Source organism: Salvelinus sp. IW2-2015, linkage group LG11 (genome assembly GCF_002910315.2).
Source record: "Salvelinus sp. IW2-2015 linkage group LG11, ASM291031v2, whole genome shotgun sequence".
Classification (NCBI taxonomy): domain Eukaryota; kingdom Metazoa; phylum Chordata; class Actinopteri; order Salmoniformes; family Salmonidae; genus Salvelinus; species Salvelinus sp. IW2-2015.
The window spans coordinates 20668609-20740697 of record NC_036851.1 but is presented as its reverse complement, the minus strand read 5'-3'; the positions used below and the strand labels follow the sequence as shown (position 1 = coordinate 20740697).

At 42.4% G+C, this 72089-nt stretch overlaps 1 protein-coding gene, 1 non-coding gene and 1 pseudogene across 3 annotated transcripts; 1 reads left to right on the top strand and 2 right to left on the bottom strand.

Annotated features, from left to right (window-relative positions):
- Positions 1-10374, bottom strand: part of LOC111969955 (coiled-coil domain-containing protein 3-like) — a 42020-nt pseudogene extending 31646 nt beyond the window's left edge.
- A 22094-nt stretch (positions 10375-32468) lies between these two features.
- LOC111969954 (protein FAM107B) lies at positions 32469-56736 on the bottom strand. 2 transcript variants are annotated; one of them, XM_023996357.2, is made up of 4 exons: positions 56520-56736; positions 40350-40578; positions 33332-33494; positions 32469-33221 (listed from the first exon to the last, which is right to left on the bottom strand). In XM_023996357.2, exons 1-4 carry the CDS (start codon positions 56599-56601, stop codon positions 33114-33116), a joined length of 582 nt encoding a protein of 193 aa, XP_023852125.1. In that variant the 5' UTR covers positions 56602-56736; the 3' UTR covers positions 32469-33113. The 2 variants fall into 2 exon arrangements, with proteins under 2 accessions (XP_023852125.1, XP_023852126.1); XM_023996358.2 differs by having other exon boundaries at positions 32469-33218.
- A 13415-nt stretch (positions 56737-70151) lies between these two features.
- LOC111970790 (U7 small nuclear RNA) lies at positions 70152-70206 on the top strand. Its single transcript, XR_002878157.1, has one exon. It is a non-coding gene; the product is annotated as a U7 small nuclear RNA (small nuclear RNA).
- Positions 70207-72089: the final 1883 nt, after the last annotated feature.

The following is a 72089-nucleotide window of genomic DNA, read 5'->3' as shown; positions in this document are numbered from 1 at the left end:
GCACTCTTCCGTGTTCTGCAGAATAAAGTGATGGGTATGGGATTCTGGGGATGGGGCTCAATAGACAGTTCCTACCTGGACTGCATGTCATTGGTCCAGATTCCGAAGCTGTGACTAGCGAACTTGCAACATTGTATCAACTAACCTGTACCAGGCCTTAATTTTCCTATGCCAGTGAGCTCAGGACAGACACAACTTTTTTTTGCACAAGGGAAGTGTTCAGGCAGTTTATTATGTTTCAAAAGGATATATGGAATCATCAAAGCATGACATTTTGCTCTTTCACACCGAGGCCTGGTGGTTATCAAGGGGGAGAGTGTTGAAAAGATTTTTCAAATGCTGTGAGGAACTGTCACGGCCGTCAAAGGAAGTGGACCAAAGTGCAGCGTGGTAAACGTTATCCTTTATTTTGGAATGACACCAACAAAACAATAAACAAAATAAACAACCATGAAGCTTACGAGGGCATAGTGCCACAAACACAAGTCAACTACCCACTTCGAAAGGAGGGAAAAAGGGCTACCTAAGTATGGTTCCCAATCAGAGACAACGATAGACAGCTGTCCCTGATTGAGAACCATACCCGGCCAAAACATAGAAACACAAAATCATAGAAAACAAAACATAGAATGCCCACCCCAAACCACACCCTGACCAAACCAAATAGAGACATAAAAAGGCTCTCTAAGGTCAGGGTGTGACATGAACTATTAGCCTATCATTTGCAATGGATGTTAAAAAAAGCTGACTTGGTTGACTTACTGTGTGAGGTGAGGTGAAGCTCAGCTTATTATTAGTGGTAGTCAGAAGTATCCTACTTTATGCGTGCTCAGGCGCGCGCACTCCGTCAACATTAGCAGGACAGAGAAATAAACCAGAGACATGTTCACTGCTCACATGGATCGTTCCAAACAAAAGACAAGGAAAACATTTACAAAACTTGTAAATGGTATGAAACAAAAACCCAAACTTACTTCTCACAAGTGTAGCAGGTTAATGTGAATTCTTTTCCACTCTGAAAATGAATTTATGCATTTTCATAAATGAATGTAACCAAATGACAGGGATTAACGGTAAATTTACCACCGGTTACATATGTAATGGGGAATTTATTAAAATTATCAATCAAAGGGCAAACAATTCACACAATGAAACAACCCACTGGGCACACACTGGTTGAATGAACGTTGAGCCAACGTGGAATATATGGTGAACGTCTGTACCCAGAGGGAATTAAATGCGCAAGAACTGGATGGAGTGCTGAGTGCATTCTGGAGAGAGATTTCACAATATACTCATGACATTATCTTCACACATATTTTAAATGCTTTTCCCTGACAGTTGCAACTCAATAATCAGCTAGGGTTATTGCCATGCGTGCTGCCCAAATTGCTGGCTTCCAAACAAAGCATAGGCCTACGTTCTTGTGATTTGAAACAAACCACAGCAATTTTTTTTAAGAAGCTGATGATCCTCTGCAGCTAAGTCATGCTCTCTGGTGAACTATTTTGAAATTATTGTATTTATTTCTGTAAAGAGAGGAGTAATTATATAATTTTGGCAAATGTATTTCAATTGACTTTAAAATGTGCTGGCTATGGTACAGTAGTTGAAATTCAGAGCTTGAATAGCAAGAAGGATTAGTCTTAGGTCTTTGTCAGGTATCAGGACTATAAAGCAAATGCAACAGCCTGTTTAACAAACGATAACTTGCACATGGATGTTATTCATAAAAGTGCATTGCAGGCTACTAGGCTACTATTTTACTTTGCTGGGTTAGGGGGAGGGCGGCATATCAGCCAGGACCGGGCCTGTTACCAAGTCGTACTTACGTAAGTGAACTGAACACAATGGAGATATTATAGCACTGTGACAAAAGCCCTGCAGTAGACAAGATCAAGTGTTTATTGCTCTCAGACAATGCTTTCACCTATTCTATCTTCTCAGATCAGTTATTCTAGTAATTAGAAAATAGAGAAGGAAACTTCTTCCAGTTTATAGTAGCCCTCCCTAGCGGCAGGCAGCTGAGTGTCTTGAGGCTTAAAGCTAGTCAGAGTACCACCACTGCATTGAAATTTATTGACCTACAGTAACTTGTGAAGACCCCCTTGTGAGTTCAGAAAGAATGGCTGTCATGACCCCTTCACTTAATCTGGTTAGATGAAAGCAAGAGATGAACTATTAAGTCCTAACCATGATATTAACTGTAAAGCCTTAACACACACATTCTACTCCAAGAATAATAATCTGTTTCTTCACTTTGTTAAACAGCAGACCAGCAACAATGTTATGGGAGTGAGACTGCTACATTTGGCACAGACAGGCAGACCAATCAACCAGTCTACAGTTTGGGTCCAGTGGGAGATTCCTTATTGCATTTCTTCCTATGCTAAACTATCCTTTAGTCCTGTCCTGGGCACTCATAGTCGCGATTGATTAGGAGAGGCTGTTTCAGACTGTGTCATTTGGTGGGCTTTAACAGGAAATGGGAGCTCACTGGAGACTCTGATGGAAACTTTTCAGCACTGGCTTGCTGATTCAAAGCCTGAGAGAACCATGTTTGCAGAATGACGAGAACAATGCTTACTTGAACTGAAGACTCCTCTGTTAAATGTTTAAGACGGAGGTCTGAGATTAGCTGAGAAGCTGCAGAGCAGCACTAGAGGCTCAGGCATACACATCCCCCTCCATCCCAGCATCCTAATGAAGGAAGGTACAGATGAAGGATTTTATTTGAGCCCGTTTGCTACAGCAGGGAAATTATCCTGAAGCAACAGGAAATGTGAATTATTATGTATAATGGATTTTTGTTGATACATTTTTCATTAGGGCAAATAAAGTCTGACCTTTTAAAGTGGAATTTACAAACTTTAGAAGCCTTTTTAAACCTTGAATACACTACAAGTTTGCATTTCCTGCCGTGCAGGAAAATTCTCAGAAACAAAAGAGTGATCAAATTATGGTCCTACATATGTAGTTCAGAGATGCATCAGAGGATGTATACAGTATTCTTATATTGGCTTTTTAAGGAACTTTTAGTGACAGTTTAACGCAGCACACTAAATGTCAATGTCTCGGGCTGTTTTATTCTAGTTTTCATTGCACCCTAAATCCGTGGGCCCATATGTCTGTGTCTTACTGTAACCCTTATTAGGTTGTTTCCTCCCATAGTAGCTGGCTGATTGCAGGGTTAATCCCTATGGCTTGTAGTTGAGGACACTTTCAGATCAGCAAAACCCCCAATAATGCCTTTAGGATTTCCCAATAATGGAGAAGGGCTACATCATGACACCATCAACCTGTCCTCTCAAACGGAACACACCATTTTCTGTGTGTGTTTAAAACGTGCGTGCATGTAGTCTGTGTTAATGTCTGTATGTTCATGTGGGAGTGTGTGCGTGTGTTTGAGGATATGGATTGGCAGCAGGGGGCCTATGAACCTGGGGTCTTCAAAAAACGATTGAAAATGCAGCTGGCCATCCAACTCATCTACACACACACACTCTTTCCCTCTGACTAGCTGGCCATCCAACTCATCTACACACACACACTCTTTCCCTCTGACTATCTAAACACACGGTCACTATTGTACTTGGCGGTGAACCTCCATGCGGGATAGCTGAAATGCCTTTGAAAGACTCTTTGAATGACTGTGCACTTATCTGTTCTAGGTGCTGAGAATGAAAGAAACACAGGACATGAGACATGTTAAACCTGTCTGCACAAGTTCATCTCTCAGAACAGAAGGCTTGGTGTCATTCATCAGGGTTGTTCTGTGTTTGGGATACAAAGGACTTCCCAGACAGCCTGTGGTTGGTGTGGAGATAACACCATCAGCCTAAACTCCTAGCTTTGAGGGTCTCCCCTAAGCGGTTGGGAATTGTCGGCCTCTAATTACACAAGCTGGAAAGCCATGGCCACTTTTTTCTATGACTGCTGTGTTGTTCTAACACCAAGGGAGATGCAGTGCCTTCAGAAAGTATTCAGACCCCTTGACTTATTCCACATTTTGTTGTTTTACAGCCTGAATTCAAAATGGATTAAAAAAAAAATTCTCACCCATCTACACACAATACAACATAATGACAAATTGAAAACATGTTTTTATAATTTTTTTCACATTTATAAAAAATTAAATACAGAAATAAATAATTTACGTAAGTATTCATACTCCTGAGTCAATACGTGTTACATTCACCTTTGGCAGCGATTACAGCTGTGAGTCTTTCTGGGTAAGTCTCCAAGAGGTTTTCACATCTGGATTGTACAATATTTGCACATTATTCTTTAAAAAATGCGTCAAGCTCTGTCAAGTTGGTTATTGATCATTGCTAGACAGACATTTTCAAGTCTTGCCATGGATTTTCGAAACGATTTAAGTCAAAACTGTAACTAGGCCACTCAGTAACATTCAATGTCGTCTTGGTAAGCAACTCCAGTGTATATTTGGACTTGTGTTCTAGGTTATTGTCCTACTGAAAGGTGAATTTGTCTCCCATCGTCTGTTGGAAAGCAGACTGAACCAGGTTTTCAACTAGGATTTTGCCTGTGCTTAGCTCTATTCCGTTGCTTTTTATCCTAAAAAAACTCCCTAGTCCGATGACAAGCATACGCATAACAAAAATCAAATCAAATAAAAGGTTATTTGTCACATGCGCCGAATACAACTAGTGTAGACCTTACCTTGAAATGCTTGCTTATGAGCCCATCTCAACATTGCAGAGTTTAAAAATAGTAACACACAAGAAATAAAATATATAAAATATACAAGAATGGAGCTATATTCAGGGAGTACCAGAACCAGATCAATGTGCAGAGGTACGAGGTATTTGAGGTAGATATGTACATGAAGGCAGGGTAAAGTAACTAGGCATCAGGATAGATAATAATAATAAGAGTAAAATAAAGTCAGAGTAGCAGCAGCAAATGATGATTGTAAAAGTGTGTGTGTGTGCTGTGTATGTTTGTGTTGTGTCAGTATGCGTGTGTGTGTTTGTGTGTGTGTGTGCGTGCATACGTAATATATGTAAATGTGTGTGGGTTTTGTCTGGGAGTGGCAATGTAGTGTGTGTGAGTGAGCGTGTATATGGTTTGTATATGTAGTCTAGTGAGTGTGTGTAGGGTCAGTGCAAGATAGAGTCAGTGTAGATAGTCGGGTACTATTAATTGGCTATTTAGTCTTATGGCATGGGGGTAGAAGCTGTCTCGGAGCCTGTTGGTCTGAGAACCAATGCTCCGTCACTGTTTGCGGGATGGTAGCAGAGTGAACAGTCTATAGCTTGGGTGACTGGAGTCTTTGGCAATTTTTCGGGCCTTCCTTTGATACCGCCTGATAAAGAGGACCTGGAGGGCAGGGAGCTCGGCCCCAGTCATGTACTGATCTGTCCGCACCATCCTCTGTAGAGCTTTGCGATGGCCCATGCCAAACCCTCTTCAAGACTGTGCGGGTGTATGTTAACCATGTTAATTAAGTCCTTAGTGATGTGGATGCCAAGGAACTTGAAGCTCTCGACCCGCTCCACAACAGCTCTCTCAATGTGAATGGGGGCGTGCTCTCCCCTCTTTCTCCTATAGTCCACAATCAGCTCATTGAGGGAGAGGTTGTTGTCCTTGTGTCACACTGCTAAGTCTCGTACCTCCTCCCTGTAAGCTGACTCATCGCCYTTGGTGATCAGGTCTACCATCGTAGTGTCGTCAGCAAACTTGATGATGGTGTTTGAGTCGTGCGTGGCCACGCAGTCGTGGGTGAACAGGGAGTACAGGAGAAGACTAAGCACACCCCTGAGGGGCCTCTGTGTTGAGGGTCATTATGGTGGAGATGTTGTTGCCTACCCTTACCACCTAAAGGCGGCCCATCAGGAAGTCCAGGATACAGTTGCAGAGGAATTGGTTTAGTCCCAGGGTCCTTAGCTTGGTGATGAGTTTGGAGGGGACTATGGTGTTGAAGGCTGAGCTGTAGTCTATGAACAGCATTCTCACCTAGTTATTTCCCCTGTTATCCAGGTGGGAGAGGGCAGTGTGAAGTGCAATTGAGATTGTCAACATTGGATTATTTGTGGCGGTATGCGAATGGGAGTGGGTCTAGGGTGTCTGGGATAATGGTATTGATGTGTGTCGTGAGCAGCCTTTCAAAGCTGCTACACGGCGGTAGTCATTTAGGCAGGTTACCTTGGAGCTCTTAGGAACAGGGACAATGGTGGTCAGCTTGGAACATGTTGGGATTAGAGACTGGGACAAGGAGAGATTGAAAATGTTTGTGAAGACACTTGCCAGTTTGTCTGGGTATGCTTTGAGAATGCGCCCTGGTTTTCCGTCTGGCCTGACGGCCTAGTAAGTGTTAACCTGTTAAAACATTTTGCTCACATCAGCCATGGAGAGTGAGATCTGAAAAAACAGGGGCTTTCATGTTATATTCCTTGGAGCGAGCATAAAAAGGCATTTAGCTCATTTGGGAGTTCTGCATGGCTAGGTTTCCCTTTGTAATCCATTATCGTCTGCAAGCCCTGACACATATGACAAGCGTTGGAGCTGGTGTAACAGGATTCCACCTTCATCCTATATTGTCCATTTGTATGTTTGATGTCTTGTCGGAAGCTTTCTTGTATGAMTCCATGTCCGTGTCCCGTTCCRTGTAAGCGGTAGCTCTAGCTTTTAGCCCAGCGCGGATATTGCCTGTAATCCATGGTTTTTGGTTTGGAAACGTTTTTATAGTCACTGTAGGGACGAAATCGTCTATACATTTATTGATGAAACCCGTGACTGTTGTGGTAAACGCGTCAATGATATCTGATGAATCCTGAAACATATCCCGGTCTGTACTAGCAAAACGGTCTTGTCGCCTCGCGTCTGCTTCATCTGTATTGAGCGCATCACTGATACTTACTGCTTGAGTTTTGTTTGTAAACAGGCAGCAGGAGAATGGAGTCCGGGTCAGATTTGCCAAAGGGAGGACAAGGGAGGGCCTTGTATGCATTTCTGTGGGTAGAATAAAAGTGGTCTAGACATTTAGTGCCCCTAGTGGAGCAGGAGACTTGTAGGTAGAAGTGACGAAGGACAGTTTTAAGTCTCCCCGCATTAAAGTCTCCTCCCACCAGAAACGCTGCCTCTGGGCAAGCGGTTTCTTGTTTGTTTATGGCCTCAWACAGTTCGTTGACTGCCAGAGTGGTGTTGACTTGTGGAGTTACGTAGACAGCCATGATAATTTCAAATGAGAACTCTCTTGATAGATTAAAGGGTCAGCAGATTACCACGAGGTTGTGAGGGTTGACGCTGGTAGAGATGAGAAGCAGGTACAGGGAGTGAACATTTAATTATCAACGGACATGGAACGGAACAGGACAGCGTCTGGACAAGAACACATAACGACATTAATGCGACACAGGGAACAAACGGGGGAGGAGACAGTTATAGACGGGGCAATTAACAAAGGGAAGGAGTCCAGGTGAGTCCAATGAGCACTGCTGTGCGTAATGATGGTGACAGATGTGCGAAATGAAGGACAGCCTAGCCCCTCCAGCGCCGGAGAGGGAGAGCGGGAGCAGGCATGACAGAGGTATTCTATATCAGGTGGGAAAAAGCTTGAGATTTCCTTCACACTTGAAGCAGAACACCAGTTGTTATTTATGAAAAAACACACTCCACTCCACCTCCTTTCGACTTTCCTGAAGCAGCCATATGATCCAGCCGCTGCATGGAGACTCTAACAAGTACTACGTGTGTAGCGTCAACATCCAGACACGTTTCAGTAAGAGATATAATATTTCTGCTTTTCAAGTCTCTCTGATAGGATGCCTGTATCTTTGTAGTGACTGGGTGTATTGATACAACATCCAAAGTGTAATTAATAACTTCACCATGCTCAATGATACAGTGCCCGCCCTAATTATTGGGACAGTGACATAAAAAATGTACTCCACATGTGTAATTTTGGAGTCACTTTTATCACAAATAATAATAGAATATGTTTCTAAACACTTCTACATCAATATGGATGCTACCATGATTGTGGACAGTCCTGAATGAATCGTGACTAATGATGAGTGAGAAAGTTACAGACGCAAAAAAATATCATACCCCCAAGATATGCTAACCTCTCACCATTACAATAACAGGAGAGGTAAGAATTTTTGAGGGGGCATGATTTCTGCATCTGTAACTTTATAACTCATCACTTTTCACGATTCATTCAGGACTATCCGTAATCATCGTAGCATCCACATTAACGTAGAAATAATCTGTAACACAACCAAAACAAACAGCAAATGCATCCAACAAGTTTATAGAGTCACAAACTTGATGTAATCATTGTGTGCTAGGAATGTGGGATCAAATACTAAACTTTTGACTACTTTAATATACATAAGTGAATATACATAAGCTGACAGTCTGCACTTTAACCTCATAGTCACTGTATAATTTAAAATCTGAAGTGCTGGAGTACAGAGCCGAAAGAAGATGAAGTGCTTCACTGTCCCAATAATTATGGAGGGCATATTCAATGTCTGCTTTAAAACATTTTTTTTGTACCAATCTACCAATAAGTGCACTTATTTGTAAGGCATTGGAAAACCTCCTTGGTCTTAGTGGTTGAATCTGTGTTTGAAATCTACTGCTCGACTGAGGGACCTTAAAGATAATTGTATGTGTGGGGTACAGAGATGCTGTAATCAATTCAAAAATCATGTTAAACACTATCATTGCACACAGAGTGATACTATGCAACTTATTAAGCAATTATTTACTCCTGAAATGATTTAGGCTTGCCATAACAAAGGGGGTGGCGGGTGGGCCGTTTTCTCCCAAATTTCGTGTTATCCAATTTGTAATTGCAGTCTTGTCCCATACGGACTCGGGAGAGGCGAACTAACTGTCTCAAAACATTTAAGCTTTTAATTTTCTATTAATTTCACTTTAACATTATGAGGTATCGTGTGTAGGCCAGTGACACATAAATCTAAATTTAATCCATTATAAATTCAGGTTGTAACAACAAAATGTGGAGAAAGTCAAGGGGTGGGAATACTTTCTSAAGGCACTGTATCAAACTCAATTATCTCATAGTCCTGCACATTGATTGATTCGGTACTGGTACCCCGTGTACATGGCCAAGTTATTGTTACTCATTGTGTATTTATTCCTTTTGTTATAATTTTCTCTAGATTTTTCTCTTTGCATTGTTGGGAAGGGCCTGTAAGTAAGCATTTCACTGCTGTTTATAAACGATCTAACAAATAKAATGTGATTTGTAACTTTACAGGGGTTACTTCTAAACGACCTGAATCTGATCATCTTTTCAATCAGTTGATATTTATCTCACATGCGAAACGGTTTGTGGAATCTAGCTACACAATATGACACACTATAATATTGCGCGCACACACACACCCACGGTTTGGTTTATTCTTCCTGCTGTGTTTGCTTGCCACTTGGGTCTTTCAAAGTCAAAACATATCCCAAGACAATCCTAAGGACAGACCCAGCACTTTCAACTCTATTCCACCTAGTGTCTTATCATCAGACAAAAGTTTCTCATTAAACTGTAAAAAGGTTAACACCGCTGGAAATGTAAGGGTTATATTATATCTAGACACAAACAATCAYTCACTATATGTCTATATTCTGGTGTATTATACTTGTGTCATTTCAGTATTTAAACTTGCTTGAAAGTGATAAACGCTCCTCCATCAACACCAGGACTTCACGGTCTCTTACCTCAGAAAGAAATAGTAAGAGCTATTCTCCACGACACTGTAGGAGTAACAGGGGAAGTAGCCCAGCCCGGTGACATTGAACCGGGAGCCGGTGGGGACCTCCAGCATGCTGCCCCACGCCTGGTCGCATTGCAGCTCGATCTCTGCGGAGAAGAAGAGGTCCGTGTCATACTGCCAAGGCAGGTAGTTATACACACTGTACGAGTCCTTGTGCAGCGCAAGCACCTTGGCGAACACGATGATCTCCGCGAGCTCCGCACGGCACGCCTCAGTCTGGGGTCTCCAGTCGTGGGCCAACTGACATCCCCAAACCCCGCTCAGACAGGTCGCCAGAATCAACGCAAAAATAGCACCCATGTCTGGCAACTGCGGGTTTCGATTGCAGCCACTATGAAACGCAAATTCGGGGCAGTGAAGGGTGTGCGGGCTGGTGAGAGTTACAGGACCAGGACCACTGACTTCTCATCAAATTGTCAGGCACGACTGTATTCCATGGGCTTGTCAGCGCATGCAGCACCAATATGTGACAGGTATCATTCAAGTAGGCTATGCTCTCTTTATAAATAACAGCAGGAAAGTGACATAAAGTAAGTTGTTGCATTCAAATACAATAGCAGTTACTTATGCTAAACCCTCTTCCCTCATCCCCTCCTGCACGCTAGGCTACACTGTGAGTGCTGATCTAAAATTATGCGCAGCTTCCCTGGATCCTGTGAGTAGAGGCGCTCTGTGCGCTTGACATCTGACACGCACTAAAGTAGGCTATTCTGACTAGTCAAGAGAACACCTTGTCTATTACCTAACACTTTATAATACATAACCTCTCTCAATTATACATGCATGGGGTAATCCGTGCTTCTACAGCTGCATTGCTTGCTGTTTGGGTTTCTGTATCGGCCCTTTTTGACATCTACTGATACATGTAGATGTTCCAAGATGGCTTAGCAGTTCAGACGTCATTTTTGTCCTCGTACTGTCTTGTCCTGTATATATATATATTTACACCTTCTTTGCATATCTTTTATATATTTTATTATCCAAGAACTCAACTACAAAAGCTTTCCTGCAAAAGCTTTCCTGCAACCCGCCTCACCAATTACAAAAAAAAAAGTATTATTTACCTCAAATCTGAAAATCCACAGTGAAGTAGTGGTTGATTAATTCGTTTTACTTGAGACAGGAGAAACAGAGGAGACATAGGACGAGGTGGATAATTTAATAATAAGGCAGGTTTATTCAAGTGTAAAAATATTATGCAAAGCGTGCAGCACGGCTCTTTCTATCTGATCCGTATGGGGTCGTCAGAAAAAGGGACTAGTTCCAACACTAGTACAGTAATATATAGACAACAAGCAAAGTAGGTAGATCTGCGAGTCTGGCCTTCCGATTGGTCGAACTGGGTCTTGGGTAGTCCTGATCAGGCCTGGTGTCCACGTTCCATTGGTTCCTGAGGTAGTTCTTTGTCTTGAGCTCCATCCCTGAGTTGTGTGTGTCTGTGTGATTGTCATGGGGAGGGGAGTTGTGGGTGTCGTGCATGTGTCCAATGAGTCCAGCATATGTCCAATATAAAAGGAGTGTGTATATTGTGTCAACCATAGCTAATGTTGAGAAGTTGTTAAAACAAGTCACCAATATCTAATACAATTCCTTACACTAGCCAGGGGCTAATCAGAAGCTAGCCAGAAAGCTAACCAGAAGCTAGCCGAAAGCTAATCTGAAGCTGCCCAGAAGTTAGCCGGTTTGCTGGCTAGCGTTGTGTTCAGCTCCACGTTTTGTGGTCATCAGCTATTCCTTTAGCTCGATAATCTACGGCACTTTTGTGCAACGCGACTCGGCCGGAGCATACCGGGCCTTTTTTTTCTTCAGTTTCCGGATTTCAGCCGCAGGCTCTGGACATTTGCACCTTGATTTCGCAGCTAGCTAGCTGCAAACCGTGTGACTATTGGCTTACGTCGATCCCGGAGCAAACTTAAATTATTCCGGAGCTAGCCAGCTGAGGAGTTCATCAGCCATTCCTGGGCTACAGTCACCTATCCGGACCGTTTTTTTTTTTGCTGCAGTACAGGAGCCCACCGGGCCTTCACGACTGACTGCCGACGTTATCTGCCCGAGGGAGTTAAACTGGCACCTCCGTCGCGACGTTACTGAACGCTCATCTGGGGCCCGCTAATCGTTAGCTGTCTTATCCGCTGCTATCTGATAAGTATATCGGCCAATTTTTTTTTTGGGTCACTATATCTATTTTGCCAATTGGATTGATCCCCTCCCACACGGAACCCCACTAATCTACCGACGGAAACGCACGAGGTGTCTAAAAATACATTACATTTACATTTAAGTCATTTAGCAGACGCTCTTATCCAGAGCGACTTACACATTGGAAAGTTCATACATATTCATCCTGGTCCCCCCGTGGGGGAATTGAACCACAAACCTGGCGTTGCAAGCGCCATGCTCTACCAACTGAGCCACACGGGACCGTGCCACACGGGACCTCCATCCTATGCTATCTTGCTACCGATACCCATCTACCCGGCCACTGTCTGGATCGCCGTGACCCAACCAACCTCTACTCACTGGACCCTTATTGATCACTCGATTAAGCATGCCTCTCCTTAATGTAAATATGCCTTGTCCATTGCTGTTCTGGTTAGTGTTTTTTGGCTTATTCACTGTAGAGCCTCTAGCCCTGCTCACTATCCCATATCCAACTTTCAGTTCCACCCCACATATGCGATGACATCACCTGGTTTCATGATGTTTCTAGAGACAATATCTCTCTCATCTCACTCAATACCTAGGTTTACCTCCATTGTATTCACATCCTACCATCCTTTGTCTGTACTTATTCCTTGAAGCTATTTTATCGCCCCCAGAAACATCTTTTACTCTCTGTTCTAGATGTTCTAGACGACCAATTCTCATAGCTTTTAGCCGTACCCTTATCCTACTCTCCTCTGTTCCTCTGGTGATGTAGAGGTGAATCCAGGCTCTGCAGTACCTAGCTCCACTCCTATCCCCAGGCGCTCTCTTTGATGACTTCTGTAACCGAAATAGCCTTGGTTTCATGCATGTTAACATTAGAAGCCTCCTCCCTAAGTTTGTTTGTGTTCACTGCTTTAGTACACTCTGCCAACCCGGATGTTTTAGCCGTGTCTGAATCCTGGCTTAGGAAGACCACCAAAAATTCTGACATTTTCATCCCAACTACAAGATTTTCAGACAAGATAGAAGGCCAAAGGGGGCGGTGTTGCAATCTACTGCAAAGATTGCCTGCAGAGTTCTGTTTTACTATCCAGGTCTGTTCCCAAACAATTTGAACTTCTACTTTTAAAAATCACCTCTCTAAAAACAAGTCTCTCACCGTTGCCGCCTGCTATAGACCACCCTCTGCCCCAGCTGTGCTCTGGACACCATATGTGACTGATTGCCCCCCATCTATCTTCAGAGCTCGTGCTGCTAGGCGACCTAAATTGGAACATGCTTAACACCCAGCCATCCTACAATCTAAGCTTGATGCCCTCAATCTCACACAAATGATCAATGACATACCAGGTACCACCCAATTCCGTAAACACGGGTACCCTCATAGATATCATCCTAACCAACTTGCCCTCCAAATACACCTCTGCTGTTCAACCAAGATCTCAGCGATCACTGCCTCATTGCCTGCATCCGTAATGGGTCAGCGGTCAACGACCTCCACTCATCACTGTCAAACGCTCCCTGAAACACTTCAGCGAGCAGGCCTTTCTAATCGACCTGGCCGAGGTATCCTGGAGGATATTGATCTCATCCCGTCAGTAGAGGATGCCTGGATATTTTTTTTAAATGCCTTCCTCACCATCTTGAATAAGCATGCCCCATTCAAGAAATTTAGAACCAGGAACAGATATAGCCTTGGTTCTCTCCTGACCTGACTGCCCTTAACCAACAGAAAAACATCCTATGGCGTTCTGCATTGCATCGAACAGCCCCCGTGATATGCAACTTTTCAGGGAAGCTAGAAACCAATATACACAGGCAGTTAGAAAAGCCAAGGCTAGCTTTTTCAAGCAGAAAAAGCTTCCTGCAACACAATCATCAAAGTTCTGGGACACTGTAAAGTCCATGGAGAATAAGAACACCTCCTCCCAGCTTCCAACTGCACTGAAGATAGGAAACACTGTCACCACTGACAAATCCACTATAATTGAGAATTTCAATAAGCATTTTTCTAAAGCTGGCCATGCTTTCCACCTGGCTACCCCTACCCCGGTCAACATGCACTCTCCTCTGCTACTCGCCCAAGCCTTCCCCATTTCTCTTCTCCCAAATACAGTCAGCTGATGTTCTGAAAGAGCTGCAAAATCTGGACCCTTAAAAATCAGCCGGGCTAGATAATCTGGACCTTTTCTTTCTAAAACTATGCTTGAAATTGTTGCCACCCCTATTACTAGCCTTTTCAACCTCTCTTTCGTGTCGTCTGAGATTCCAAAGATTGGAAAGCACTGTGGTTATCCCCCTCTTCAAAGGGGGGGACACTCTTGACCCTAACAGCTACAGACTATTATCCTTCACCTGCCTTTCTAAGGTCTTCGAAAGCCAAGTCAACAAACAGATTACCGACCATTTCGAATCCCACCATACTTTCTCGCTATGCAATCTGGTTTCAGAGCTGGTCATGGGTGCACCTCAGCCACGCTCAAGGTCATAAACGATATCTTAACCGCCATCGATAGGAAACAATACTGTGCAGACGTATTCATTGACCTGGCCAAGGCTTTTGACTCTGTCACTCACCACATCCTCATCGGCAGACTCGACAGCCTTGGTTTCTCTAATGATTGCCTCGCCTGGTTCACCAACTACTTCTCTGATCGAGTTCAGTGTGTCAAATCGGAGGGTCTGTTGTCCGGCCTCTGGCAGTCTCTATGGGGGTGCCACAGGGTTCAATTCTTGGACCGACTCTCTTCTCTGTATACATCAATGATGTCGCTCTTGCTGCTGGTGATTCTCTGATCCATCTCTACGCAGAAGAACTATTCTGTATACTTCTGGCCCTTCTTTTGACACTGTGTTAACAACCCTCCAGGCGAGCTTCAATGCTATACAACTCTCCTTCCGTGGCCTCCATTTGCTCTTAAATACAAGTAAAACTAAATGCATGCTCTTCAACCGATCACTGCCTGCACCTGCCCGCCTGTCCAACATCACTACTCTGGACGGCTCTGACTTAGAATATGTGGACAACTACAAATACCTAGGTGTCTGGTTAGACTGTAAACTCTCCTTCCAGACTCACATCAAACATCTCCAATCCAAAGTTAAATCTAGAATTGGCTTCCTATTCCGCAACAAAGCATCCTTCACTCATGCTGCCAACCATACCCTTGTAAAACTGACCATCCTACAATCCTCGACTTCGGTGATGTCATTTACAAAATAGCCTCCAAAACCCTACTCATAAATTGGATGCAGTCTATCACAGTGCCATCCGTTTTGTCACCAAAGCCCCATATACTACCATCACTGCGACCTGTACGCTCTCGTTGGCTGGCCCTCGCTTCATACTCGTCGCCAAACCCACTGGCTCCAGGTCATCTACAAAACCCTGCAAGGTAAAGTCCCCCTTATCTCAGCTCGCTGGTCACCATAGCAGCACCTACCTGTAGCACGCGCTCAGCAGATATATCTCTCTGGTCACCCGCAAAACCAATTCTTCCTTTGGCCGCCTCTCCTTCAGTTCTCTGCTGCCAATGACTGGAACGAACTACAAAAATCTCTGAAACTGGAACCACTTATCTCCCTCACTAGCTTTAAGCACCAGCTGTCAGAGCAGCTCATAGATTACTGCACCTGTAATAGCCCATCTATAATTTAGCCCAAACAACTACCTCTTTACTACTGTATTTATTTATTTATTTAGCTCTTTTGCACCCCATTATTTCTATCTCTACTATCTCTACTCTACTTTTTATTTTTTTATTTTTTTATCTTGCTATATTGTATTTACTTTCGCCACCATGGCCTTTTATATTTTTATTATTATAATATATTTTGTTTGCTCACTCCCTTTATCTCACCTCACTTGCTCATATTGTATATAGACTTATTTTTCACTGTATTATTGACTGTATGTTTGTTTTACTCCATGTGTAACTATGTGTTGTTGTATTTGTCGAACTGCTTTGCTTTATCTTGGCCAGGTCGCAATTGTAAATGAGAACGTGTTCTCAATTTGCCTACCTGGTTAAATAAAGGTGAAATAAAAAATAAATAAAATGTGATTGATTGATCGGGGTTATCAACAGTGCCATTGCTTAAAATTGAGAGCCTATCGAATGTTTTTATTTTATAATCCTCCAAAATTGCAGACCATGGTCTACTTCCATACATTTCCAACATCACATAATATTGGGTTTATTTCTATACTTCTGTATTTCTTCGATCACAATTAGCCTTGTAAAATGTACAAAAATAAATACGTTTTCAGCCCCTCACAACAGCAACCTTATCACAGACACAAACTATGTCTTATGGGGTCATGACTTCTGAGATATGATGAACGGGCCCGCCCACTCCACGTGTGATAACAAGTTGGGGTTGCAGTCACAAATTAGGCTACACCTAAGAGCAAATTAGACCACCAGATAACTTTCTAATCAGTCTGGTATCTGAAAAATATATGAGTTGCTGCTAAGCGTCAGAGGTCAAGAATACTGTACATTTCCCAAATGTCTCAGGCTCAAAAGCCCCAGGCAGAACATCATGTCTGTGTCCCTGCATTGCACCTCTGTCATGGGAATGTCCTTCCCAGCAAGAAAGGGCGGGCGCGCATTAGCAGAAACTATAGTTAAAAAATAGGCCTATAAATATAAAATAACTAGAGATCTCACACCAGTGACCTCGGTAAATGTTTTCCTGCCTATTAAGATTTAAATAACTTGAACATATTTTGTTGGTAATATWTTTCCCAATATTTTTTTTCTTCACATTTTTTAAAAATCTTCCCACTTACTCACTGGGGACTGCCCATGTACCCCCAGGGGTACACCTACCCCGGTTGGGAAACACTGGGCTAGCCTATATGTTGGGTTTAGGCTGACCCATGTCTGGCTGATGTGGGATTGATATGGGCTTGTTGTGTTGGGCTTGTTGTGGGCTAGGCTGTGTCGGGCTGGTGTGGGCTTAGTGTGGGATACCCGTGCCCACCGAATAACAACATAGGGGTCATGTTTACTGGGTAATCTCGTTCCTGGATGAGGTTACTAAAGAGAAGATAACTGGGGGCTTTTCTGCTGGGTCAATGGTTGATCTTCTGCTTGCGCCGAGTGCACGTGATCCTTTGCTCTGTGTGCTAGAGTGCCTGCTGCTGTTATCCTCGCAGAAACTATGATTGATAAGACAGCAGTTGATTCACTGAAGACGGTACCATTATCAAATAACATAGTGTGCTGTACGATCGAGGACATGGGCGTTGATATTGTTTATCAAGTGCTGAATTTTTGAAAATTCCGGTCCATCTTCTCTGCAGTTGGACAAATCGACTGATGTTATTGGGGAAGGCAATTTGATTGCGTTTGTGCCATACAGAAACATTTAGGAAATTAATGAGCACATTCTGTTCTGCAAGAAGCAAATGGGGAGAACTACGGGTGAGGATGTGTTTCACGTTATTGACACCTTTTTCTCACAGCACAATCTGGATTGGGAAATCCTGTGTTCATGTGTGCACGGTTCGTGCTGCATCAATGCCTGGGACTCGCAGTGGCGGATTTAGGCATAGGCGACATGGGCATGGGTACCTTGCATTGGCGACATGGGGCGCCCGCACAATAAATAAATAAATAAATAATAATAATWTTCCGAATGGTGACATTTGCGCGATCGGTTTTCTATCGCTCATTTACACGCCACGTCAATGATATTATGTCACCGTGTGGGACTGTGGGTCAATTAACCTTGTCTGAGTGGGCGCCCTGATTCTAGTTTGTGAGCTAGGCAGGCTACTGTCTGGGAAGGTCTCCCACTCAGAAGTACTAGATGGAGAGGGGGCGGGGTAGGTTGACCTCAGGACTCCCCACTGGAAGCCCGAGGTAGGGGGAGCAAGGAATCTATCAAATACCGCACTTCTAACTTTGTACAGTACTAATGCAATTAGTCATGCAATTAGTTGTGCAATTTAGTTTGTGTGTTTCTTGTTTGAAATGCAATAGTGTAATAATCAGGTTATCTTCTTTATTCTTATCTTCTTTATAAGTGTGTTATCCTATTTGTGTATTTGTGTGATTTAGGATTTGTGCAATTTAGTTTTATTTGTGTGTTTTTTGTTAGCAATAGTGTAATAATTTGATTCTCTTTTTTATTTGTAGTTATATACTACAATTTGTTTCTATTTGTCTCTGTTACTTCTTTTTGATATTTATGAGTCTTATTTTTGTACTTTTAGATTTATATAGTTTTAAATGTTATGGTTATGTATTTGTTGTTCCAAATGTCTGAATAAAAATGACAGTTAGTGCAGAATGGTTCTTTTTGTTGTTGTTGGGGGGGCTGAAGGGGGGATTCGCCCAGGGAGCCATACAAGCTAGCACCGCCACTGCGCTGGAAGAGTGAAATGATTAATTGCCCACATAAAGAAGATAAATCCCACTGTATCATTCACAGAGAGGCATTGGCTAGCAAGAGAATGTCCTGAGTTACATTATGTTTTGAATGACACAGTGAAAGTGTTTAACCTCATTTTTGTCAAATTTACACGTGATCTATGAATCACGCCGGTCGCACACACATGAGGGGGAACTTCAGGTAGGTCAAAGTGCTTTAGGAGTACAGTACCCAAATAAGGTTGGGAACCACTTGGCTAGCCCACACCTGCCCAACACGGGCTAGCCTACACCAGCCCTACACAGGCTAGTCCACATCAGTCCAACACAGGCTAGCCTACACCAAGCCCAACACGGGCGAGCTCACATCAAGTCCACACCAGCCCAACAATAGCTAGCCCACACCAGCCCAACACGGGCAAGCCCACGCCAAGCCCACACCAACCCAACACAGACCAGCCCACACCGAGCCCAGCACGGGCTAGCCCGCACCAGTCCAACACAGGCTAGCCTACACCAGCCCAACACAGGCTATAGCCCACACCATATCATGCCAAGCTAGAGGCGGGGGCTCATACATACTGAGATTGTCGTTCCAGTTGAAATGTTATGTTGTGTGATGCAGAAGTTTAAAAAAAGTATTGTACACTGCCAAAAAGACTCTAATAAGTGCATATGACATATGAGAAACATAACAGTTTCTCTTGTAAAAATATATGTATGATAGTATCAGCTTGGTTGGCATTCTGCTACAATGTAACATATTCCCTAATGACCTTTTAGGCTTGAAAATGATGCAATTTATGCATATAATTCAATTGTAATAATTCAATTATAAATAAACTAATTTCTATTAAAAAGCAGTGTTGCGGCGTCACTACAGCCTGGGGTTTGATCCTTGGCTGTGTCATTACCGGCCGTGACTGGGAGTCCCATAGGGCGGCGCACAATTGGTCCAGCATCGTCTGGGTTAGGGAAGGGTTTGGCCGGGGGGCTTTACTTGGCTCATCGCGCTTTAGCGATTCCTTGTGGTGGACCTGACTTTGGTCATCAGTTGAACATTGTTTCCTCCGACACATTAGTGTGGCTGGCTTCCGGGTTAAGCGAGTGGGTGTTAAGAAGCGCGGTTTGGCGGGTCATGTTTTTGAGGACACATGACTCGACCTTCGCCTCTCCTGAGCCTGTTGTGGAGTTGCAGCGATGAGACAAGATTGTAATCATGAAATTGGGGGGAAAAAGGAGTGTAAAACGTACAAATAAGACATAAACAAAATAGAAAAGGAGCATTGGCCCAATGTGGGCGGCCTACAGTACATACAGGAGGGACATTATTTTCTGTATTTGGCCCACATCGTACCAATGTGGGCATGTTTGCTGGGAAAAGATGGTCTTATTTAGGTAAAGTGAGGGCCGCTCTCACCAGAGATGGGCTGCTCACACAGAGAAAATGTGGAGCCGATAAGCAAAGGCTCATTATCCTTATGTGGGCAGCCTACATGGGGCCAATGTGGGCAGGTTTGCCTGGTTCTTTAGTAATCTCTCATGGGCAGACTACGTAAACATAAATGGTACCGTAGATTTGCCTTTATACTATGATCACCGATAGCTAATGAGCAGCAATAGTTCCTGGGCATAGGTTTTTCCATCACTGGTTATTCGAATTTCGGAAGGGAAAGGGACATTTGGCCCATAGACTTGCCTGTAACTTGCAAAGAGAGAGGGTGGAGCTCCTCGTTCCGGTCCTTGTTCTAGCATCTCTTCATGGGCATGTTCCTCTGCACCCCAGGAATTGCTGACGCATACCAGATCTTACAACGCCTGGATAGGTATTTTACATATCAGCTAACCACATCATACTAGTCCAGCGTTGGACTAGTAATCGAAAGGTCGGAAGATCAAATCCCTGAGCTGACAAGGCAAAAATCTGTCATTCTGCCCCTGAACAAGGCAGTTAACCCACTGTTCCTAGACTGTCATTGAAAATAAGAATTTGTTCATAACTGACCTGCCTAGTTAAATAAATGTAAAGAAAAAATCTGGTTGATAATGTGGCACGCAAACATTGGTTGATGCATGCAATGTCTGATATGCGACCCATATCATCTCTTAACACGTATGGACCCAGCACTTAATTGAGCAGCTGACCAATGATGCAATACTCTGGTAAACCAATAGTTCTGGTTTATCCAAGATGATCTTTTTAGCGGTGAGGGATGCAACCCAGGCCAGCCATGCTAAAAAAATAGTAGGCGAGAAGGGATTAAGAGATCTCGCTCCCTCGCTCTCTCAGTTGTTCACATAAACAAAACAAGATTAACAACTCATGCTAGCCAGAGCGAGATTAACTGAAATCAAAATAACAAAAACATTAGATAAACCATCTAAAACTGTTTCAGCTAGTTGGCCATCAAAAATGGATAAACAAACTGGTCTCAGAGCATTTCGTATTATTCTATAAGTAAATCCAAAGCACTCCATTTGGTATGATATGTTACATTTGGTTACATAAAACAGATGGCTACTTAAGGCAAAAATGAAAGGAGAYTGGGCGCATAATGTGAATGTCTAGTAACCCAAAGGTTACGAGTTCGAATCTAATCACGGACAACTTTAGCATTTAGCTACTTTGCAACTTCTTAGCATGTTAGCTAACCCATACCCACAGCAGCATGCTGTGGGTATGTTATTCAACGGGAAGACTAGTCAGGATCGAGGGAAAGATGAAGGGAGCTAAGTACAGAGAGATCCTTCATGAAAACTTGCTCCAGAGAGCTCAGAACCTCAGACTGGGGCGAAGGTTCACCTTCCAACAGGACAACGGCTCTAAGCAAACAGCCAAGACAACGCAGGAGTGGCTTCGGGACAAGTCTCTGAATGTCCTTGAGTGACCCAGCCAGAGCCTGGATTTGAACTCGCTCGAACATCTCTGGAGAGACCTGAAAATAGCCGTGCAGCAACGCTCCCCATCCAACCTGACAGAGCTTGAGAGGATCTGCATAGGAGAATGGGAGAAACTCCCCAAATACAGGTGTGCCAAGCTTGTAACGTCATACCCAACTAGACCTGAGGCTGTAATCGCTGCCAAAGGTGCTTCAACAAAGTACTGAGTAAAGTGTATGAGTACTTACAGTACGTATATGTGATATTTCCGTTTAAAAATGTTCATAAATTTGCTAAAATTTCTACAAATCTGTTTTTGCTTTATCATTATGAAGTATCATATGTAGATTGAACATTTAATCAATTTGAGAAGAAGGCTGTAGCAGAACAAAATGTGGAACAAAAATAAATGGGTCTGATTACTTTCCGAATGCACTGAATTATACTAAATGGAGTGTCCCCGATAAACGTCCAGAATAATATAAAATGCTCTGAGACAAGGTTGCAACAAACGATGGGGAATAATGGCCTGCCTGCTCGTCCTTCTGCAGCTTGCCTGCCAATGCATGTTTTTCCCAACCCACGTTTAAACATCTTAATGGGAGCTTGCCCGCCCTCCCATTTGATAGATGCCAAATACATTTGATTGACAACCAAGGGTGCGTTCATAAATTGACTCCAGTGTGTCACAGGGCGCTCTGGGTCGTTAATAAATTCAGACCTTTGTCAGATAGTCTGTTTGTAATTTCAGAGCGCACACTACACTATTGACACGGAACGTGCTGGTTGAGGAGTAGGGTTGATCCGAGCGTCTTTCACAAAGGTAGTCAAGCACCCAAGCTAACTGGCTAAAGTTGTCTCGCTTGCTAACTACTTCTAGACACAAATGAGAGAACACCTCAAATCAAATCAAATCTTATTGGTCACATACACATGGTTAGCAAATGTTTTTGTGAGTGTAGTGAAATGCTTGTGCTTCTCGTTCCGACAGTGCAGCAATATCTAACAAGTAATATCTAACAATTCCACAACAAATACCTAATACACACAAATCTAAGTAAAGGAATGGAATAAGAATATATAAATATAAATATATAGATGAGCAATGTCAGAGCGGCATATGCTAAGATGCAAAAGATAGTATAGAATACAGTATATACATATGAGATGAGTAATGCAAGATATGTAAACATTATTAAAGTGGCATTATTAAAGTGACTAGTGTTCCATTTATTAAAGTGGCCAATGATTTCAAGTCTGTACGTAGGCAGCAGCCTCTCTGTGCTAGTGATGGCTATTTAACAGTCTGATGGCCTTGGGATAGAATCTGTTTTTCAGTCTCTCGGTCCCAGCTTTGATGCACCTGTACTGACCGCGCCTTCTGAATGGCAGCAGGGTGAACAGGCAGTGGCTCGGGTGGTTGTTGTCCTTGATGATCTTTTTGGCCTTCCTGTGACATTGGGTGCTGTAGGTGTCCTGGAGGGCAGGTAGATTGCCCCCTGTGATGTGTTGTGCAGACCCCACAACCCTCTGGAGAGCCCTGCGCTTGTGGGTGGTGCAGTTGCCATACCAGGCGGTGATACAGCCCGACAGGATGCTCTCTGACCATTTTACTCACCCTAGCAGAGCTGGTTAGGCTGTTTACTTGTTATCTAGAGCGTAATTATACAACGGGTGGGTCTAATTCTGAATGCTGATTGATTAAAAGTGTATTCCAGCCAGTGTCTATTCCACAAGTTACCACCGGCTAAATCTATGACGTTAAAATGCCTATTTACCCTGTTCCATTTGACTGCGCAATCCACTGTCTCATCATCCCAGGCAGGGAAGTTAGAAACTTGATCTCCACTATAAAAAGCATCTAGACATTATCTCACATTTCTTTAAGACTAACATTTAGTTTTCAACAGCAGATATTTATATAAACCTTGCTGTCTGTCTCCGACATTTGCAGCATTGTGTCAATATTCAAATTCGATCTCCAACTGTCCCATAGTAATGAACGTGTAGGGGTCGGGAGTCGTGACGAGAGAGAGGCAGGCAGCTTTTCTCAGCCAGTCAAAATCATGAATCAGCTGGCATATATATATATTTTAAATTGTATATAAGGCTGCTGCCCTTTATACAGTACCAGTCAAAAGTTTGGACATACCTACTCATTCAAGGGATTTTCTTTATTTTTAATATTTTCTACATTGTAAAATAATAGTGAAGACATCAAAACTATGAAATAACACCTATGGATTCATGTAGTAACCAGAAAAGTGTTAAACAAATAAAAATCTATTTTATATTTGAGATTCTTCAAAGAATCCACCCGTTGATTAAGGCAGCCCCCCGCACCTCTCTAATTCAGAGGGGTTTGGTTAAATGCGGAAGACACATTTCAGTTGAATACATTCAGTTGGACAACTGACTAGGTAACCCCTTTGCCCTTTCCCTTTGCCTTGATGACAGCTTTGCACACTCTTGGTATTCTCTCAACCAGATTCATGATGTAGTCTCCCAGAGGAAGGCCCTAAAAATTGTCAAAGACTCCAGCCACCCAAGTCATAGACTGTTCTCTCTGCTACCGCATGGCAAGTGGTACCAGAGCGCAAAGTCTGGGACCAAAAGGCTCCTTATCAGCTTCTACCCCCAAGGCATAAGAGAGCTGAACAGTTAATAAAATGGCTACAAGGACTATTTACATTGACCCCCTTATTTTATTATTTATTGTTATTTTTTGCACTGACTCTCTTGCACAGGCTTGATGTACACTCACTGGACTCTGACCACTCACTCACACATATTACACTGGCACTGCCGTTGATCACTGCCTTTCAAAGTGTGTTGCATTATGGGTAAAAGTATTGTCTGACTTTCGACTATATGTCYACTGCATGAACTTTACAAAAATCATGCTGTTTTTGATGAAATCACCTTAAAGCTTTAGTTGCTTTTCACCACCTGCACCATGCAGCCATCACCTGAATTGTGGGAGGCATTGTTAGTCAACCAATCATTAGGGTGTTTTTGTTTGACCCACCCGAACTTGGCCAAAGACGTGACTGAAACATGAACCAACTTTGCTGCGATTCTAAAGCTACAAATGAAAGAGACATTTGAGAGAGATCTAACCAATTAATTGTTCACACGTTATGTTTTCAGTTTGTGAGTATGTGATATGCGAGTATAGAAACGTTTATTTAGACATATATAAAGAAAAACTTATATAAACAATAGCAGCTATGTTGATCACAGATGCAACACCCCCGACTTCACTCACTGACTTTCGTCTACAGTCGGCTTTGTTAGGCTTACCGCTCGAACACACCCACAGTTAGGGCTACGGCTAGATTCAATCAGATCCGCTTTAGCCAACATCCGAATAGCAGTTGTTTTGGTGGTGTCTGAGGTAGAACTGCATTAGAGCTGTCAAATCCACAAGTGGCTCCCGGCATTACACCTAAAGCAGACATTGCCATTTGCTGCACGGAGTTACATTAACAGAAATCCCATGCAGCCTTGTTCACAAGTTTGAACACTGGAATGAGAGATGTAATGTACACCTCGATTAAGATGATAGAAATCCTCATTATTTAGTTTGAATGATTTTTACATTTGAGCATAAATATTTCTATATAGCCTACACATTATCGTTCTGAACTACTAACGCGAGTGGAGCTTCGTGACAATAATCACAAGAGCAGCTGCTCACCGATTTCTCACCTCCAATGCAGTTCCACCACCAACACCGCTTGATCTGATTGAATCTAGGCCCTAGACTTTTGCTCAGCAGTCTAACACAAAGTCGGTCCCGCCTTCCAAAGTGTGTTGCATTGGGGGAAAAAATTGTCCATCTTGTGTCTACATGACAACTACATGAACTTTACAAAAACCAAGTGATCAAAGGTCATGAAGTTTTGACTGCAGTTGACTGCAAGTTTCTGCTGTTGCTCTTCATTATCTTCCTCCTCAGCCAGCGCCTGCATTGTGGAAGGCTCTATATAGGGTGTTTTTGTTTGACCCACGCGAGCTTGACCAAGACTTGACTGAAACGGGAACCAGCTTTGCCGCGATTCATGTGTAGACTTCAATCTACAAATGAATGTGATGTGTGAAGCTCGCTCACRAATTGAATTCATAGTACAATGTACACACATATATTAAGAGTTTGTGAGTGTGTAATATGGGAGTTTCAACATTAAAACGAAAACACTTTTATAAACAACGGCAAACTGCCATGTTGCATTTTTCCTGTTGCAGATGCACCTCCCCCGACATTACTCTTCGACTCTCGTCTGCAGTCGGTTGCTTCAGCCTTACCACTTAAACGAGCCCAATGTTTGTGGTGCATAGGAGACCTTGGTTTGAACCCAGTCAGTCACATTGATCCATTGGTTTTTCTGGAGCCATAACAAAATAAAGTTTACTTTTGCTTTGTGACATTGAGCATGAAAAGATCCTGCAGGACAATAAGATTACTTAGAAAACAAATGTACAACATCCTTTTATGTGCTACGGTCCATATTACTATCTAGCTCATGGGATTTTAATTTTAATTTTATTTAACCTTTATTTAACTAGGCAAGTCAGTTAAGAACAAATTCTTATTTACAAAGATTAATACCCTACTCACTAAAGCAGAGGGCTAACAATAGCTCCAGCAGTTTACATTCTAGAAAATCAAAGTATGTTTTGTCTGTCCTGTTGGTTTTTCTGGTGTTCCTTTTTTCTCAGACCTCCATTCTTACAACCCCTCTCCCATTCCTTTCCCAAGCCCAGCTCTCGACTTGATCAATTTTCCGACTCGCTGGAGCGTTTCTTCTCCCACGGTATAGCTGACAGACCTCCATACTTCCCTGCCTGGCTTCTCCTAACAACATCTCACCAGGGACAGGTAGGAACAGTGTCAGAACACAGTGTCTGGTGTCCATACTGTAGTTCTCCCTGATAGCCTTGTATGGACCAGCCTAGCCACCCCTTGTCAACATGCTTTCACTGAGTTGCTAGAGCTGGGGAGGACAATGGACAGGTGCAGATAGAATTAGATTCACATGCAGTTTCTCTCTCCTGGTAGGAAAATTAATTTCTACTGTGAACAATGAAGATTACATGCATGTTTTGTTTTGGATAGTAATTCTATCTAATCAGTAATCTGTGAGGTTCCTTTCTGGGCCATGGTTCTAAGCATGGTTTCATCTTTTGCCGGAGGTTTCATATTTTACCTGAGGAGGGAAGCAGAATCTTGATATACACAGATAGTTCAGATTTACAAATTTGTCAAAAAGGCCCTTTGTCTTCCCAGGTGTACAGATGGTTCATTCTATATTGCACATATCTGTTTATGAATCCTCTTCACAGGCTTACATAGCTGTTTCCATTGATCTCTTCATGTCAAATAATATTGCCTCACACTTAATAGCACATCTTTTCATTTCCCCAATCTATGTTGATAATGTCTTGGACACCAAGTATACAAAAGATATCGAACAACAATTGATTAAAATATGCATTTATTGAGATATTTACACAGACATTTCTAAAGTAGGCCTGCCTATATATTTCTAAATCAGTAAGTTGGATATTTAAATACAGGTAATAAAGGTCAGGGATAATTCCCTATAATATTTGACTTGGGAGTAGGCACATTACAAAGAAATATTGTAAAATTAGTTGTAAATGGTAAAAGCATTTTGTTTGCAAATCTTCAAGAAGTACATTGTCAAAATATTATACAAATATTTTGCATTGCTCCACATAATATAATTTAGTATATCAACTTCAATTACTTCTCATAGTTCAAGTTTTACCACTCTTAACTGTCAAAGTGGGAAATATTTCCTTTGGACAATTCATGGCTTATAAAGAACTGTACCTATGCAGTTTAAGATCTATGATTCTACGAAGATAACTTGCAAAATAAATGAAGTACTGAGCACCATTCTTACGAAGCACCAATATGAAGGTAGGCAATTATATGATTCTTTAACTAATATAACAAGTGTTAGCCGTTTTTTGTTAAAAATCAAGAAATACTGTGAAACAAATTTTAGGAAGACTCACAAATCATAAATCAAATGGTTTGACAAAGCAGAGAGAAGAACAATATTATAATAAATCKATTTTTCACAAAGACCTTGGAATTCTATATTTCCAGTAGTTAAAGTTTTTATAATTCCACCCATCCCAAAAAGATAATGATTAATAAAGTGGAATATTTGGCCTTGCATTTTGTCATTCGTTATAGATAAGACCCATGCATCTAATGTCTGTCTGCTGCAGCTCTCCTGGCGTTGGCCTGATGATGCTACAGTATATCCCAGGACTACATCCCTGAGCCTTCCTCCACCGTAGCCTCACTACCAGGACTCTGAAAATAAGAACCAGAAAACTAAATATTATGGGCTGTGTGCACCTTGTTTTCCATAAAAACGTGGAAAACTTGGAACTTACCGAGTTCACCCCTGCCCCAGTGCCGCCATTCAACAGCATCTTCGAACTGTCCTTCTGCGAATTCAGAAAGTTATGTAATCCTCACAAATTGTGTTACACATAGATGGCTTTATGGTTTTACAAAATATAAAGTACTGCATATTATTTCTGTCTGTTGGTGAGTTAGTCAGAGTTGTTCAAGTTCAGGACTAGTAACAGTTCTCATTCTAGAAATGTGATATTTCAAGTTGGTGCAAATGAAACAGATGTCAGGGTCAACGTCCTGACCTGTCTTTGTTCTCTTGTATGTTAGAGTGCAGTAGTGGTAGATGTACCACTGCCCTGGAGGATCAACTTACAGAGCCGTGTTTCTCAGTCTGTGGCCCGTATATAGTGATACAATATTTTTTTTCAGGAGAGACCCAGTTAGCTGAAACAGATTTAATCAGTTCTAGCTTTGATTTAGCCATCCTAAAAGGAGGAACACTGTAGCATGAATTTGAGTAAGACTATAATATTGGGTGACCCATATTTACTGTCTATACTCCAGTGTGTCTGCCAGCCTGAACTCACGTAGTGTGAGTTGGCCTCCAGTAGCTCCTCAGCTTCACTGTCCTCCATACTGCAGCCTGCAGGGAAACATTCTGCAGCACGCTTCTCTCTTACTGGTCTTAGGAAGTCAGCCGCTGTGGATTTCCTCAGCAGAGCTACAAAACAACAATATTTGCACCAACACACAGTACTTAATGTACATAGGAATAATGTCCTAAGTAACTAAAATATCAATGTCAAATGTAGTACCGGATGACAATAGTGATAATAGTGATAGAACCAAGTCAAATAATATCAAATCAAATATGAGCCCATTTTTACTCCATATATTTGTTTTTCTTTTCTTTTGTCCTTGCAACACCATCACTTTGATATGGATCACCAACTCTGAGTCTTACTGAGAGACAGATGTTAAAATAACTTACTTGTATAGCCATTATAATGTGCATTGAAACCCTCATGTGGCAATTAAATTACAAACTCCATTATTTGTTCATGAAACACCTGCAACTGAGCTGTTTTCAGTTTAGGGGTTTAAAGATACTTATAATACAGATACTATATGGACTCTTACCTGCTTCACAGATGTAGGTCATGTGCACCATAGCCAGCAGTGGCACAGCAATATCCATACACAGCCTCATTGCCTCTCAACAAGCAAAGTGCAATGCCCCTAAAAGCCCTAGCTCTTTGTATGTTACCTGAGAAAACACCACGCCCCCCCAAGCACCTCAACAACATCGTTCATCGTGTGTGTGTGTGTGAGCATGTGTATGTGTGTGTCTGTGTAGACTCTAGACAGGTGGAACAAGGCCAAAGAGGGTGCTCTATTTCTAAGCATTTACTTGTGGATGTGCCACGGGCAGCTTAATTTCAGGTCAAATTAACTTGTTCAATAAGGAAAAATATATAAACAATCACACATTACTGCACTAGTCAAACTGAAGAGCAGACACAAATGTAACATGGTGTGTATCCATGTAAATCCCCATCACTAAAACAGTTATGACACAGACTAGTTGTAAGTAACATATTTCCGTCTTTGCATTTAAAAAGTAGAACTTGCTTATCTGGCTGAACTTATCGGTAGTTATCGGTTTCTATAGTATAATCTAAAACAGGATACTTCCACTGCTGTATTTAGCCGCTTTGTAAAGAATAGCAAATTCTATTACTCAGCTATTACTCAGGAGTCAGGACTGAATGTGGGCACTTTCATTGTAAGACTTCCGTTCGCTGTACCCTTCAGTTCAGGTTCACCAAGGCAACATTGAAACAATTTGGCTCCTGTGTAGCGGAGCACTACAAATCGGATCCTGAAGATTCTTTAGGATTAAGCACACAGGAGGGTGATAGTAGTTTGAGGACAAAGAGTCTTCTTGTGATGCAGAGTGTCGCATTACTCTACCCCCATAATTATGGGGCCAAAGAATTTAGTGAGGGCACAGGGGACTATGTCTAATGGTGTCTCGCAATGCTGAGCAAAACACCTAGAGTCGATGTCCTCACCCCCACGGAAATATAATTAGCATAATTGTAAAAAATCACCGTAAAAATATTTTTCAAATTAGATATTCTGTCTGTATTACTCATAGCCATCAAGTATTCTTAGGTCAGGGACTGATTCTGAATCATTCTCTCGTGCATTTCACTATTCTCTCAGGGCAAAAATCTTACTCTCATGAAACCATTCCATTGGATACCTTGGAGAATTTGTATGGTTGGTCAAAGTTGGGATATTACATTGAGGGCTCAAACCCAAACAAAAATGTCACAGATGGACACATCTTTAGAATTTCAGTGACAATGTACTTTGTACTGCCACAATCTTCCTATCTTAATGAAGGCTTAGCAGAGTTGCCACTCACTCTCTCCCAGGCTTGTTTACCTGTTCAGGTGTCATCGGTCCAGAATTCCAGCCTCGACGATGTTGCTCAGCATCTTACTTTCTGGTTTGTAACATTCCATGGGAAGTGGCACTGTAGTGAGTGCCTTGTGTTCTGGTTGTTTGGCACAAGAGACAGCTTCCTGGCTCTGCCTAAATGGACCCAATAGGGACATTAAACTCGATACGCTGTTGCAAACTTACTGATGGAACTTTGTTTTCTAGAACTTTCAGCCATGATGGTAGAAGGCTGGATCAGTGGTGTGTTTCTCTCTCTAATGTAGCTCACCAAATATTAATCTCTTCTTCAACAGCATTCAATAAACTACCAATGAGTCTAGACATTCTCCATCCAAATGAATGGTCACAGTAATACTATCAATGCAGTGTTTGTCCTTTATTTATTTTCTTAGAAAGAAAAGCAATCTTACTTAAGCTCTTTGTACCTCCCTTCTCAGATATGTAGTAATTTGAAGTTTTATTGTTATTTTTTTAAATTTAATTTAACCGTTATTTTACCAGGTAAGTTGACTGAGAACACGTTCTCATTTGCAGCAACGACCTGGGGAATAGTTACAGGGGAGAGGAGGGGGATGNGAGGGCTCAAACCCAAACAAAAATGTCACAGATGGACACATCTTTAGAATTTCAGTGACAATGTACTTTGTACTGCCACAATCTTCCTATCTTAATGAAGGCTTAGCAGAGTTGCCACTCACTCTCTCCCAGGCTTGTTTACCTGTTCAGGTGTCATCGGTCCAGAATTCCAGCCTCGACGATGTTGCTCAGCATCTTACTTTCTGGTTTGTAACATTCCATGGGAAGTGGCACTGTAGTGAGTGCCTTGTGTTCTGGTTGTTTGGCACAAGAGACAGCTTCCTGGCTCTGCCTAAATGGACCCAATAGGGACATTAAACTCGATACGCTGTTGCAAACTTACTGATGGAACTTTGTTTTCTAGAACTTTCAGCCATGATGGTAGAAGGCTGGATCAGTGGTGTGTTTCTCTCTCTAATGTAGCTCACCAAATATTAATCTCTTCTTCAACAGCATTCAATAAACTACCAATGAGTCTAGACATTCTCCATCCAAATGAATGGTCACAGTAATACTATCAATGCAGTGTTTGTCCTTTATTTATTTTCTTAGAAAGAAAAGCAATCTTACTTAAGCTCTTTGTACCTCCCTTCTCAGATATGTAGTAATTTGAAGTTTTATTGTTATTTTTTTTAATTTAATTTAATTTTACCGTTATTTTACCAGGTAAGTTGACTGAGAACACGTTCTCATTTGCAGCAACGACCTGGGGAATAGTTACAGGGGAGAGGAGGGGGATGAATGAGCCAATTGTAAACTGGGGATTATTAGGTGACCGTGATGGTTGAGGGCCAGATTGGGAATTTAGCCAGGACACCGGGGTTAACACCCCTACTCTTACAATAAGTGCCATGGGATCTTTAATGACCTCAGAGAGTCAGGACACCCGTTTAACGTCCCATCCGAAAGACGGCACCCTACACAGAGCAGTGTCCCCAATCACTGCCCTGGGGCATTGGGATCTTTGTTTAGACCAGAGGAAAGAGTGCCTCCTACTGGCCCTCCAACACCACTTCCAGCAGCACCTGGTCTCCCATCCAGGGACTGACCAGGACCAACCCTGCTTAGCTTCAGAAGCAAGCCAGCAGTGGTATGCAGGGTGGTATGCTGCTGGTTATTCATAACAATCATTGTGCTATTGTAAAAGCTATTGAAATAATCATACATTAATAGAGTCATACTTTTATGCAATGAAGAGACTGAAAAATAAATGAGAAGTAATGTCTTCATGTTTATAACATGTACAGTTTTATACCATTAAACATTGTAAGTGGCTTCAGTAGTCAGTAAAGGCAGAGAACAATATGTGGTGCAAAAAACACAAAAATACAAATATACGCAATCAGGATAAAAACAAATTCAAACTTAATCATTGGATTTTAAAAAGACAGGATTTAAAAAATGACTAATTCATAATTGATCACTAAAATACATATTCAGATACATAATTTCATTTTCTAAAGTGCCTTATTTAAATAAAATTATTCAACTGATTGCATTTAATTGTGTATCGCTACATAATACTATTTAAAAAGAGCTGTGATAGAATTACAAATGTGAGAATATCTACCTTGCGTCACACCTTTAGCACAAAACATAAATATAACTTTCCAAAACATGTAAATGTTACGAAAAAAAAGGTGAGATGTGGTTGGAGGTAATATAAATATCTGTGCCTCTTGTGTCTCTTCAACATCACACCAACACTCACATTCACCTACATACAGTACTCTATATGATGCCCACGTGACATTAAATGATTGATAGTATACAGTTTCATAATGATAGCTTTTCTTGTTTTTAACTTTTTGATTAGGATGACATGCAACTAGGAAGGCACTGTTAGGGATAGGAACTTTCTCTGTGAGAGATTTCACATTGAGATGCGTGACCTTAAATTGCATGAGAAGATTATGAGTGTGCCATGAAGTTAATTGGATTGTTTCCTGTTAACAATCTGTATTGATTGTATGTGCAGGTACAGTGTGCTTCTTATACTGTATCCTAGAGAATGACTCTTGGATATACACAGCTTAAAATGAAAAGTAACCACTGCTCTGACACACTGTAGAAGAACACCCACCATGGCTTTATTTCTAGAGTCATTGCAATACGGAACACTATGTCCACTAGTGAATAGCTGCTCCCCTCTTTGACCCTCACACTCATGCCAGTTTCTCTGGATTGAGATGTCACAGCTATAGTTTGGCCTATGCTACTGACTGTAACACTAGTCCAATGCAGAGTCAACCTTCCTTCTCTGTCTCTCTCTCTCTGTGTCTCTGCTCTGAGTAGGATTGTGAAGGCATTGTGTCATGGCTTGTCGACCAGTCCTTGTAACAGGTAGAAGTTCCTTGCTGTTGTCTGAGTTGTGCAGTCAGAGCAACACAACACAGCAGTTCTTTGTCCATTCACACTTATAATACACACGTGTGCAAACTCCAGCAGATTCCAACTAAATTGTATACCTGGACCGGTTTGTCTCTACACCTCTTTCTCTCCATTACTGTGAAAGGACGTCCGTCTCAAGTTCTCCTTGACCTTGACAAACTCTGGGGCTTTCACTGTCTCCTCTTGTTTTTCCTGCTCCTTCTCCAATTGAATCAGAAACAAAAGGGAGTTTATTCAAACAATTTGTGACTGATGCCTTTGTAAAATGTTCTATATTAATAGAATTGTATTGACCGATTGATGATTCCTACCTCTTCTAGCTTCTCCTTCCTCTTGAGGAGCTCTTGTTCCAGAGGAGAGATCTTCTTTCTGGCCTCATCTTCTTCCTTCCTTTGCTTTATAATTTTTTCCCTCTTCCTGGCCTCTAACACGCGCTGCAGCTCCGGCTTAGACTCCACAGCAACAACACCACCCCTATGAGCCGGAGGGAGAGAAGGTATTTACTAAGGTCATAAGCATTTGAATTTAACTTCAATGTTTTCATCTTGTCTCCAGCAGAGGTCCCTCTTATCATGCTAAATGCTAAGTTCTGATTTTGCTCTGTCATCTGATATCCTGTCCTCACCCATTGATTTCTTCATGATTCTATTATAATAATTTGACAAAAATAACCAAATGTGAAAGGATTATGTTGCAGTTTAGCAAACAACAATTGCATAGAAGTAGCCTAAAGCAAATGTTCCTGCTGATAAAGGTTCCTGTAGTCCTAACATGAACGGGCTAGGGACTGGTGATCCACGAGCTGTGTTTCTGTGTGTGTCTCTGAATCTCTATGGTGATGCCAATCCATTCATATTGGCAGCCTCTTTTCAAATTAGATAGAAAAAGCCAACAGGAAGCACACTGCTGAGGCTTGGTGGTGGGACTTTTGTTCCATCAGGATGGTAAAAAAAACATCCTTCTCAATTGTTAATATACTTTGAATTTATTCAATCACTGCACGTGGCCTCTTAAACTGATAAAGAATACATTCAATATCTACCCTTGATATCTCACATCAGCTAACTTCAGAGTGACACGCTATTACACTCAGGATAAGATAGGTGTTGAACTCGCCACTGGGCAAAAACTGGTTGAATCAATGTTGTTTCCACGTCATTTCACCCCCAAAAATGATACATTATTACGTTGAATCAATGTGAAAAACTTATTGGATTTGCAAAAATCCACCTAAATCCAACTTTAAGGTGGATTTAACTTTGAACCTAAATCCAATGACATGGTGACATTTTGGTTGATTTCACTTTGAACTCATGTTAGTTGACAACTCAACCAAATGTAAATCAAAACAGTGGGTCTCTTGGCAATCCTCCTCTCAGTTCTCCTCTGTGAGACGGCTAATTAAATCAATGTAGTGCCTTCTTCTTCCTTAGGGAGGTGCAGTCACAGGTTTGTATTACGTGGCAGATAGAGGGAGGGCTGCTATGGGAGGTGTGATTAGTGTTTTCATTAATTTGGTCTGTGCTCATCGAATGAGTCGGAGAGGTGTACACAAACAAACATGGAGGTGATTAAAATAGAGTGATTCTGTGTTCATCAGCATTCACCCGCTTCTCTGCACACAAAACAAATAAAAATCAAATCACATTTTATTGGTCACATACACATATTTAGCAGATGTTATTGCGGGCGTAGCGAAATGCTAGCTCCAACAGTGCAGTAGTATCTAAACGCACACACGCACACGCACACTCTCACGCACACACTACTAGACTGCRGTGTCGATGCAGCCTGTTTATGAAAGGAACACACTACCAGTGTTGACTACAATCTATTTTCCGCAAGAAATCTATGGAAGGTATAGTTCGCTTGCCAACCACAGGACAAGAATAGCACATTAAAAGGGCTGATATCTGAGCCCACTATATTACTTTTTGGTTTCTGTTGTCTATACGCATGACCCTGGGACCACTGACTCCTCTATACCTCCTCACTGCTTAGAAATCCATAGATAGGCTCCTGTTTCCTTCCTAGCTACACAGCATTGTGAACTGGAGTGACATTTGAACCCAAACATGTTTTCTCTCTCTGTGTGTTGTTGTCAATGCTTTTTAGTCCCTCTTTTCTCTTCCATCCGCACCCTCAGATCTCCCAGCCATCAATGCCACTCAATGATACAAAAAGCCTTATCTACAGCGAGAGAGCGAATGAGAGYAGGAGAGAAAAAGCAATCAGAGAAAAGAGAGTGGAGACCAATCAGTTAGAGAGAGAGACTGTTCAGTTTGATGACCTAATTCCTGCACCCCCACCTCAGTGATGTGGCTTATCTCCCAGCGTTGTTAGGGCTCTCTCTGTCATGGTGCCCAACACAGATTGCCTCTTCTGGGCTTTGACTCTCACAGCCATACCCCTCTTAGCACCAGTAGCAGTGCCAACCCAAGCCCTGCAGATAAATGCTTAATTGAAAGCATGGTGCCATGCCAGCTTACCTCTGAATATCTGCCTGCCTGCCTGCCTGTAGAAAAGCAGACGCTAATGCATGTGTGTGCATCTCAAGGGAAATATAATAATCTGCTGATCACGGCCAAATGGGCCCCTCGATGTGGTGTCTGTTTGTTCTAGATGAACATTGACAGAAGCACCAAAGCAGGCTCAGTGAAAGATAACCTTACATAACCCCAAGGACATATATGGAATCAGGTTTAGTGCACTGGTTTTTCCTCTCTCTGTCATATCAACACTGGAAGGTGGACATATTTAGTAATGGTCATATTACTAGAATAGAGGCTGCAGGTGAGACATGCATGTCCTTTCATTAACTTCTTATGGCTGCAAGGGCAGTATTGAGTAGCTTGGATGAAAAGGTGCCCAGAGGTGCCCAGAGTAAACTGCCTGCTCCTCAGGCCCAGATGCTAATATATGCGTATTATTATTATTATTGGATAGAAAACACACTGAAGTTTCTAAAACTGTTTGAATGATGTATGTGAGTATAACAGAACTCATACGGCAGGCAAAAACCTGAGAAAAAAATCCAACCAGGAAGTGGGAAATCTGAGGTTTGTAGGTCTTCAACTCATCGCCTATCTAATACACAGTGGGATATGGGTCAGTTTGCACTTCCTACGGCTTCCACTATATGTCAACAGTCTTTAGAACCTTGTCTGATGCTTCTACTGTGAAGTGGGGCCGAAGGAGACGGGAATGAGTAAGGTCTATCATGAGCTGACCATGCTCTGACCATGCGCATTCACATGAGAGGGAGCTCTGTTCCATCGCACTTCTGAAGACAATGGAATTCTCCGGTTGGAACTTTGTTGAAGATTTATGTTAAAAACATGCTAAAGATTGATTCAATACATCGTTTGACATGTTTCTACTGACTGTTACGGAACTTTTTGACATTTCGTCTGCTTTTAGTGAACGCGCTTCCTGACTTTGGATTTGTTTACCAAACACGCTAACAAAAAAAGCTATTTGGACATAAATGATGGACATTACCGAACAAAACAAACATTTCTTGTGGAAGTGGGAGTCCTGAGAGTGCATTCTGACAAAGATCAGCAAAGGTAAGTGAATATTTATAATGCTATTTATAACTTTTGTTGACTTCACAATTTGGCGGGTAACTGTTTCCTTTTGTGGCTGAACGCTGTTCTCAGATTATTGAATATTGTGCTTTTGCCGTAAAGCTTTTTTGAAATCTGACACAGCGGTTGCATTAAGAACAAGTGTATCTTTATTTCTATGTAAAACATGTATCTTTCATCAAAGTTTATGATGAGAARTTCTGTTATTTGATGTGGCTCTGCAATTTCTCCGGATGTTTTGGAGGCATTTCTGAACATGGCGCCAATGTAAACTGAGGTTTTTGGATATAAATATGAACTTTATCGAACAAAACATATATGTATTGTGTAATATATGTACGTGATCTTCCTATCTGGGTTGGCGCCCCCCCTTGGGTTGTGCCGTGGCGGAGATCTTTGTGGGCTATACTCGGCCTTGTCTCAGGATGGTAAGTTGGTGGTTGAAGATATCCTTCTAGTGGTGTGGGGGCTGTGCTTTGGCAAAGTGGGTGGGGTTATATCCTTCCTGTTTGGCACTGGTCCGGGGGTATAATCGGATGGGGCCACAGTGTCTCCTGACCCCTCCTGTCTCAGCCTCAAGTATTTATGCTGCAGTAGTTTATGTGTCGGGGGGCTAGGGTCAGTTTGTTATATCTGGAGTACTTCTCCTGTCTATCCGGTGTCCTGTGTGAATTTAAGTATGCTCTCTCTAATTCTCTCTTTCTTTCTTCTTCTCTCTCTCGGAGGACTGAGCCCTAGGACCATGCCTCAGGACTACCTGGCATGATGATCCTTGCTGTCCCCATCCACCTGGCCATGCTGCTGCTCCGTTTCAACTGTTCTGCCTGCGGCTATGGAACCTACCTGTTCACCGGACGTGCTACCTGTCCCAGACCTGCTGTTTTTCAACTCTCTAGAGACAGCAGGAGTGGTAGAGATACTCTTAATGATCAGCTATGAAAAGCCAACTGACATTTACTCCTGAGGTGCTGACTTGCTGCACCCTCGACAACTACTGTGATTATTATTATTTGACCATGCTGGTCATTTATGAACATTTGAACATCTTGGCCATGTTCTGTTAATAATCTCCACCCGGCACAGCCAGAAGAGGACTGGCCACCCCTCATAGCCTGGTTCCTCTCTAGGTTTCTTCCTAGGTTTTGACCTTTCTAGGGAGTTTTTCCTAGCCACCGTGCTTCTACACCTGCATTGCTTGCTGTTTGGGGTTTTAGGCTGGGTTTCTGTACACCACTTTGAGATATCAGCTGATGTAAGAAGGGCTATATAAATACATTTGATTTGATTTGATTTGTAACATGAAGTCCTATGAGTGTCATCTGATGAAGATCATCAAAGGTTAGTGATTAATTTGATCTCTATTTCTGCTTTTTGTTAATCCTGTCTTTGGCTGGAAAAATGGCTGTGTTTTTCTGTGATTTGCGGTGCTTTCGCTGTAAAGCCTTTTTGAAATCGGACACTGTGGTGGGATTAACAAGAAGTGTATCTTTAAAATGGTGTGAAATAATTGTATGCTTGAGGAATTTTAATTATGAGATTTCTGTTGTTTTGAATTTGGCGCCCTGCACTTTCACTGGCTGTTGTCATATCGATCCCGTTAACGGGATTGCAGCCCTAAGAAGTTTTAACAGATTTATTTTGGAGTGAATTATGTATTACTAGACTTGTGGGCTATAAATGATTGGTCTGGCTCTCCTGTATGATGATGTTGTTCTTATAACCTATTTAGCACCTGATTGATTAACTGACTAACTACAGTGTAATCAAGTTCAGATACACCATGAAAATGTATTAACATACGGTAGATTGATTACAGAAAGGGAAGAGCAGATAGAGGAGGCATTTCACCATTATGTACTGCATTCTATCTTCCTGGGAATGGGGTTTCCGGGCCATTCTATGGCATTATATAATTGTATTCTTCTTGCATGTTGTAAAAGGTTTGGATTCATGTTTATGATCACTGAATACCATGACTATAAATACAAATCCAACTGCATAATGAAACAAACAAGAGGAACACTAGAAAACAGCAGGGCTGTAGGGGCATAAAAGGCCCTCTGTTGCCCACTCTCTTAAAGGTTTGAGTTCCCACTGTCCCCTCAAGGATGGTTGGAGTGCTTGAGCCATGGGGATTTGCCCAGTTCCCAACAATTCAGCGATTGGGACAGTATCTTGGTGGGTTGTCAACTGGCTTCTAATTGGCCTGCTAATTAAAGAGATCTGAATGTTGAGAGAAAGAGAGAGAGACAGACGACAGGTTTCAATGGAAAGAAAARACTGCTCTGTTTGGTTAGTTTCTATTTTATATGCCTTAAGGCAAGTTCGTGCATATTATGACAACATTTTGTGARGTTTTTGCTCGTTTTGGTCTTCGACAAGGTTTTTTTGGCTGTTCGTGCACACAAAAATTGTCCTTGCTCAGTCATTGGTCAACATTAGGGATTCTTCAATGAAGTGTTTGTTGTCATACAATGATAGACGACTKATTTTTATGCAAATTTCACTAGAGAATTACTGCAACAAACACCTTAGATGTCAAATTGCGCGACCATGATCTCCTCTGCAATAACGTCCAAATTAATGACAGATTTCTTTAGTTATTTTTTTATTAATTCTGACTATTTTGAGAAAGTGTATACTGGCTACTGCGTCTCAAGATGAGCAAACAGAACTATTGTCGATTTTTTTGTTTTTCAAGCAAAAATCGTTTCATATTTTTCATCCCAAGATCCAAACACAGCTGATTCTCTGTAGTCATTTAGAATTCCTATTTGAGACCCCTTAAATAGTGGGTGGGGGGATTAACATCCATCTCCCCCAAACTCTTTTAGAGAAAAAGGTGCTATCTAGAACCTTAAAGGGTTATTCGACTGTCCCCATAGGAGAAGCCTTTGAAGAACCCTTTTTGGTTATAGGGTTCTACATGGAAGCAAAACGGGTTCTACCTTGAAACAAAAAGGGTTATCTGAATAACCCTTTTGGAACCCTTTTTTTATAAGAGTGTACCCAACCTGGCATGTTGAAAATATCCTGCTTCCTGGGAACTAAATATTTTGGGAACTTTTAAGTGTAGTTACTAGCATATGTTGTGAGTGGATCTCCAAGACACCTTTCAGAAAGCCGTTTGGAGGGGCAGTTTATGGGGTTCTAGTCAGGAGAGGGAGAGAGGGGAAATGGGAATGTTGCCTATGCTGTTACACTTTGTTTCAATCATTATGACCCTTTTTAAACCCAATCCTTTCTGTTTGTTATGTTGTTACAATAAAGTACCTTTGGTTTATATAATTGAGAAGTGGGATTACACCATTGTAGCATTACGATCAGTTGTCATCTGACCTTTCGTGACTAATGATGTCTATGTTTTAGAATGTACTTCTCCTTTTATGTAAATCCGTACATGTTTAGGTACATATAGTGATTATGAGTAATCCTGGATCTCTTTATTTTTGTAATGCCTTGATATGGGTATGTGCCTTTAATGTCATCATATGGATCTGTAATGGGGCATTACTGTAGGGAAATCCATCCTCTCATACAAAATGAGTATTAGTGATGCAAAACATTACAGAGGGCTTGGCTTAGAATGCTGAATGCCTTGTCAGGTTGACCTGTGTGTACACACAGATGTACACACAGAAGAGCTGAAAAACACTGATAGCTAGATTGCTGGATAATAACCTCAGTCAGCTGTTCCATACAAGATTTTGTATGGGACTCTGTTGGGTGGGAGTTGTACCTTTTCTGGCTCATTAGCAGCTCTCGTTGGAGGTCCTGGTGGCTTTTGGAGGCTTTCACTGGATTGAGGAGCCTTTTGGGCTTGATGAGATCATGATCTCCCTCCATGTAATTGGGCTGGGGGATGTAGCCAGCCACTGGGGGCTGGTCCCTGTGAGGGTAGTCCTGAGGTGGGTGGCTCCCATCCTGCCTGGGCTGCTGCTCCCACTGCAGGTTCGCATAGGCCGATGCTGTAGGACAGAGAGTAGAAGAGATGGTGGGACAGGATGAATGAACAGAGAAAGATACCAGTGTTAGTGATTGTGAAAGGAAACAGGGTAATAATATACTAGCAATTGAGGCTTGAGCGAGGGAAACAGGAAGGTGGCCATAGGTTCCACATTTCCATAAAGGGGCAATAGCAGCTGCATCCACAGAACATGAGATGGGAAAATATTCCTGCTCATTGACACACTAGCAACAGCTGAGCAACGGCAGGTGATCTGCAAGGCACTTGGCTCTGTTTGGGCTCTTTGGAGCTGTGGGTTGAGATGCTGAAACGTTAGTTTACACCCTCTTCGCTAACTGTTAAACAAACAGTCGTGGCCAAAAGTTTTGAGAATGACACAAATATTAATTTTCACAAAGTTTGCTGCCTCAGTTTGTATGATGGCAATTTGCATATACTCCAGAATGTTATGAAGAGTGATCAGATAAATTGCAATTAATTGCAACATCCCTATTTGCCTTGCAAATGAGCTGTATCCCCCKAAAACATTTCCACTGCATTTCAGCCCTGCCACAGAAGGACCTGCTGACATCATGTCAGTGATTCTCTCGTTAACACAGGTGTGAGTGTTGACGAGGACAATGTTGGAGATCACTCTGTCATGCGGATTGAGTTCGAATAACAGACTGGAAGCTTCAAAAGGAGGGTGGTGCTTGGAATCATTGTTCTTCCTCTGTCAACCATGGTTGCCTGCAAGGAAACACGTGCCGTCATCATTGCTTTGCACAAAAAGGGCTTCACAAGCAAGGATATTGCTGCCAGTAAGATTGCACCTAAATCAACCATTTATCGGATCATCAAGAACTTCAAGGAGAGCGGTTCAATTGTCTTGAAGAAGGCTTCAGGGCGCCCAAGAAAGTCCAGCAAGCGCCAGGACCGTCTCCTAAAGTTGATTCAGCTGCGGGATCGGGGCACCACCAGTACAGAGCTTGCTCAGGAATGGCAGCAGGCAGGTGTGAGTGCATCTGCATGCACAGTGAGGTTAAGACTTTTGGAGGATGGCCTGGTGTCAAGAAGGGCAGCAAAGAAGCCACTTCTCTCCAGGAAAAACATCAGGGACAGACTGATATTCTGCAAAAGGTACAGGGATTGGACTGCTGTGGACTGGGGTAAAGTCATTTTCTCTGATGAATCCCCTTTCCGATTGTTTGGGGTATCCGGAAAAAAAGTTTGTCCGGAGAAGACAAGGTGAGCGCAACCATCAGTCCTGTGTCATGCCAACYGTAAAGCATCCTGAGACCATTCATGTGTGGGGTTGCTTCTCAGCCAAGGCAGTGGGCTCACTCACAATTTTGCCTAAGAACACAGCCATGAATAAGGAATGCTACCAACACATCCTCCGAGAGCAACTTCTCCCAACCATCCAGGAACAGTTTGGTGATGAACAATGCCTTTGGCAGCATGATGGAGCCACTTGCCATAAGGCAAACATGATAAGTGGCTCGGGGAACAAAACAGCAATATTTTGGGTCCATGGCCAGAAATCTCCCCAGACCTTAATCCCATTGAGAACTTGTGGTCAATCCTCAAGAGGCGGGTGGACAAACAAAAACCCACCAATTCTGACAAACTCCAAGCATTGATTATGCAAGAATGGGCTGCCATCAGTCAGGATGTGGCCCAGAAGTTAATTGACAGCATGCCAGGGCAGATTGCAGAGGTCTTGAAAAAGAAGGGTCAACACTGCAAATATTGACTCATTGCATTAACTTCATGTAATTGTCAGTAAAAGCCTTTGATACTTATGAAATTCTTGTAATTTTATTTCAGTATTCCATAGTAACATCTGACAAAAATATCTAAAGACACTGAAGCAGCAAACTTTGTGGAAAATAATATTTGTGTCATTCTCAAAACGTTTGGTCACGACTGTACACACAAGCAAACCCCAGAGGGAATGCCAGGTTCACCGAGCTTTGACTTTKTTTTTTKTTTTTAATTAATTAATAAAGATGGGGTGACTATAACTCATTCCTAAGTGACATGGGAAGTGCATGGGATTTAGTCACTCCCCAGTGCTCTCAATGGAAGTTATAGAATCATTCATAGAATGTTGGTTCCAATGTTAGGATGTAAATGGTCCCATCAGAACATACACAGATACACTCAATTACCAAACGTATGTAATCACCTGCTTGTCGAACATCTCATTCCAAAATCATAGGCATTAATATAGAGTTTGCTGCTATYACAGCCTCCACTCTTCTGGGAAGGCTTTCCACTAGATGTTTGAACATTGTTGCGGGGACTTGCTTCCATTCAGCCACAACAGCATTAGTGAGGTCAGTCACTGATGTTGGGTGATTAGGCCTGGCTTGCAGTCAGCGTTCCAATTCATCGCAAAGGTGTTCGATGGGGTTGAAGTCAGGGCTCTGTGCAGGCCAGTCAAGTTCTTCCACACCAATCTCGACAAACCATTTCTATATGGATCTCACTTTGTACACGGGGGCATTGTGATACTGAAACAGGAAAAGGCCTACCCCAAACTGTTGACACAAAGCACAGAATCGTCTAGAATGTTGTTGTACGTTGCAGCATTAAGATTTTCCTTCACTGGATCTAAGGGGCCTAGCCAAAAACATGAAAAACAGCCCCAGACCATTATTCCTCCTCCACTAAACTTTACTTTTGGCACTATGCATTGGGGCAGGTAGCGTTCTCCTGGCATCCGCCAAACCCAGATTCGTCCGTCGGACTGCCAGATGGTGAAGTGTGATTCATCACTCCAGAGAACGCGTTTCCACTGCTCCAGAGTCCAATGGTGGTGAGCTTCACACCACTCCAGGCAATGCTCGGCATTGCGCATGATGATCTTAGGCTTGTGTGCGGCTGCTCGGCCATGGAAACCCATTTCATGAAGCTCCCGACGAACAGTTCTTGTGCTGACAATGCTTCCAGAGGCAGTTTGGAACTCGGTAGTGAGTGTTGCAATCGAGGACAGACGATTTTTACGCGCTAAGTGCTTCAGCACTTGGCAGTCCCGTTCTGGGAGGTTGTGTGGCCTACCACTTCGCGGCTGAGCCAGTGTTGCTCCTAGACGTTRCCTCTTCACAATAACAGCACTTACAGTTGACTGGGGCAGCTCTAGCAGGGCCAACATTTGAAGAAGTGACTTGTTGAAAAGGTTGCATCTTATGACGGTGCCAAGTTGAAAGTTACTGAGCTCTTCAGTAAGGCCATTCTTAMGCTAATGTTTTCCTGTGGAGATTGCATGGCTGTGTGATCAATTTTATACACCTGTCAGCAATGGGTGTGGCTGAAATAGCCGAATCCACTCATTTGAATGGGTGTCCACATACTTTTGTATATACAGTACCAGTCAAAATTTTTGACCCCCGTATTTATTCAAGGGTTTTTCTTTATTTTTCTATTTTCTACATTGTAGAATAATAGTGAAGACATCAACACTATGAAATAACATACGAAATCACGGAGTAACCAAATAAGTGTTAAACAAATAAAATATACTTTATATTTGAGATTGTTCAAAGTAGCCACCCCTTGCCTTGATGACAGCTTTGCACAATCTGGCATTCTCTCAACCAGCTTCACATGGAATGCATTTCCAACAGTCTTGAAGGAGTTCCCACCAATGCTAAGCCCTTGTTGGCTGCTTTTCCTTCACTCTGCGGTCCAACTCATCCCAAACCATCTCAATTGGGTTGAGGTCGGGTGATTGTGGAGGCCAGGTCATCTGATGCAGCACTCCATTACTCTCCTTCTTGGTCAAATAGCCCTTACACAGCCTGGAGGTGTGGTGGGTCATTGTCCTGTTGAAAAACAAATGATAGTTCCACTAAGAGCAAACCAGATGGGATGGCGTATCGATGCTGTGGTAGCCATTCTGGTTAAGTGTGCCTTGAATTCTAAATAAATCACAGACAGTGTCACCAGCAAAGCACCCCCACACCATTACACCTCTTCCTCCATGCTTCACGGTGGGAACCACACATTCGGACATCATCTGTTCACCTACTCTACGTCTCCCAAAGACACGGTTGTTTGAACCAAAAAGACACGAGGTTGGAACCAAAAATCTCAAATTTGGACTGATCAGACCAAAGGACAGATTTACACTGGTCTAAAGTCCATGTTTCTTGGCCCAAGCAAGTCTCTTCTTATTATTGGTGTCCTTTAGTAGTGGTTTCTTTTCAGCAATTGAACCATGAAGGCATGATTCACGCAATCTCCTCTGAACAGTTGATGTTGAGATGTGTCTGTTACTTGAACTCTGTGAATCATTTATTTGGACTTCAATCTGAGGTGCAGTTAACTCTAATGAACTTATCCTCTGCAGCAGAGGTAACTCTGGGTCTTCCTTTCCTGTGGCGGTCCTCATGAGAGCCAGTTTCATCATAGCTCTTGGTGGTTTTTGCAACTGTGCTTGAAGAAACTTACAAAGTTCTTGACATTTTCGGAATTGACTGACTTTCATGTCGTAAAGTAATGATAGACTGTCGTTTTTCTTTGCTTATTTGAGCTGTTCTTGGCATAATATGGACTTGGTATTTTACCAAATAGGGCTATCTTCTGTATACCACACCTACCTTGTCACAACACAACTGATTGGCTCAAACGCATTAAGAAGGAAAGAAATTCCACAAATTGACTTTGAAGAAGGCACACCTGTTAATTGAAATGCATTCTAGGTGACTACCTCATGAAGCTGGTTGAGAGAATGCCAAGTGTGCAAAGCTGTCTTCAAGGCAAAGGGTGGCTACGTTGAACAAGCTCAAATATAAAATATATTTTGATGTGTTTAACAGTTTTTTGGTACCTACGTGATTCCATATGTGTTATTTCATACTTTTGATGTCTTCACTATTATTCTACAATGTAGAATAGTAGTAAAAATAACYAAAAACCCTTYAATTAGAAGTGTCCAAACTTTTGACTGGTACTGTATATAGTGTACATAAAGCAAAGACATGGGTTTATACTGTCTGTACCTAATGTCCCAGCCCTTTGTTTTTCCCACATTTTTTTTCTCCATCAGAACAGACAGATTAAGAGGCACCTGATCCGTGCCAGACTGTTTCTGGAGAGAGATCAGGTGTCATACGCAAGTAGGCTCGCTCAGAACAATGACTCTCTTTCGCAAGTGCAAGTAGACACCATCTCTGCTACTTAATATTTCAGAAAATTAAATGAGCTGTGGTTGTCTTGTCTCAGTATTTCCCAATCAGGGCTAGTGACAGGATGTTAATGGACTGGGACCAACAGGAGATGATGTTGGGCATTGAAAACAGTAAGACATACATCAACTCATTTTAGATGGAGAAATAAATGTGTCTCTTGGGTTGCCGTGGAAATACAGGTCATTGAATTCAGGCCATTGTTTGAAATGCTAGTTAGGGCCATTTTGTTCATCTACCTCATTCTCATTTGGACAGAATGCCACTAACAGCAGGATGACAAGTACCGTGCCAGTCTTGCATTTTAGCTGTGTACAGTGCAGTAACCTGCAGTAACTTGTAAGGAACAACAGCAGAAGTATATGACCCAGGAGGTCCAGTTTGTCTGAGGATTATAAGGGCATTATTAATCACTGAACAGAGTGGGCCTGTCAGTCTACAGAGATGAGAGGGAGAGCACAGGTAAAATGCAATTCACCGAGAGGGAAAGATAGAAAGTAATAGAAAGAGAGAAAACAATAGAGAGAAGGAGAAGATGAGAGATATAGTATTCAAAAGAAAGAGAGCAGTACAGAAAGAGCTGGAGATAACAGAAGTATTAAAATGAGAGAGAGGGAAATACAGTAGGGAGAGAGATGTGGGATAAACAAATTAATAGAAAGTAAGTGAGCAACACAGGAAAGGAGGGAGGGATACATGGAAAGTAATACAAAGAGACATACAGAAAGAGAAAACCAGAGTCATTGTTTTTTATGAGTGCGGGTCCAGCAATGCAGACTCGCTGTAATCACAGATGCCTTCTATAGTGAGCCTTGGTGGTAAATGGAGGGAGCAGTTTCCAGAGTTGTGGACACCAGTCCACAAGTCACAAATTTGATGAAAATAAAATAACATGAGACTTTACTTGGACTCGGAGCCTCAAGACTCAGGACTCGACATTGACTTGAGACTGATGACTTGAACTTATCTGGCCAGGTTTTGTAATGTTTTGTCACTCATTTTGTGGCACAGAGTCTAGTTGGATTACTCTACATGCAGCCAGAGACAGTAGCCGCAGCATCGCCCTTGCAAAAAAACCTGCAACAGATTGGCTAGTGCCATAATAAATACATTTGCAGCTCCAAAAATMGTTTGGTATTCAAGAATATTAACTGTTTACTTTGCAAGCTCATCAGCAATGTGGCAACAATTACTAATATAGGCCTACTGGTATTATACATTTTTTTGTACTTATGAAGCTTGCATTTGGAATTTGTTTAAAATGAATTATTACTGTGGCGAAGACACATCATAGGCACATCATCAKGGCTCTTCACTTGCACACTCCAAACTCCCGCCAATGGGGAGTGCTATTTCTCTTGTTGAAATGTGTGTTCTTGCTTTCACACGTTTGCATCGGCCCTATGTGATAAATCTATATTCCATCTAATACTACAATCATTTCTAGCGTTTCATCATTCCATTCCTGTGCCTTGCATTGCAACACGTAGACATTTATGTTTCATGTTTGATAGACCAACAATACATTTTAATRTAGCCAACCATTTCTTACCCACTGAGTGGGCGCAACGTTTATTGTGCACATGAACGTTCACAAGACTCATGAGGTAGAAGCTATGTTTATTTAACTCAATGTATGGTTTCCTTTGTTCATATTTTCCGGGTAATATCGGAGTTCCGTGTGTCTGTGTCCTATGCCGCTTGTCATTCATGGTTGTGCGTAATAGGAGCGCGTGCACCTCAGTGGGTATAGAAATAGGCTACGTGGCCTGCGCTCCTAACCAATTGTGCTATTGTTCGTGTCTTTTCGCGTTATTCGTAACTCATTTTGTACATAATGTTTCTGCCACCGTCTCCTATGACCAAAAAGAGATTCTGGATATCTTAAAACCTTTCAAGGACACACGTTCCGCTAGCGGAACCCCCCCCCCAACATTCCTCTGAAAAGGCAGCGCGCGGAATTCAAAAATATTTTTTAGAAATATGTAACTTTCGCACATTAACAAGTCCAATACAGCAAATGAAAGATAAACATCTTGTTAATCTACCCATCGTGTCCGATTTTTTAAATGTTTTACAGCGAAAACACAACATATATTTATGTTAGATCACCACCATATCCCAAAAAACACACAGCCATTTTTCCCAGCCAACGATAGTCACACAAAAGCAGAAATAGAGATAAAATGAATCACTAACCTTTGATAATCTTCATCAGATGACACTCATAGGACATCATGTTACACAATACATTTAAGTTTTGTTCGATAATGTGCATATTTATATCCACAAATCTAGGTTTACATTGGCGCCATGTTCAGAAATGCCTCAAAAATATCCGGAGTAATTACAGAGAGCCACGTCAAATAACAGAAATACTCATCATAAACTTTGATGAATGATACATGTTTTACATARAATTAAAGATACACTTGTTCTTAATGCAACCGCTGTGTCAATTTTTTTTTAAACTTTAGTAAAAAGCACACCATGCAATAATCTGAGACGGCGCTCAGATTTAACAAAATGTCTCCGCCATGTTGGAGTCAACAGAAATATGAAATTACATCATAAATATTCCCTTACCTTTGATTATCTTCATCAGATTTGAATGCCAGGAATCCTAGTTCCACAATAAATCGTTGTTTTGTTCGATAATGTCCATTACTTATGTCCAATTCGCAACTTTTGCTAGCATGTGTAGTACACGTGTCCAAACGCTGGAGCAGATGCAGGCAAACGTCGGACGAAAACTTCAAAAAGTTATATTACAAGTCGAATAAACTGGTCAAACTTAGTAGAGAATCAATKTTCAGGATGTTGTTATCATATATATCCAATAACGTTTCAACCGGAGCATTTCTTCATGTCTGTATAAGTAATGGCACACATGGTCATTCCATGACTAGCGCGCGTGACCAGGAACTAGCATTCTGCCAGACCACTGACTCAAATAGCAGCCATCCGGCCCCACATCACACTAGATGCTTCATTCCACGTTCTACAGACTGTTGAAATCTAGTGGAAGGCGTAGGAAGTGCAAACATATCCATATATTACAGGGAATTGAATAGGCGATGACTTTCACATCGACCCTTCTCAGAATTCTCACTTCCTGTTTGGAAATTTGCCATATGAGTTCTGTTATACTCACAGACATAATTCAAACAGTTTTAGAAACTTCAGAYTGTTTTCTATRCAATAGTAATAATAATATGCATATATTATCATCTGGGACAGAGTAGGAGGCAGTTCACTATGGGCACCAATTCATCCAAAAGTGAAAATGCTGCCCCCTATCCTTAACAGCGATTACTCACCTCATACTGGTACGAAGATTTTTTCTTTAACGAGTCGGACGCAAAGGATTTACTTCAGACACTGGACAAGACCCAAATCCCCATGAAGAAGAGACAGGGATATAGGGGTCGTAGGTCAGGYGGCTGTCGGCGAGTGTGTAACCCGCTTCTACCATCAGTCCTATTAGCCAACGTGCAATCATTGGATAATAAACTGGATGAGCTCCGATCAAGACTATCCTACCAACAGGACATTAAAAACTGTAATATCTTATGTTTCACCGAGTCGTTGCTGAACGACGACATGGATAACATACGGCTGGCTGGGTTTTCCATGCATCGGCAAGATAGAACAGCTGCCTCCGGTAAGACGAAGGGTGGTGGTCTGTGTCTATTTGTCAATAACAGCTGGTGCACGATATCTAATATTAATGAAGTCTCGTGGTTTTGCTCAGATGAGTATCTCATGATAAGCTGTAGACCACACTATTTACCAAGATTGTTTTCATCTATATTTTTGTGCAACCAGAGGAAAAAAAAACTCTAGACCACCTTAACTCCACACACAGAGACACGTACAAAGCTCTCCCTTGCCCTCCATTTGTAATTTTTTTGCCCAAACCTCTATCCTCCTGATTCCTGCTTACTAGCAAACACTAAAGCAGGAAGTACCAGTGACTCGCTCAATACATAAGTGGTCAGATGACGCAGATGCTAAACTACAGGACTGTTTTGCAAGCACAGATTTTTCCGATGACATTTAGGAGTACACCACATCAGTCACAGGCTTCATCAATAAGTGCATCGATGACGCCATCCCCACAGTACATACCCCAACCAGAAGCCATGGATAACAAGCAACATCCCCACTGAGCTAAAGGGTAGAGCTGCCGCTTTCAAGGTGCGAGACTCTAACCTGGATGCTTATAAGGAATCCCTCCAACGAACCATCAAACAGCCAAATTGTCAATACAGGACTAAGATTGAATCCTACTACACCGGCTCCGACGCTCGTCAGATGTGGCAGGGCTTGCAAACTATTACGGACTACAAAGGGATGCACAGTGAGCTGCCCAGTGACACGAGCCTACCAGACAAGCTAAAGGACAAAAAAAATAAAATAATGTTCGATTCAACCAACATCAGCATGAGCACGAAAACATTGCCTTTAAATGTGCATAGTGAAGCATGCATGAGTGCACCAGCTGTTCCAGACGACTGTGTGATTATGCTCTCTGTAGCCGATGTGAGTAAGACCTTTAAACAGGTCAACACTCACAAGGCCACAGTGCTAGGTAGATTACCAGGACGTGCACTCTGAGCATATGCTGACCAACTGGCAAGTGTCTTCACTGACATTTTCAACCTGTCCCTGAATGAGTATTTAATACCAACATGTTTCAAGCAGACCACCATAGTCCCTGTGCCAAAGGACAAGGTAGCCTGCCTAAATGACTATCGACCCYTAGCACTAACGTATGTAGTCATGAAGTGCTTTGAAAGGCTGGTCATGGCTCACATCACCACCATTTTCCCACCCCCTCCAATTTGCTTACAACCCAAACAGATCCACAGATGACGCAATCTCTATTGCACTCCACATTGCCCTTTCCCACCTGGACAAAAGGAACACCTATGTGATAATGCTCTTCATTGACTACAGCTCAGCGTTCAACACCATTGTTCCCTCAAAGCTCATCACTAAGCTAAGGACCCCGGGACTAAACACCTCCCTCTGCAACTGGATCCTGAACTTCCTGATGGGCCACCCCCAGGTGTTAAGGGTAGGTAACAACACATCTGCCATGCTGATCCTCAACACAGGGGCCCCTCAAGGGTGSGTGATCAGTCACCTCATGTACTCCCTGTTCACCCATGACTGCATGGCCAAGCACGACTCCGACACCATCATTAAGTTTGCCAATGATACAACAGTGGTAGGCCTGATCACCGACAATGATGAGACAGCCTATAGGGAGGAAGTCAGAGACATGGCAGTGTGGTGCCAGGATAACAACCTCTCTCTCAACCTGATCAAGACTACAGGAAAAGGAGGGCCGAGCATGCCCCCATTCTCATCGACGAGGCTGTAGTGGAGCAAGTTGAGAGCTTCAAGTTCCTTGGTGTCCACATCACCAACACACCAAGACAGTCATGAAGAGGGGACGACAACACCTATTGCCCTTCAGGAGACTGAAACTATTTGGGTCCTCAGATCCTCAAAATGTTATACACCTGCACCATCGAGACCATCCRGACTGGTTGCATCACCGCCTGGTATGGCAACTGCTCGGCCTCTGACCGCAAGGCACTACAGAGGGTAGAGCGTATGGCCCAGTATATCATTGGGGCCAAGCTTCCTGCCATCCAGGACCTCTATACCAGGRGGTGTCAGAAGAAGGCCCTAAACATTTCCAAAGACTCCAGCCACCCTAGTCATAGACTGTTCTCTCTGCTACCACATGGCAAGCGGTACCGGAACACGAAGTCAAGGTTCAAAAGGCTTCTTAACAGCTTCTACCCCCAAGCCTTAAGGCTACTGAACAGCTAACCAAATGGCTACCCGGACTATTTGCATTTTTACTCTGCTGCTACTCTCTGTTTATTATCTATGCACAGTCACTTTTCCTCTACCTACATGTACATATTACCTCAATTATGTTGCTCTTACAATTATTTGTTATTCTTCTATTTTCTTTTTTACTTCAGTTTATTTTGTAAACTTTTTTTACACTTGTTTTTTCTGCATTATTGGTTAAGGGCTTGTATGAAAGCATTTCACTGTAAGGTGAAGGCTATACCTGTTGTATAAGGTGCATGTGACAAATAAAATGTGATTTTATTTTTTATTTTATTTTATTTTATTGTATGGTCTATTGTGGGCCAAGTGCTTATATTATGCAGGCCTACCTGTTTGAGCTCCTGTTAGACAGATTCAATTTGGTTTCTCATGGGGAGGCTGTACAGTCAAGCCCCCTACCTGTGTTTGTTCAGATAGGACACGTTAAGCCTGATACAGAGGCTATATAGTTTGGGCTATTGCCCGTGTATATTTGGTAAATCTACTTGTATATTTTGTATGAAATGGCGCTAACACCATTGGATCACCAAGACTTGTAAATAATTCTACACTCTGAACATGTCAACCTGCCTTGCCTTCTGCTGATTTTATGCCCTTTCGACTGCTACAAGATCCCTATTTTACAACTACATAGGCAAATCAAAATTCGTTGTAGACAAAAGAATGACAGGGCTATCTGGTAGCCTCAATAACTAGACAAAGATTTGTAGTTGAACAAGTCGTTGTATGTACAGATTTTTTTAAACTTGACCTAAGACTTGAAAACGTGTGACTGGACTTGCTCTTAGAATTCACGACTTGGACTTGACTCGAGACTTGACCCATTCTACTTCAAATCAAAATCAAATTTTATATGTCACATACACATGTTTAGCAGATGTTATTGCGGGTGTAAAGAAATGCTTGTGTTTCTAGCTCCAACAGTGTAGTAATATCTAACAATTCACAACAGTACACACAATCCAAAAGTAAAAGAATGGAATTAACGAAAATATAAATATGTTCGGAGTGGTATAGACTAAAATACAATAGAATACAGTATATACATATGAGATGAGTAAAACAAAAATATGTAAACATTATTAAAGTGGCTAGTGTTCCATTATTAAATTGGCCAATAATTTCAAGTCTATGTATATGGGGCAGCAGCCTCTAAGGTGCAGGGTTACGTAACCGGGTGGAAGCTGCGTACTGATGGCTTTTTAATAGTCTGATGGCCTTGAGATAGAAGCTGTTTTTCAGTTTCTRGGTCCRAGCTTTGCTCCTGTACTGACCTCACTTTCTGGATGATAGCGGGGTGAACAGGCAGTGGCTCGGGTGATTGTWTTCCTTGATTATCTTTTTGGCCTTCCTGTGACATCGGGTGCTGTAGGTGTCCTGGAGGGCAGGTAGTTTGCCCCCGGTGATGCGTTGGACAGACCGCACCACCCTCTGAACAGCCCTGCGGTTGCGGGTGGTGCAGTTGCCATACCTGGCGGTGATACAGCCCGACAGGATGCTCTCAATTATGCATCTGTAAAGGTTTGTAAGGGTTTTAGGTGCCAAGCCAAATTTCTTCGGCCTCCTGAAGTTGAAGAGGCACTGTTGCACCTTCTTCACCACACTGTCTGTGTGGGTGGATCATTTCAGACCTTCAGTGATGTGTACGTCAAGGAACTTGAAACTTTCCACCTGCTCCACTGCGGTCCCGTCGATGTGGGCAGGGGCGTGCTCCCTCTGCTGTTTCCTGAAGTCCACGATCAGCTCCTTTGTTTTGTCGACATTGAGTGACAGGTTATTTTCCTGGCACCACACTCCCACGGACCTCACCTCCTCTCTGTAGGCTGTCTCGTCATTGTTGGTAATCAAGCCTACTACTGTTATGTTGTCTGCAAACTTGATGATTGAGTTGGAGGCATGCATGGCCACGCAGTCATGGGTGAACAGGGAGTATAGGACGGGGCTGAGGACGCACCCTTGTGGGGCCCCTGTGTTGAGATTCAGCAAAGTGGAGGTGTTGTTTCCTACCTTCACCACCTGGGACTCAACTTGAGACTCAGACCTTGTGACTTGAGACTTGCTTCTGACTCGAGTAATAATGACTTGGTCCCACCTCTGGCTGTTTCTAAAGCAGTAGCGATTTCTAAAGAAGCTTACTGTACTCCAATTCTCTGCTGGATCTCTACACATCTCTACACAACCACTCATACAGTGAGAGGAATTGCTCTCTATGGGTGTACTGTGTATGTACTGTGTGTGTGTAAAATAGACAAGACTCTCTCGAAAGATCAAGAGAGAGATACAGAGTGTCACGTGGGAGACGGACACGTAGGTGAATTCAGTAGCTCTTCAGTCATATAATCCTGACTGTGGTGGTATTGATTTGACATTTAGACCAAGCTAGATGTCATCTCAATGTACCCTGGGTAAGTTAATTGTACCTCTGTGCCCTGAGTCCATCATCCAGTTGCATTGTGACAATGCGTTTAGAGTGTTCTCTGATAACCCTTGAAGAGCATGGGAAATAATATTTTCCTCTTGGTGTCTGTAGCAGGAGAGCAGGCTCAGGCTACAGTGGCTAGAGAAACATGAGCCCTTTCAGTCCCCATCCTCCCACAATCTACAGCAAACCATTTTATGGCAATGTAGTTTGAGTCGCTGTTTGTTCTTTTAAATGCTTTCTTTGCCAATATTAAGTTATGTTATCCTGAGGAAGTGGTTATTGCAGTGAAAGCAGGCTACACATTGTTTGATTATATATTACTTTGGGAAATTAAGGTGAAATGGCTTGGCCTGTCAWTCAATTATTTCCTTATGATTTTCAACCAAGGCACATTCTAATGTTTTTCAGTGAGATTTACTTCCCTGGTATTCTAGGAAGTGTATGCAGATGGCTTGGGTAGGGAATTTATTCTTTCTGACGCTACGCACCTTGGGAGGAKAAATCAGAGCGAAAGAGTTCTCAGATTGTATACAAACAGAACACTGGTTGTCGTCGTGGCAACGCGGGCTCCCACGGMGCAGGGTGGGAGAGTTGTTTTCCCAGAATACACTGTGAATACAGATTGACGACACACCATGAAATTCAGACTGAGGCTCCATGAAGTCATTATCATTAAAAAAGGCAGGGGTCTAACCTCGTATCAGCAGCAGCCAAGGAAGACGGATGTTAAGCCTAACCAGACAGGCCATCAGAATCATACAGTACACTACTTAGAATTGTGACTGTAGAGTTGAATTAAGCAAATTATTCACTCAGGGTCACTAGATGAATTAGTGATACAGACAGAACGGTACGCACATTCTGCTTGAATAATGGACCCAAGTACATGGTGTGTATGTTTAAGTAGAGTATGTTACTGTTTCCATACTCATGCAGGGCAGTCGGTCACACACTCTCTGATAACATGCCCGGCAGGCAGTACAGTTTATTTGACTTGATCACAACTCAGCCATTATACCACAGAGGTGAACCCAGTGTTATTCTACTTAAATAAACAAGACATCCAGATACTGCAAGTGAAATCACAGAAAAATAGGTTGCGAAAGGTGGAAGTCTCATACAGTTTGAGCAATATATGACAACAGAGCAACCATTGATCAGTTTAAAGTGCACATAGGAGGCCCTGCACTGTCCAAATGACGGACATTGGACGTAAGGATTTTCTGCCCAGAGCACATGTTAATGTCCCAAGACTCTCAAGGGTACAAAACATGAAAATTCTGCTTGGACATTATCTGAATTAATCTATRTGAAATAAACAGCATCCCCAAAGCCAACTCCTCATTTGGCCACCTTTCCTTCCAGTTCTCTGCTGCCAATGACTGGAACGAATTGCAAAAATCACTGAAGCTGGAGACTTATATCTCCCTCACTAACTAAGCATCAGCTGTCAGAGCAGCTTACATATCATTGCACCTGTACATAGCCCATCTGTAAATAGCCCACCCAACTACCTCATCTCCATATTGTCATTTATTTTTTCTCTGTTGCACCCCAGTATCTCTACTTGCACATCATCATCTGCACGTCTATCACTCCAGTGTTAATTCTAAATTGTAATTATTTRGCCTCAATGGCCTATTTATTGCCTTACCTCCCTAATCTTCTACATTTGCACACACTGTACATAGCTTTTTCTGTTATCGACTGTACGTTTGTTTATGTGTAACTCTGTGCTGTTGTTTTTGTCACACTGGTTTGCTTTATTTTGGCCAGGTCGCAGTTGTAAATGAGAACTTGTTCTAAACTGGCCTACCTGGTTAAACAAAGTTGAATTTTTWWTWWTTTTTTTTAACACTTTATTCAAGGATTAKGGATTAGAAAATAATCAAATTAAGTGATTACAAATGCTATGCTGTCATCATCTTGCCATGTGAAGTCAGAGAGCTTTGTGGCACCTTGGTGTGTCCAGCACATCGTTCCCAAACTGTTAACATGACAATCTGTGCTGCTGTGCCAATGCATCAGTCATAGATATAAGCTAGCTGTCCACAAGTGATTTTCTGTGAAACTGATCTAATGCTTTTTATGTCACAACTTCGAGTATATTTTTTCGCTCCATGTTTGTCTGTTCTAGGCACTGCCAATGAACACTCTTAGATTTGTCTGAAACACGTTCTCACCCATAAATAGAAATCGACAACAACATATAGTATCTACAAAGTTCCCACCAGCTAACCTCAATAATACATCCCACTGTCCTTGCGAAACCATGTTGTATTATCAACATACTGTACAGATCTCACTACCTTCTCTGTACTTGCACAATTTCCCTTTCCCCTAAATAAACAAAGTCTATAACATAGAAAACACTGTCCTGCAAAATCTGGCTTCTGCTGATTCCTCTGTCAGCCCTGCTGTTCTGCCATAGTGACAGAGTGGAGTCTGGCTTTGCATGGGTCTTACCTGACTTGACCAGCACGTCCCTGGGCCTCCCAGACTGGCCAGGAGGGAACAGGCTGTGGCTGTGGGTGACTCTCTGTGCCATGCCTCTCTCTGTGTCTGTCTCTCTCTCTCTCTCTCTGTCCGGGTGTCTCTGTGTGTCCTGTCTCTGAAACCTAAATGTATCTGTGTAGAAGCCCGTCAGAGGCAGGGCTGGTGCAGCACTCCTTTAAACTTCTGTGCCCAGGCTAGAGTAAACAGTCACATGACCCTGGGCATTCCACTGCCCCGCCCCTCCCTCCCTCTCTCCTCCCCTCCCCTCTGTGCTCTCTCACTCTCCCTCTAATATTATTACTCTCTCTTTTGCCTCTCCCTTCCCTCTCTAACATGCTGTTAGATACTCTCGCTCCCCCTCTCACTCTCTCTTTCTCATGCTCTCTCTTACACATTTTTTATCTTCTGTCTCTCTCTTTCTTTTCCTCTATCCTCTCACGTTCCCTTTCCCTCTCCCCTACTCTCTCTCTTTTTTTTAAAAATTATTTCTCACTATTTTCTCTCTTTCTCTTCCACTACCCCCCTCTCTCTATTTCCTTATTCTCCCCCCCCCCACTGTCTCTCTCCATCTCTCCTCCTCTCTCTGATCCTCAATGGTCTATAGCTGGTAGGATTAGCAGAGAGTTTAAGCTCTCTGGCCCAATGCTCATATTAACCATAAATCATCTGGGTGCTTTCATACTCAGCAGAGTGTAGTACAGTAGACAGGCTGGCTGTACTGCGAGAGCACACTGGGCTGTTCATCTCCACATGACTTTTCCAATGCCTCTGCTTTAAGGGGATGTAGAATGTATACAGCATTAGCTAGGCTACACAGAGATGATGAGCTTGCCTGCCATCACCCATAGGGTTATCAGTATCACTGTGATATTTTTCTCCTGACAAAGAAAGGGTTACTTACCACTATGGAAAAGATAACTGGGTGACAAGTTGTTCACTGACTTATTTGTTACAGTTATGAATATTGCTTTTCATTAAACATATCCTTKGTTTTTCAACAAAGTGAGACATGGGATTAGGATTAAAAATAAATCTCTTTAGCACTCTGAAGAAAACTCTCCAAGACATGTTGACTTAATGTTGGACTCTTAAGTCTCTGTTGAGTACCACATAGGTCATTTTATTTCACAAAATCGACGTAATCAGAGTTTATCATGTTAGTACAGGTCCTGAATTYTAAGACTCTTGTAAGACTCTTAAGGTTCTTGCTGGATGATTTGGACCCTTTAAAACATGTTTTCATGCATAACACAAACACTGTAACCAGACCAGTAAACAGTCCAATGTGCCAAGTGTGTGGAAGACAGGTGAGTGGAGGCCCAGGTCCATTACTCTTCTATGTACATGGAAAGGCTGATAACACAGGATGGTAACTCAGAGGTGCTTGGCTTTACTTCCCAGACCTGTTATTGTTTCATGACACTTAGAAGGCCAGACGTACCTGTGCCATTCCGGTGCTTTCCGCTTTTCACACGCTGCTGCTGTTGGTTGATGTTGTACGCCTTCTGCAGAGAGAGAGGGGGGGGGGCAGAAATCGGTTCAGACGATACATCAGACCCTGATAATTTGATCARATCCGCCCACCATGCTTGTGACGTCATTAGTGTCTCTCCTCATTGATTTTAAATGGACATTACCGGTCTGGGGTCTATAAACAGTTGAAGGCCACTGGCACAGTGACAACAGAACTGAAACACTCCTCCATTGGTGTCCTGTCCCTCTCTCCCCTCCATTCCTCCTCCATCCCTCTCACTTCTACTCCTCTTACTCAATTTACTCCTATCCATTCCTCTCTTCATCTTCCTCCTTCATCCTCCTCACCTTTATTCCCCTTTCTTCCCCATACCTCTACTCCATCCTGTAACTGCTTCATCCTTCTCCTCCCCACATCCCTCCCTCCCTCCTCCCTCCCCTCCCTCCCTCCTCCCTCCCTCCCTCCCTCCCTCCTCCCTCCCTCCTCCCTCCCTCCCCTCCTCCCTCCCTCCCTCCTCTGGCAGGGCTCCAGAGGCATGGTTGTTCATAATGAAGCACTGCAGCACAGCCTCTTCACAGGGGTGAACTGAGCTCCGTTCAAAAGGGCCTTTTGGACGTCCTGTCGGCTGTGTGAAAGGTTATTGTGTTGCCGTCTACGGTTGCTAGGTGAGGCCTTCTAAGGCTTGGTGTGGTGACAAGGCCCTTACTGTCTTGAGTCCCCCCACCAACCCACAACCTGGCATTACTGGGGTGGGGGCTTTTCTGTTAATCCAKTGGTGGGGTATGGGGTGAATTCTGTGTCTTGCATGGAAATGGAGAGTTGGGGGGGATGGAGGTTTTGAGGTTTCTCCTAAATCTGAACACAGGGTGTTCCTCATGTACTCCCAACTCTAAKATGTTCTGTGAATATGAAAAAGTATAAATAATACATGTCCTCACATGGAAAATACATAATATCTGTTGATTGTATAATGTACTATGATACACATTTTTTTTTGTGACGTGATCAAAATAGAGGCTTCAGTCATGATAATGTCTAAAGATGTTTCTTTTTTTCATGGTAAATGGAATACATTTTTGTAAAAATTGAATAGTTATAATAGAAAATAATCACTTTTTTGCAATACATTGCTCTTTATATTAATGCTTTCTCTCATTTCTTTGAAGTACAACAGAGTTGCTCTAAGCAGTATTACAATTACCAGGGGGCTCTCTAAGAAGGTATAAGAAGAAAAGCCTGTGCCAATAACAATAGAGTCAAGTTTTAAATGAGCTTAGCGTGGAATAAAATCCCTCTATAGTTACAGCCACACACTGCATAAGCCCCTCTCTCATTGATGAGTCAACTCATACTGTCTGAATAACCCACAGTAAGCTCTGTATTAATCTCCAGTGCTTATGAGTGTCCATAACTTTATCCTCTTAATTTTCCTGCCCCAGGAGTGTATCGAGGTTCATGCCGTGCCTCTATAAGTGGACAATCAAATCCAAGCAGGCTCAACCTGTCCTATAACAGGTCTGTCTCAGTACTAGGGTTGCAAAATTCTGGTACCTTTCRCAAAATGACCACGTTATCCAGAAATCCCAGTTACAGTAGAGGATTCCTGGGCCAAATCCCTTCTGTAAGCACTGGACCTAGCCCCTACTTAAAAAATAAAAAATAAAATCACCTTTARTTAACCAGGTAGGCCAGTTGAGAACAAGTTCTCATTTACAACTGCGACCTGGCCAAGATAAAGCAAAGCAGTGTGACAAAAAAKKAACAAAACAGAGTTACATATGAGATAAACAAAAGTACAGTCAATAACACAATAGAAAATGATATATACAGTGTGTGCAAATGGCATAAGGAGGTAAGGCAATAAATAGGCCATAGTAGCGAAGTAATTACAAATTAGCAAATTAACACTGGCGTGATAGATGTGCAGATGATGATGTGCAAGTAGAAATACTGGTGTGCAAAAGAGCAAAAAAGTAAATAAAAACAATATGGGGATGAGGTAGGTAGTTGGATGGGCTATTTATAGATGGGCTGTGTACAGCTGCAGCGATCGGTAAGCTGCTCAGATAGTTGATGCTTAAAGTTAGTGAGGGAGATATAAGTCTCCAACTTCAGCGATTTTTGCAATTCATTCCAGTCATTGGCAGCAGAGAACTGGAAGGAAAGGCGGCCAAATGAGGTGTTGGCTTTGGGGATGACCAGTGAGATATACCTGCTGGAACGTGTGCTACGGGTGGGTGTTGTTATCGTGACCAGTGAACTGAGATAAGGCGGAGCTTTACCTAGCATAGACTTATAGATGACCTGGAGCCGGTGGGTCTGGCGACGAATATGTAGCGAGGGCCAGCCGACGAGAGCATACAGGTCGCAGTGGTGGGTAGTATATGGGGATTTGGTGACAAAATGAATGGCACTGTGATAGACTGCATCCAGTTTGCTGAGTAGAGTGTTGGAGGCTATTTTATAAATTACATCGCCGAAGTCGAGGATCGGTAGGATAMTCAGTTTTAKWAAAGTGTGTTTGGCAGCGTGAGTGAAGGAGGCTTTGTTGCGAAATAGGAAGCCGATTCTAGATTTAATTTAGGATTGGAGATGCTTAATGTAAGTCTGGAAGGAGAGTTTACAGTCTAGCCAGACACCTAGGTATTTGTAGTTGTCCACATATTCTAAGCCAGAACCGTCCAGAGAAGTGATGCTAGTCGGGCGAGCGGGTGCGSGCAGCGATCGGTTGAAAAGCATGCATTTAGTTTTACTAGCGTTTAAGAGCAGTTGGAGGCCACGGAAGGAGTGTTGTATGGCATTGAAGCTCGTTTGGGGGTTTGTTAACACAGTGTCCAAAGAAGGGCCAGATGCATACAGTACGGTGTCGTCTGCATAGAGGTGGATCAAGGAATCACCCGCAGCAAGATCGACATCATTAATATATACAGAGAAAAGAGTCGGCCCAAGAATTTAACCCTGTGGTACCCCCATCGAGATGGCCAGAGGTCCGGACAACAGGCCCTCCGATTTGACACACTGAACTTTATCTGAGAAGTAGTTGGTGAACAAGGCGAGGCAGTCATTTGAGAAACCAAGGCTGTTGAGTCTGCCGATAAGAATACTGTGTGTGACAGAGTCGAAAGCCTTGGCCAGGTCGATGAAGACGGCTGCACAGTTTTTTTATCGATGGCGGTTATGATATCATTTAGTACCTTYAGCATGACTGAGGTGCACCTGTGACCAGCRCGGAAACCGGATTGCACAGTGGAGAAGGTACGGTGGGGTTTGAAATGGTCAYTGATTTGTTTGTTAACTTGGCTTTCGAAGACTTTAGAAAGGCAGGGCAGGATGGATATAAGTCTGTAACAGTTTTGGTCTAGAGTGTCACCCCCTTTGAAGAGGGGGATGACCGCAGCAGCTTTCCAATCTTTAGGAATATCGGACAATACGAAAGAGAGGTTGAACAGGCTAGTAATAGGGGTTGAAAAAATGGCGGCGGATAATTTTAGAAAGAGAGGGTCCAGATTGTCAAGCCCAGCTGATTTGTATGGGTCCAGGTTTTGCAGCTCTTACAAAACATCTGCTATCTGGATTTGGGTGAGGGGAAGCTGGGGAGGCTTGGTCAAGTAGCTGCGGGGGGTGCGAAGCTGTTGACCGGGGTTGGGGTAGCCAGGTGGAAAGCATGGCCAGCCATAGAGAAATGCTTATTGAAATTCTCGATTATCGTGGATTTATCAGTAGTGACAGTGCTTCCTAGCCTCAGTGCAGTGGGCAGCTGGGAGGTGCTCTTATTCTCTGTGGACTTTACAATGTCCCAAAACTTTTTGGAGTTAGAGCTACAGGATGCAAATTTCTGTTTGAAAAAACGAGTCTTTGCTTTCCTAACTGACTGTGTGTATTGGTTCCTGACTTCCCTGAAAAGTTGCATATCGCGGGGACTATTTGATGCTAGTGCAGTATGCCACAGGATGTTTTTGTGCTGGTCGAGGGCAGTCAGGTCTGGAGTGAACCAAGAGCTATATCTGTTCTTAGTTCTACATTTTTTTGCAAGGGGCATGCTTACTTAAGATGGTGAGGAATTTACTTTTAAAGAACAACCAGGCATCCTCTACTGACGGGATGAGGTCAATATCCTTCCAGGATACCCGGGCCAGGTCGATTAGAAAGGCCTGCTCGCAGAAGTGTTTTAGGGAGCGTTTGACAGTGATGAGGGGTGGTCGTTTGACCCCGGACCCATTACGGATGCAGGCAATGAGACAGTGATCGCTGAGATCCTGAATGAAAATAGGATAGGTGTATTTGGAGGGCAAGGATAAGATATTAGGTGCCCATGAGGGTGCCCATGTTRACGGATTTGGGGTTGTACATGGTGCGTTCCTTGATCATTTTTGTGAGATTGAGGGCATCTAGCTTAGATTGTAGGACGGCCGGGGTGTTAATCATATCCCAGTTTAAGTTACCTAACAGAACGAACTCTGAAGATAGATGGGGGGCAATCAATTCACATATGGTGTCCAGGGCACAGCTGGGAGCTGAGGGGGGTCTATAACATGAGGCAACAGTGAGACACTTATTTCTGCAGAGATTATTTTTTAAATTAGAAGCACTGTTTGGGCATAGCCCTGGAAAGTATGACAGAACTTTGCAGGCTATCTCTGCAGTAGATTGCAACTCATCCCCCTTTGGCAGTTCTATCTTGATGGAAAATGTTGGAAATCTCTGAATATTTGGTGGCCTTCCTAAGCCAGGATTCAGACACGACAAGGACATCAGGGTTGGCGGAGTGAGTAAAACAAAGCAGTGAGTAAAACAAACTTAGGGAGTAGGCTTCTGATGTTAACATGCATGAAACTAAGGCTTTTACGGTTACAGAAGTCAACAAAAGAGAGCACCTGGGGACACACAGGGCCTGGATTAACCTCTACATCACCCGAGGAACAGAGGAAGAGTAGGATGAGGGTACGGCTAAAGGCTWTCAAAACTAGTTGTCTAGTGCGTTGGGGACAGAGAATAGAAGGAGAAGATTTCTGAGCAATGGTAGGATAGATTCAGGGCATAATGTACAGACAAGGATATGGTAGGGTGTGTGTACAGTGGAGGTAAACCCAGGCATTGAGTGACGATAAGAGAGGTTGCATCTCTGGAGGCACTAGTTATACTAGGTGAGGTCACCTCATYTGTGGGAGGTGGGAAAAAAGAGCTATCTGYGGCATGTTGAGTGGGACCAGGGGCTCCGCAGTAAAATAAAACAATGATAACTACCCTAAACAACAGTATACAAGGCATATTGACATTAGAGATAGACATAAAGCGAGGCAGAAAACAATCACAGGTGTTGATTGGGAGAGCTAGCTAAGACAACAATGGGTAAGACAGCAACTAATCAGCTTAAGACAACAACAGGTACAATGTCGATGAATGGACAGAGAGGGTCAGTTAACTACACACAAGGCCTGAGTTTGAGGCTGGTGCCGACAGATAAACAAAATAAACAAAATGGAGTARCGTGATTAATGAACAGTCCAGCAGGCATCAGCTATGTAYCCAAGTAATCATAGGGTCCAGTGAACAGCAATAGATAGCGGGAAACACGGCGTTCATAAAGCATCCTACTGTATGCCTACATGCTGGCTGACCTGGGTTTAGAATGTTATGTTGTGTTTTGCCCTGGCCAAGTGTCTCCTTACCACCAGTGGTCATTTGACCTTTCCATTCAGAGTCCTGTTTGATTTTCCTCAGGTTTTATTAAGCATCRTGAGAAAGTGCCTCTATGCCTCTACCCCATAATAAGGTTTGAGACAAAGAGGTTGGACTTTTTTTTGTCAAATRGATTTGGACCCTGGTCCGGTGATCTGGTGCTCTGGTTTCACACCTCAGGGTGCTCAGGTTACCCAGACGACACAGGCTGTTAGCAGAGGCTCCGGACGGGAGAGCAGGGTTGCTAGGAAGTACACAACCATGGCACCTTCTAACCACTAATTCTAACTTTAACCCTCACCTTGATATTGCCTGGTTGAAACCGCCAGGAGCAGGACTGGTTACCTGCATCATTCCCATTAGAGATCAGTGTTATGCATTCAGTTACACACACACATGCACACAAACACAGTCTTGTATAACTAACCTGTGGGGACACACAATTCAGTCCCATTCGAAATCCTATTTTTCCTTACCCTTAACCCTAACCTTAACCCTAACCTTAACCCGAAAATCTAAACCTAAACCTAACCCTAGCTCCTAACCCTAACCCTAAAACTAACCCTAGCGCCTAACCCTAACCTAATTCTAATTCTAACCCAAACACTAAATCTAACCTTAACCCTAAACCCCCTAGAAATAGCATTTGACCTTGTTGGGACTAACAAAATGTCCCCAGTTGGTGAAATGTTTGTTTGTTGTGTTTTTGTTAAACACGTCCACACCCACATTGTGAGTATATCATGATAATTACACAACGTTATAATTATGTTTGCATTATACCCTCTGAATAGTATTACTACATATTTCAATATTGAAAGGACGCAGTGTCATCATTGGCCATTTAAAACATGTATATAAATGTATATATCTTACACAATCAAGTCTTGTGGCTGACACATTGCCTCAGTGCAGTACCCTATATGAGTCCCTTAACACACTGCTTTCTAGATAAGATGAAAGAGCAGTCAAAACAGAAGGATTGTCAGAGGTATTCAGGACTAGTTCATTGGAAGAGACAGAGGGAACTACCCAAGAGAGTGTGCATATTTAAAACCTGTAATGTTGATTTAGAACCTGACACATGTAGTAGGACAGCCACATGCTGGTYAKAGGCCCTTCAGCATTGCCCCTTGATAATGGATAACGACACAGTCAGTGTTGCTGTTAACCCACTGTCGACTCCCTTGAGGACTTGGAAAAGTTGAGGTAGTTCCTTGGTAAGTCAAGATCCTGACTAGACAGTTGTTTTTGTTTACTGAAAGTAAACAAATATGATAACCACTCCATGAACCTGATCCTAGATCAGTGCTCAGGGGCAGTGTACACCTCAGGACAGTACATTCATACAAATTCAGATTTATGCATTATCAGATTGAACTCTGTTGAGACTACTGATTCTGCCCCCTAGTGGAGAAACACATCTACTGTACACTGAGTGTACAAAACATTAAGAACACCTCTTTCCATGACAGAGTGACCAGGTGAATCCAGGTGAAAGATATGATCCCTTATGAGACAATTGAGATATGGATTGTGTGTATGTGCCTTTCAGAGGGTGAATGGGTAAGACAAAAGATTTAAGTTCCTTTGAACGGGATTTGGTTGTAGGTGCCAGGCACACCGGTTTTTGTCAAGAACTGCAATGCTGCTGGGTTTTTCATGCTCAACAGTTTCCTGTGTGTATCAAGAATGGTCCACCACCCAGAGGTCATCCAGCCAATTTGACACAACTGTGGGAAGCATTGGACTCAACAGGGGCCAGCATCCCTGTGGAATGCTTTCAACACCTTGTAGAGTCCATTCCCTGACACATTTAGGCTGTTCTGAGGGCTAGCTCAATAGTAGGAAGGTTTTCTTAATGTTTTGTACATTCAGCATATATGTGCCACAACTGATTGTGATAGCAGCACCTTCAGAGCTAGTCCAAGTCAGGCCCTCTACTCTCATTACAGCTACAGTACAATTTCAGCTTTGGTGAATAAACTGATATCTGAGGGATTTTAACTGTTGGATGGTATAGTATTTTAAGTATAACTGCCAGGTCYCAGTTGTAAATGAGAATGTGTTCTCAACTGGCCTACCTGGTTAAATAAAGGTGAAATAAAATACAAATAAAATAATGTCCTATATGGTGGAGCCAGAAGAGCTTGTAATGAGGACAGGACCATGCAGGTAAACACAAACACCATCTGGTCATATGGATCTGCAGCTGGGCGACTGTAGGTCACATGCCAGCAACAGGGACAGATGTCTGACAGCATGTCACACAAGGACGGACGACATAGAGCAGGTTGTAGTTCCATCATAGGCTGCACTGACACCAGCGTCAGCCTGGCATGGCCTGGGATCAAAATGTGTGCACACAGGTGAGAGACCAGGCCTGGCTGGTATGATGTTGTGTCTGGGTTTTCTGCTTTGCCAGCTTGTTATTGATTGCCTGTKCAGCAGGGTTGGGCTCAAGTGGATTTACAATTGGAATTTGTGAGTACTCCACATGTTTTGATATCTTATCATTATTGCCATGATACAGACATTATTGTGTAAACTTCTCTCTCTGCTGCTGTTGGTGCATTTTCTCAAATTCTAGAATGACTGAAATGTTCTCAAGGACAAACCATCATTGTAATGTTTACATGTGAAATATTTTTTAATCAGCAGCACTGTCATAATGCAGTACTGTTTCCATAACATATTGTAGAGTACCATTTAGTTTATTACAAAACATGGATGATGACAGTTTTCTTGATAACAATAATAGTCATGATAGTTTATTGAAGAAGTATGTAATCATAGGAGCTTAGGTTACATTAACCTATAGGAGCTTTAAAATATGTAATAGAAAGACACAGCTACAGCACATTCCGTCCAGCCCAGTTCTTCTCAGATATGGGAATGAAGCTACATTATGGTTCTCTCTGTTTTCTCTCTCTGTGATAAGTGTTTTTAATGTTATCTCTCCTGCTTGGAGTGTATATTTTTTGTCTAAATACAGCATCACACTGGCTTCATGGTTGAGGGAGTGACTGGTGATTGGAGGATTGGAGGCCCTGGGATTGTTACAGCTCAAAATGTATCAAAGGCATCAGGCTAAATGTCATGGCCCAGAGAGCAATGGTCAATCCTTCCTTTTAAACATTCAGTGAACCTTAACAATAACAACAGATACAGACATCCACATCGCTCCTCATTCACTTTTGGCAAGTGTATACTAATGTATAATTTTATTTTCCACATTGCCTTATATAGAAATTAGCAGGACACAAACTGCTGTTTTGGGCATATTTAAACCCATTATCCACAGACGTCTCTGTACTCACTGAGACTGATCCTGAATTCCTCCTGTTTAATGAAGTCTTACGGATACTGCCAGGGCAAGCTGTGTCTGCAACGTGGTCTCAGGACAATTTGTGTTAATCTGAATGTAAATATGTGGCAATCCATTTAGTATGATATGTTCAATTACGTTAGGTTACATAATGAATGGATACAATATCAATATCATACAAATCAGAGGACGTATAGTATCATACATCTTACCCGGTCGTACAATAGCATACGAATTSGATGAAGTAACTTATCATTCCTCTTGGAGGATGTATAGTATTACACATCTTTATCTGAGACCAGGTTGCTTGTTGCGCCATAACAAAGGAGAATTACAGGGAGAATTTACATTGGCGGTTAGGAAAACTAAAATGACAATTTACATAGCATGGGTTAAGTTTTGAATAAGGGTTAGGGGAAGGGTTAGCTAAAATGCTACAGTTGTCCCCGACGCATCTCGAACATTCAACCTTTGGATTTCTAGACCGTCACGGATTACGCCTACCCATCCTCCCTCACCAACCTCCCTACTTTCGTTTCTYGCTAAAGTAACTAGACCATTAGTAGGTGTCATATGTCTTGGAGGTGCTCAGAAATATGTAAAGTATATTTTGTARGGCTCTGAGGCCAGGATGGTGTCTGAGGTGCTTCCTTCCTCACCACAACATGTCCAACAGCACACAATCAACACCATGGGCACAACTTTGGTTTTATAAGTGGGGGGAGGACTTCCCCCCCGCCGTCCCCAGTGAAAGTTGTGCCCCTGCTCAACACTATGTGCAAACCATCAAGGGGGCTGAGTCCTGTAGATGCCCTAAAGAGATTTGAACACATTTGAACTTCCGCCCCCTGCTGTATCACAAAGGGTCATGGATACTCCCCGAGCACCTGTTGATACGTAAGGAACCTTTAAACGCAGACTGGAGCGGAATTCACTTAATTTTTTTGTTGCTGAAAGACGATGCCCACTCCTTTGATTGGTTCAGCTAGAATCCACAAGTGTGTATCCTATAATGGAAAGGCATCCGCGAAAGAAGATTCCACAAACTTGTGTGCTGTTGTTACATTTGTATTGGTGTTTCATTACATGTCCGATGAGCTCGCAGTGTTGTTACATGTAATTTGCGGCGTGCATCATGAGCAAAGTCATTGTAGCCTACCATGGTATGAGCACTGGCTGACTTAGCATTTGTTCTGGACCTGTTAGTTGCTTAGCACCCTAAGGGCTACTGTACATTTAGCGAGTCCAGTATAGCATTGCAGCCGAATATCCTGCCAGCAGCCTACCAAAGGTTTCTCTGTGTCAATTACAATGTAGAAACACGTGTCTCTAGTCCAAACCGTTCAGTAGTTAGGCTATGCATATTACCGGAGCTTCATTTTATACCTTCTATTTCTATGGCATATTTGCATCTGCAATATGTAAGATGACACAACTTTGGAGATAACAATAGATGCTGGTTTCCCCTATCCATCTGTGGCGAAGTTTTCCCTAAATGCATATGACAAATCCTGCTCCAGAACCAGCTATCCCACATACAAAATACTACAGTTTACTATAGAATTCTAGAGTAAACTGTAGTATTCTTTATACAGCGGCTGGGTCTAATCTTGAATGCTGATTGGTTAAAACTGCATTCCAGACGGTGTCTATTCCAAAAGTTACCACCGGCTAAATCTATGACGTTAAAATTCCTATTTACTCTGTTCCATCTGACTGCGCAATCCACTGTCTCATCAGCCTAGCCAGGTAATTTATAAACTTGATATCCACAATAAAATACATCTAGACATTATCACACATTTATTTTAGACTAACATTTAGTTTTCAACAGCGGAGATTTGTATAAACCTTGCTCTCTGTCTTTTCGGCATTTGCAACATTGTTTAAATATTCAAATTCGATCTCCAGCTGTCCCATAGTAATGAACATGTCGGGAGTCGGGACGAGACAGACAGGCATGCAACGTTTCTCAGCCAGTCTAAATCATGAATCAGCTGGCATCATTTTTATGAATATATACAACGTATAAATGTAAATTGAAGAAGGTAAAACGAAACGGTGCAGCTAGTTTGTAGACTTTCCAGCTTTAGTTTGAATTGATTGTGTGAGCTGTGTTGTTGGCTAGCTCCCCTGAACAACAGCATCCTGACGAGAGAGCACATTTTCTATGCCAGGCAAAATAACGCCTCATTAGCTCATTGTTATGGATGTATCCAAATAAATGTCACTAGAAAACAGCTTAAACAAATGCAAATGCAGCTACTTTTGTTATTCTGGCTGCACTATTTGACCTGACTGTAAGTTAGCTGTCGTTGGCTTGCTAGCAAGCATTGGATGAGAACGTTGCCAGCCAGTATGGCAATGGTACATTTAGAACGAACGACTGAACGTCCATAGATACAGAACAAAAAGACTAAATGACTGGGTCGCGTCTCTGGCAACTGAACCAATAGAACGAACGACCAGCCGGCTTGGGTAGCAACCCTAGATTTGTTTCAGGACTATATCTTGTGGAAGGATGAAATAATATGAATAAATTAATCAAAATGTTTTTTTTTATTCAAATATATAAATCATTATTTGAAAATGTTGGTAACCCGTTGTGATAATGCCCGAGACACCGGTGTTTGGAGGATATATTTGCACGGTTTGCCCAACATCCGTGCCAATATGTCCTCCAAACACCCGCTTCTCGGACATTATCACTTAAGTAGAATACTATACTACACACTGTAGTAGGCTATCCCTCAACCATGTGTAGTACTTAGTATAGAATTGTGTAGTATACTGTAGAATACTATAGTAAATACTAAAGTATTATCCACACAAAATATTTAATAAATGTCCGCAAAAACACTACAGTCCGCAAAAACATATATTTTTTAACTATAGTAAATACTACAGTATTTAATTAGCATATACCCTARCKATTCCTCTCCCCCATATCCTAATATGTGCCACCCGTAAGTGAGAAACCTACATGCCAAGTATAGGCCATATATAGTGTTCCCTACAGTTATGGAAGACAGCTGAAGCACTGAATGTACAGACCCCAGTCCTTCCTTTATTACTTTCTTTATTCCTGCCTGCCTGCCTGCCTGTCTGTCTGTCTGTAATGGAACATTTGTTCTTTTAGTATTTATCCAGTAGGTTTTCTCAAGGAGAAAGCCCCCCACGTATATATTAAAGATAATAACAAAACACTACAGTAAATACTACGGTACACCACAGTCCGCAAAAAAACTATAGTAAATACTACAGTATACCATACTTCAGTCTGCAAAACACTACAGTGAACTATAGTATTCCTAACATAGTATACACTATAGTATTTTTCCATGTGTGATAGCCTAGCCAGGTAGCTAATCTTTTGAATATGGTGTAGTAAAAACAACAGAAACAGATAGCATTAGGTTGCTATATATGCTAGCTAGCTACACTGACAGCTGTCAATGCCCTACTTGTTGTTATTTCTCCACCATGTGGAAATCACCGCAACGTTCCAACCCTCAATTCGTGAATAAGTATTAGCAGCCTGCGTCATTCTTCAGAGGTGGAACCTAAACAAGAATTTCCGCTCTAGGACAGGAATTAAGCATTGCCCTCTGGTGGGGGCCTTTAGTAAGCATTTGCAGAAAGTCAGGGAAAGGTTAGTATGCGGCTTACTCTTTAGCCTTAATCTTGAGTGGCCTTTTTGGCTTGTGTTCAGTTTAAATAGCAAGTCCTAGTCTTCTGTCTCACAGTTTTAAACATATAACTCATGTGACTTGGTTTTCAGGCATGGAATTTGTCCTGCCCAGAGCTTGGTCTTTGGAGCATCTTGAACATTAGGGCGTTACAGTAAACCATTACATTACAGTTTCTAAGTTTATTGTCAGTCTTAGCGGTTTTAGTCAGAAGTCCTATCATCATTACCACCTCTGTGTGTTTAAGTAAGCAGTACATCTGGTTGGCATAGGGGCCCACAAATCATCAACAAACATAGCTAATGGATGTTTCCTATTTCAATGTAGCCATCTACCTAAGATACCCTACCCTCACCCTCTCACTACAGCCATATCATTACAGATACAGTGCCTTGTAAAAGTATTAATCCCCCTTCGCATTATTCCCCAAAAATGTTCTTCCTAAATTTTGCCAGGATTCTATCCTATCATGGGCCTTAGGCATTGCAGCTTGTAAAGGGAATTTCTGATTGAGCCAACATATACAGCCTTTAACCATGAATGGAAACATTTCTTTAAAAACCTTCATGCCTACAGTGCCTTGCAAAAGTATTCATCCCACTTGGCATGTTTCCTATTTTGTTGCATTACAACCTGTAATTTAAATAGATTTTTATTTGGATTTCATGTAACTGACATACACAAAATAGTCCAAATTGGTGAAGTGAAATAAAAAACTTGTTTCAAAAAATGCAAAATATATATATTATGGAAAAGTGGTGCGTGCATGTTACGGCTCTCGTTTGTTGAATGAAGTGGACCAAGACGCAGCGTGGAAAGTGTTCATGATGTTAATATTCAAAAACACTCAAACAAAATAACCAACGTGAAAGCGCACAGTTCTGTCAGGCAGAAACACTAAACAGAAAACCATATCCCACAAAACCCAAACGGAAAATGACAACTTATATATGATCCCCAATCAGAGACAACGATAGACAGCTGCCTCTGATTGGGAACCACACATGGCCAAAACAAAGAAATAGAAAACATAGACTTTCCCACCCGAGTCACACCCTGACCTAACCAAACATAGAGAATAACGTGACAGTGCATATGTATTCACCCCCTTTGTTATGAAGCCCTTAAATAAGATCTGGTGCAACCAGTTACCTTCAGAAGTCACATAATTAGTTAAATAAAGTCCACCTGTGTGCAATCGAAGTGTCACATGATCTGTCACATGATCTCAGTATATTTACACCTGTTCTGAAAGGCCCCAGAGTCTGCAACACCACTAAGCAAGGGGCACCACCAAGCAAGCGGCACCATGAAGACCAAGGAACTCTCCAAACAGGCCAGGAACAAAGTTGTGGAGAAGTACAGATCAG

What these genes read in the sequence shown, in the direction of transcription:
- LOC111969954 (XM_023996357.2), bottom strand. Translation starts at nt 56,601, where the DNA reads ATGGCACAGAGAGTCACCCACAGCCACAGCCTGTTCCCTCCTGGCCAG. An exon ending in GGACGTGCTGGTCAAGTCAG is followed by an intron (nt 40,579 to 56,519) that starts GTAAGACCCATG and finishes TCTGTCCTACAG; the next exon opens with CATCGGCCTATGCGAACCTG. An exon ending in GGAAGGAGAAGCTAGAAGAG is followed by an intron (nt 33,222 to 33,331) that starts GTAGGAATCATC and finishes ATTCAATTGGAG; the next exon opens with AAGGAGCAGGAAAAACAAGA.